The sequence below is a fragment of the Antedon bifida genome, chromosome 2 (genome assembly GCF_963402885.1).
Source record: "Antedon bifida chromosome 2, ecAntBifi1.1, whole genome shotgun sequence".
Classification (NCBI taxonomy): domain Eukaryota; kingdom Metazoa; phylum Echinodermata; class Crinoidea; order Comatulida; family Antedonidae; genus Antedon; species Antedon bifida.
The window spans coordinates 34,619,122-34,691,210 of record NC_136227.1 but is presented as its reverse complement, the minus strand read 5'-3'; the positions used below and the strand labels follow the sequence as shown (position 1 = coordinate 34,691,210).

The 72,089-nt window shown below is 34.8% G+C and overlaps 8 protein-coding genes and 1 non-coding gene across 11 annotated transcripts in view; 6 read left to right on the top strand and 3 right to left on the bottom strand.

The window, feature by feature from the left end:
* The window catches only part of LOC144834849 (RNA polymerase II subunit A C-terminal domain phosphatase SSU72-like), an 11,148-nt gene extending 1,615 nt beyond the window's left edge, over positions 1 to 9,533 (top strand). The window contains exons 2-5 of one of the 2 annotated variants that reach the window (XM_078689812.1): positions 663 to 809; positions 4,912 to 5,170; positions 7,764 to 7,914; positions 7,950 to 9,533. In XM_078689812.1, coding sequence (XP_078545938.1) covers positions 663 to 809; positions 4,912 to 5,170; positions 7,764 to 7,865 — 508 coding nt within the window. In that variant the 3' untranslated portion in view covers positions 7,866 to 7,914; positions 7,950 to 9,533. Of the gene's footprint in view, positions 1 to 662; positions 810 to 4,911; positions 5,171 to 7,763 lie in introns of both variants that reach the window. The other variant, XM_078689811.1, reaches the window with a different exon arrangement.
* Positions 9,534 to 16,169: 6,636 nt separating this feature from the next.
* Positions 16,170 to 17,186, top strand: LOC144835660 (octopamine receptor beta-2R-like). Its single transcript, XM_078690734.1, has one exon. The coding sequence runs from the start codon at positions 16,170 to 16,172 to the stop codon at positions 17,184 to 17,186; it is 1,017 nt and encodes a 338-aa protein (XP_078546860.1).
* Positions 17,187 to 23,273: 6,087 nt separating this feature from the next.
* LOC144834801 (ER membrane protein complex subunit 1-like) lies at positions 23,274 to 37,401 on the bottom strand. The gene is made up of 22 exons (XM_078689751.1): positions 37,248 to 37,401; positions 36,510 to 36,700; positions 36,152 to 36,251; positions 35,788 to 35,916; positions 35,177 to 35,300; positions 34,680 to 34,826; positions 33,971 to 34,126; positions 33,725 to 33,796; positions 32,940 to 33,038; positions 32,678 to 32,774; positions 32,387 to 32,509; positions 32,215 to 32,270; positions 31,801 to 31,965; positions 31,405 to 31,569; positions 30,501 to 30,677; positions 29,956 to 30,166; positions 28,753 to 28,863; positions 28,351 to 28,463; positions 25,520 to 25,730; positions 25,141 to 25,298; positions 24,799 to 24,874; positions 23,274 to 24,434 (listed from the first exon to the last, which is right to left on the bottom strand). The coding sequence occupies exons 1-22, from the start codon at positions 37,352 to 37,354 to the stop codon at positions 24,274 to 24,276; spliced, it is 2,949 nt and encodes a 982-aa protein (XP_078545877.1). The 5' UTR covers positions 37,355 to 37,401; the 3' UTR covers positions 23,274 to 24,273.
* Trnat-ugu (transfer RNA threonine (anticodon UGU)) lies at positions 33,260 to 33,331 on the top strand. Its single transcript has one exon. It is a non-coding gene; the product is annotated as a tRNA-Thr (tRNA).
* Positions 37,402 to 38,062: 661 nt separating the features above from the next.
* Positions 38,063 to 43,555, top strand: LOC144834839 (mitochondrial 2-oxoglutarate/malate carrier protein-like). The gene is made up of 9 exons (XM_078689800.1): positions 38,063 to 38,206; positions 38,426 to 38,487; positions 38,769 to 38,859; positions 39,557 to 39,640; positions 40,895 to 41,017; positions 41,359 to 41,449; positions 42,351 to 42,541; positions 42,834 to 42,885; positions 43,318 to 43,555. Exons 1-9 carry the CDS (start codon positions 38,133 to 38,135, stop codon positions 43,471 to 43,473), a joined length of 924 nt encoding a protein of 307 aa, XP_078545926.1. The 5' UTR covers positions 38,063 to 38,132; the 3' UTR covers positions 43,474 to 43,555.
* A 373-nt stretch (positions 43,556 to 43,928) lies between these two features.
* Positions 43,929 to 47,461, bottom strand: LOC144834800 (uncharacterized). The gene is made up of 2 exons (XM_078689750.1): positions 47,340 to 47,461; positions 43,929 to 46,858 (listed from the first exon to the last, which is right to left on the bottom strand). Exons 1-2 carry the CDS (start codon positions 47,344 to 47,346, stop codon positions 45,402 to 45,404), a joined length of 1,464 nt encoding a protein of 487 aa, XP_078545876.1. The 5' UTR covers positions 47,347 to 47,461; the 3' UTR covers positions 43,929 to 45,401.
* A 1,130-nt stretch (positions 47,462 to 48,591) lies between these two features.
* Positions 48,592 to 59,450, bottom strand: LOC144834807 (uncharacterized). 2 transcript variants are annotated; one of them, XM_078689756.1, is made up of 2 exons: positions 59,404 to 59,450; positions 48,592 to 53,048 (listed from the first exon to the last, which is right to left on the bottom strand). In XM_078689756.1, the coding sequence occupies exon 2, from the start codon at positions 53,031 to 53,033 to the stop codon at positions 49,059 to 49,061; it is 3,975 nt and encodes a 1,324-aa protein (XP_078545882.1). In that variant the 5' UTR covers positions 53,034 to 53,048; positions 59,404 to 59,450; the 3' UTR covers positions 48,592 to 49,058. The 2 variants fall into 2 exon arrangements, with proteins under 2 accessions (XP_078545882.1, XP_078545883.1); XM_078689757.1 differs by lacking the exon at positions 59,404 to 59,450 and adding an exon at positions 56,682 to 56,746.
* A 2,396-nt stretch (positions 59,451 to 61,846) lies between these two features.
* On the top strand, positions 61,847 to 65,652 carry LOC144834845 (uncharacterized). The gene is made up of 7 exons (XM_078689806.1): positions 61,847 to 61,984; positions 62,428 to 62,544; positions 62,947 to 63,077; positions 63,321 to 63,383; positions 63,728 to 63,895; positions 64,076 to 64,128; positions 64,542 to 65,652. Exons 1-7 carry the CDS (start codon positions 61,918 to 61,920, stop codon positions 64,642 to 64,644), a joined length of 702 nt encoding a protein of 233 aa, XP_078545932.1. The 5' UTR covers positions 61,847 to 61,917; the 3' UTR covers positions 64,645 to 65,652.
* Positions 65,653 to 67,888: 2,236 nt separating this feature from the next.
* Positions 67,889 to 72,089, top strand: part of LOC144834799 (protein gustavus-like) — a 17,553-nt gene continuing 13,352 nt past the window's right edge. The window contains exon 1 of the mRNA XM_078689749.1: positions 67,889 to 68,066. The gene's annotated coding sequence lies outside the window, so the exon portion shown is untranslated. The remainder of the gene's footprint in view (positions 68,067 to 72,089) is intronic.

The window sequence follows — 72,089 nt, the reverse complement described above, 5'->3', positions numbered from 1 at the left end:
TAATGATAAAACCATCCATCCTTGATTGAGAGCACCTACCTCCGCACTAAAACGAGTCATAATAAACTACAGCAATCTACGCCCGGTACGGTAGTTTGTAGCACCTGGTACCAGCCAGTAGGGTTTTTCTAGGAATTGATGATATTCGAGCGATTTCCAATGCATGTAACAACTTGTATTATTTAATGTTAGTATTAATCTCATCATTATCTTCCTATACTGTGCAGAACCTCATTTGAGTATAGTCACACATGTGTTGGTCACATTTATACAGCTGGGCTTCATAATTTTCCTTACATTTTGTGTACCACACGTTTCATATTATTACATTTTCATTTTTTTCTTTTTCTAATTTATGTCTACATAAGAGATACATTGTTTGAATCCCTCTAGTGATGGTGACTCCACGGCCTTGTGGTAGTTTGTTCCAAAGACTGGAAAAAACATACTGTACCCTTGTACCACATATATAAAAGAACCATGTTTGATTCAGTCTCAACTTTATTTCTCTACTGTTATTTCTGAAATATATGTGGTTAAAACAGTAGAGAAATAAAGTTGAGACTCAAACATGATTCTTTTCTTTCTTCAGGATTGTTGCTTTTTGGTTTTGTCTTTTTAATTTATAGTTATTAATCAATTCACACAATTTTGCCTTGCAGTAAAAAAGGATTCATTGTGAGGTCATTTGGGACTGGTGTGAACGTGAAGTTACCAGGCTCCGCCCCAGATAAACCAAACATCTATGAGTTTGATGGAACTACATACGAACAAATGTACCAAGACCTCATGCGCAAGGACAGGAGCTTGTAGCCTTTTTGAATATTTTTTTTTTCTATTTATTAATTATCATCATTTATTAATATCATTTATCATTAAGATATGGGCATGAAAATTTACGTAAATATCATGAAAATATCAACCAATTTGCTTAATATTATTACATAACATAACAAATAGCTTCAAATTAAATTTTAAAGAAAATTATAACTGACCTTACTTGTGGTCAGTAATTAATGTAGCCATGGTCTACTGTGTGGGAAGATAAAATGGAAAGGGGTAAAACGAACACCCTAAGGACTGGTCTGTGTTTGAGAGGTAAGTATTTCCTACCCTTGACTTCATGAGTCCAGGCCATAGGTGAGGGCTACAAGGTATCTTTATATTTATTTTTCACCCAATTCTTGTTACTGTACTAGATTTTCCAGTATCATGGGAATATTCCATAATACAGCATCACATGTGTTTCACATGTATCGCCTAGTATCATAGACCATTATACTAACCCTTATTCTAACCTTACAAGTACATACAGACACCACATGTGATACACATGAGATGTTGTATTACCAAATATTCCTATGATACTGGGTAATTATTGTAGTACCCTATGTGGAGACAGCAACAGCACTGGGAATCAGGTATATTTTGTATATAATTATCTTTTCAGTAGTCGACACTATTAACTCGTTACTCTTACTACAAGATGTCAATGATGTTATTTAGCTCATTTTAAAAAGCCATCTGTTGTCAAAAACTAAATTGTTTTACCATCATAATGCCATGTAACATATGTTTGCGATTAATTATATAAATGATTGTGGTTGTTTAGATCATGGAGAAATATTAGATAATGTAACATGTGACATCAGTGGCTTTTATTATTATGCGCTAATTAAATCTAGCCTGACATTCAGTACAGAGTAACATATGGCAATAGATTAGTTTCTCAAGTTGTACAATACTGTGTGCAAAATAAATTAAATCTGAAATGCTTATGTATGCTTTGTAAATTTGTTCAGCTGTTTAGTGACTATATCGGGAATTTAGCAATAGCATTGCCTTACAAAATAATACCTGTTGCAGAATACAAATAGTATTTAGATTTTCTATCATGTACTAGAGCTTAGCTTTTGTTATTGGCGACTCCCATATTTAGACGAGTAATTACTCATGTCAATATTTGTCATCCAGTTGCCATTGAAAGCTCTACAATACCCTCCTTCTGCAGCTCACTCTCGAGAAGAGGGCTACAATTCGAATATATAACATTTTATGAAACACCCCTATCGGATAATGCCCTCAAGTAGGAGCTTTCCAACACACAACAATCATCACAACTTTTGTTTTGTGTAATTTACAAATGTTGAATCTGGATTGGCTTCAATCAAAATAAACAATTGAAAAGAAAAAAACTAACAGAAAGAAATGACATGACTTTTGGGAAATAATTTTTGACGTAATATCTCAAAATTAATATCTTCTAAAATTATTAAGTGCATGGTATTGGTAAATGAAAAGCAAATTACTGAAAAATGACGATGCTGTTGGTATCAATGGCTGGATCTCTCAATTGGTAAACAAATAAAATAAGCAAAAGTCTAAATCAAAGTAAAACCGTCGGAAAGAAATTGCAGAGCTGTTGGGCATGCTATAATTAGGCGATATCGACTGTAAAAACACAAAAACAATGTTTTAACGTCCCCGCTTAAAACAGTATTTTTGTATTAACCGTAGACAATATACAGGGCAATAGAATGATCCAACGGACTAACAATGCCATTCAATTCAGACTTACCACCACCCTATTAAAATAACAAAACACTTCAAAATCAAGTAGAGTACGAGCGAGTTCCTTTGTGATTATTCAATGGTTTGTTTACTTTCTAAGCGAACAATTGAATCCTGAATTGAACACTGTAGTGTAAGCCTACTGACCTGATAATGCAACCTACTGACATCCCCTACTGTAATCTATGCTTACAAGGCTACATGCAACAATGTACATTTCATTGATCTGCTAATATCAATTTTGAAATTGTCACTAAAATCAAGGAGATCTCCCTGCTCAAATTAAAGCCAGGCCTAATCAGTCTCGAATACACAGTAAATAGTTTTCGAATCCCGTAAACAATTAGCCGCCAAGCCAAATTTAAGTAAATTCACCCTTTTTCATATTAGGTCTTTTAAATTTGATTATATTGAGGTTCATTATAAATAATCACTTCTGTCCAAAGGGTATATAACATGTTTAAAAATTGTCCGTAATCTTACAATTACTAAAGCTCTGTCTACACTATCAAACTTTATGTGACAACAAATGTCGTGTGCCCATATATGGACACAATTATGTCGTATCACTGCCATATTTGGAGCAGATCGCACTTTTTTTTTTTTCAAATTAAGTTGATAGTGTAAACAGAGCTTTAGTTAGTTGCCGCACCAGTGAAGGGGAGACAAGTGTTAGTCTCCCGAGACAAATTCAACAACTTGCCCAGCCATATTTCAGAACGATAAGCAAGTTCTTGGAATGTGATCTGAAAAGAGGCTGAAAGTATGAGATAGATGAACACCTGCCACCGCACTCAATTGTAAGTTAGTTTTCAATTGTTTAAAAGGTTTGCATGGCAGGCAAGGAGGAACATTCGAGTTAGGGTTACAGTCATGCTGGGGAGGGAGTGAATTTCGGTTGTTGTATTACGACCGTTTTATTGATTAATCGCATTTTCCCAGAAAACGATCGTAACAATAAAACGTCGAGGCATTCACAATTTTAGGAATTCCAGCTGGTATTACAACCTCACAGCTTCGATTACAACAAGTTCGATTATATTTGCCTATTTACTGTTATAAATTGTTTTTCCCTTTAAAAGAGAATTAATGGGGAGTGCCGATACGAACGTGTAAAGACACGGCGCGCCCATCACGCTCCAATCAACACTCCAAATGTTTTAATTTCTAGGTCAAAGTTTATAACAAAACGTTGACATGATGTGCCTATTCTGTTTTTTTTTTAAATATATATATTTTATTTACTTATCGACATTTATTATGATACCATTATTTGAAATTAAATTGAGCGACATGCTCTCCAACCATGGCTCCATCCAGAATTAGTTTATTTAACCCCCTAATCGGTTGTTTTGCGCACCCTGCGATGATTTTTTAGTAGTTCAGGTCCCTAAATGTAATCTTATCTTTCTTCCATCCTCAATTTTCGCCGTTTTATTCTGTTAACAGAGTGTTTTTACAAATGTTGGATGTAAATAAAATATAAAGGGATGTGAGCATATGAGTATTAGTATTTTACGCAACCTGTGTCACGTCATGTCAACCTATGTTATGCTAAGCCACCTCACGCCAGTCAAACGTCAACAAAAGCCTAGTTCCCACTAGAACGTAACGCAAGGACGTAAGCGAAAAGTAATGCTTGGTTCCCACTAGGACGTAACGCAAGGACGTAAGCGCAACGCAAGCGTGTTAACCAATGACAAGCGACAGTTCGAATAATCCATCGTTTGTGATTGGTCAATTTACTTACGTTGCGTTACGTCCTTGTGTTGCGTCTCTAGTGGGAACCAAGCATTAAGCTTGTTCCCACTAGAACGCAACACGTAAGCGCAACGCCGGTTCCTAACTGGGACGTATCGCAAAAACGTAAGCACAGCGCAAGTGATTTGACTAATCACAGTGCAATGTATCGTCATTCATCGCGTGTGATTGGTCAATTCGCTTGCGTTGCGGCTTACGTCCCTGCGTTACGTCCTAGTGTAAACCAACTTAAAGGTCACTAATATAACAAATATTTTTAGCATCAAATCTTAATATTCTGTCCATTTATAATATTGAAATTAATATGTACTGTATATTGATATGAATACAAATCTTAAGCTCTGTCTACATAATGGTATATGATATGCTCAAATATAGTAGTAGAATGATCAAATATGGTAGTGATGATATGCTCAAATATGTTAGTAGTATGATCAAATTATGGTATTGATATGATCAAATATGGTAGTGATATGACATCATCATGTCTATTTATGGGCACATCACATTTTTTTGTCACATAAAATACGCTTTTAAATAGCATTGGTCATGTTGATTTGCCTTAACCACACGAATCAGATATACACAGAATGGCATTCTAAACATGCTTGATCGAAATAGGAGGATAAAGCCACACCCGGAACGATTCCAGTCGTGTAAAGACTCTTTTGAGGTCATAATCACAGCAGAAGAAAAAGTCTACGACCAAGTGATGGAAGACTTTCAGTCACGTGAACAGACGACATACCAACCAGTACATGTGGTTAACATCGAGATCCAGGATAACCACGATGAGGCCACGCTCGGTGCCTTCCAAGTGCTTGACCTTTGTACAATGGTAATGTTTTCTTACTAAAAACTTTCTCACTGAAGCGTGGTTCCCACTTGCGACGCAACCTACCGTACGCAACGTAAGAAAATGTCCTTCCAATAATTGTGTTTACCCCCGCCTGCGTGAAATCAAACCTGCGATTTTTGCAGCACTGTTGTTGCGTCGTCGGTTCCCACTTGTGATTACGCAATACAGCACTTTGCGTCAATACGTCGCTGCATTGCGTTGCGTTCTAGTGGGAACCACGCTTTAAGCGTAGGACGCAGCGCAGGGGACGTAGACGCAACGCAACTTAAGTTGACCAATGACAAGCGACAGTTCGAATAATCCATCACTTGTGATTGGTCGACTTGCTTACGTTACGTTATAGACTTGCCCCAAGTCTGTATTCATTGTCTTTTTTTAAATTTATTTGTTTTTATTTCGATTTTAGACTGGAAATAGTCTGCTGGAGTATCCTAAATCAAGTAGTATGCGTATGAAACGCCATATGTGCCAAACTATCTTTTTACTAATATTAAGACAAAACTCCGTCTGGAACCCAGACTAGTTGCGTTACGTCGTTGTGTGCGTCTGTGGAGCTTAAGCGTGGTTCCCACTAGCGACGCAACGCAAGGACGTAACGCAACGCAAGTGAATTGACCAATCACAAGCGATGGCTTATTCGCTTTTGATTGCTAACTGTCTATAACTTCGCTTGTCATTGGTTAAAACGCTTGCGTTGCGTTTACGTCCTTGCGTTACGTTCTAGTGGGAACCAAGCTTTAGTTCCCACTAGGGCGTAAAGCGTGTTCCCACTAGCGACGCAACACAAGGACGTAACGCAACGCAAGTGAATTGACCAATTACAAGCGATGGCTTATTCGCTTGTGATTGCTAACTCGGTCTATAACTTCGCTTGTCATTGGTTAAAACGCTTGCGTTGCGTTTACGTCCTTGCGTTACGTTCTAGTGGGAACCAAGCTTAACGCGAGGACGTAGACGCAACGTAAGTGAGTTGACCAATGACAAGCGACTATTTGAATAATCCATCACTTGTGATTGTTCGACTCGCTAAAGCTTGGTTCCCACTAGAACGTAACGCAAGGGGTTCTAGGACACCTACCCCCTAGACAGTTACCCCCCGGATGTTTACCACCCGGACAACTACCCCCCGGACAACTACTCCCCGGACAACTACCCCCTTAGGATAACAACCCCCCGGACAACTACCCCCTTAGGACAACTACCCCCTTAGGACAACTACCCCCTTAGGACAACTACCCCCTTAGGATAACTACCCCCCGGTCAACTACCTATTATACACTGTTGCAGAGTCAGGTTGTTCCTAGGGGGTAATTGTCCGGGGGGTAGTTGTCCAAGGGGTAGTTGTCCGGGGGTATTTGTCCGAGGGGGTAGTTGTCCTAAAGGGGTAGTTGTCCTAAGGGGGTAGTTGTCCAGGTGGTGGTTGTCCGGGGGGTAGTTTTCCGGGGGGTAAATGTCCAGGGGTGAATATCCGGATACGAACGCAAGGAATGTTTTGCCTCTTTCGCTACAAAACATACAAAATGTAAATAGTTTCAAAAAGATTGCAAAATATTATTTATTATCAAACAATACTTAGAGGCAATGTTTTTTTGTTTTTTTGTTAATATACTTACCTTTTCAATAGTAAAAATGCATTAATATGATTTATACTGCAATTGATATGTACCGCTTTTCGTTTTATTGTTATTTTCATTTCTGTGTCTTATTTTATATGTTCTGCTTTTGAATGTTTTGTTTTGGCGTCCCTGACACAAGCTTTTGCTTTTTTGGTGACGCCACCTTTTTGGAAATAATTTTGATTGATTGATTAAGTTGCTTTACGTCGTTGTGTTAGCCAAGCTATCAAACCGTGAAAGATATTCAATTGATCTGTATGTGTTGCATCACTTCAAGTTTCTTTTTAAATTCAAATGGCACACTACAAAACAACTCATGTGTGCCCATCAGATAAGAACGTACCTTTTAACAACTTAGTTTGATATGGCCGCACACCCACTTACAGCGAATGACACTGTATTCATAACATATGCATAATAACAGACCTTGAAAACATTATGATTGAATTTAAGCATGGAGTAAAGAATTACTCCATGATTTAAGCATTACTGGCATTACAAAAAGATTCCGGTGTCACCAGACTAGAACGGATGATTATTAAATCTGATGCGGGTATTTTGTCCATGATTGTAATCTATTAGACAACAATAGTTGATAAGCATCATTTATTTTAAGTTATAAGATTTATCGCAAATAGCTTGATTTCGCGAGGAACATCTTTGCACAATGCATGATGGGAAGGGTTTGGGAGCAAACGTCACGATCACGCGTACGTACAAACAATAAATCACGTACGTACGCGTCGCGACGTTTGCCCTCAAACCCTTCCCATCATGCGTCGCGCACACTATTTGTGATAAACATTATTGACAAAGTAACAACATTTTGCTACCGTACCATTGTATTGCGGCGGGGTGGGGTGGGGGATGCGCTCTGGTCTGGTGGATGGATCCCAATAATGACTGCAGAATCACCGTATACTTTTATATGATGTTTTTACGCATTTTTCTTTCAGATGGAGTGTAGTGGAGATCTTGAAGATGACATAGACGAAATATTACAAGATTTCGAACAAAAATACGACCGTGAAGTGTATCATTCCATCGCGTTCTATTGATGATACGGAGGTGTATCATTCCATCGCGTTCTTTTGATGATACAGAGGTGTATCATTCCATTGCGTTCTTTTGATGATGCGTAGGTGCATCATTCCATCGCGTTCTATGGATGATACGGACATTTCAATCTTTAACAATGGACTTAAACCGGTGAAGTGAATGGAAATATTTTGTTATACTGTAATTGTTATTAGACTTTGAACTGCAGACATACGTACGGACGACCGTGGGGTGTTTTTTCCCAATATTCCATACATTATTTTAACGTGTTATTTATTAGAGAAGCTGTATTCTACGAACAATGGCGCAGCGTCATAAATTGTAGATATACTGGGACCACCGAGAATCGTGTGATGGCTATAGTAACCCAACGACGGCAACTTGTAACATGTGTATATGTCATGCTCTTAAGCGTGGTTCCCACTAGAACGCATCGCAACGACGTATCGACGCAAAGTGCTGTCTTGCGTAATCACAAGTGGGAACTGACGATGCAACAGTGCTGCAAACATCACAGGTTTGATTTCACGCAGTCGGGGGCAAACACAATTATTGGAAAGGGAATTTTCTTACGTTGCGTAGGTTTCGTTACGTTGCGTCGCTAGTGAGAACCAAGCTTTACGGAGCGGTAAACGTCGCTAGTGGGAACCAAGCTTTAATATGCGAATTCATAGCCAACGCTACAAGTAGGTAGGCTAATAAACGACCGGTCATATTTATTTAGGATTGGTTCAATGATGTTGTAAGCGTAAATTAGTAATTGACCAATCACAAGTGGCGGTTAATCCGAACTGCCGCTTGATTGATGGATTGATTGATCAACTCACTTTTATTATGTGTGCGTACGTTCTTGTATTGCTTCCTAGATTTACGCGCTGCACCGTTCTTTGAGCTAACCCGATGTCAACCATATCGTGTAGCGACGATCCCAATAAACTGCACTGCACAAAATTTGTAAACAAATGCATAATTTCTTAAATGTATTGTTTTATTGTGTTATCTACAAAATCGATTTTAATGCCATGTAATATAAAACTCAACCTTCAATCATGTTATACATCACAGAGCACACAAAAAGATGTGCGCAATCAGGAAAGAGATATCATAATTGTGCTTTACGTTCTTCTATTAATATTTATTGACGAAAGGATGAATAAGAATAACAGTGGAAAGTGATTACATTATACCAGCAATTAGACCTATATATAGTCGATTGTTAACTACAGTACCTGCTTGTGAGTAATCTACGAATAGACGCACTTTTTCTAATGTAGGCCCTATTTTATTTGCGCTTCTTGAAAAGAGAATAATATATACACTCCGCTATTGTGACTGTGAAGACATGTTCATTTTATTATCATGTCAAATTATTATTTACTTGATCGGTAATTTATCTGAACCAATTCATTTGATGTTTTTTTTTTTTTTTAACGGAAGTCTGTCAAAAGAATTATGTCAAAAAATGAGAAAAATAGAATCTTTACTGTTATTCAATTACATAAGAAATGTTTTTGTAAATTATTTTATAATATTAAAGTCGTTCAAATATTACGGTAATAAATATCTCTGAAGAAACCATGTTGAGAAAAATAATACAACGAAAAGAAAATGTTTTTATAATGAATTGGATGGGAATAATAAAGGTGGGCGATACCCACAACAACAAAGGATTGATCGGTAATTTCCGGATGGACTATGGTGTGTGACAGGCGGCAGATTTCCATCTTTTTCTTTTCATCTTTTTCTTTTCATCTTTTTCTTTTCATCTTTTCACTTCTTTCAGAATCTTTCTTTTTAGAATTTCTACACCTTGGTTGTTTTTCTCATCATTTTCGACATAAAATACAGGTAATCCATCTTTATTTTTGATGACCATACTATTAAATCTAAGATCAAGCGAAGCAGCTACAGATATGGCGAACTTCTCTAAGTCTCTTTTGAAGAACGATCCGCTGTGGGTACCAACGCAAAATACGGGAATGTTTCTCCTTCTAGATTTCATCAAGATTGCGTTCAACCTGTTGTTGAGACGTTTTAATTCAGTTACAGGATCTCTTACAGCTTCGGCAGTATTGAAAAACAGCAAACACACGCAATTGTTTGGTATAGAATCAATTGGTACGCCACTATCGAATTCCCATAAGCTGAGCTTACATCCGAGAAACTCTGACGCAGGCATTGTGGAATAGTTGAATTTTGTGTACATTCTAGTTTCTCCTTTTTCGAAAAAATAGTACACGTGGATAATAAAAATAGCACCCACGGAAACGTAAACGAATAGATGAGAGTTCCAAAGAATTTCAACCTTGCTGGCAAATATGAAAACATATCCATAATATATGTAGAACATAGAAATGATTGTCAAGTTTGGAGTTTTGCGTTCCGCGTATTCATGGACCATGCCGAAGAGGGGGCTGTATTTGACTCCTAATGCGTACGAATTTGTTGATATTAGATTCGTGATTATGATAACAATGATTGAGAGTCGAGCGGCACTGCACATTGAGGGCCTACTTGCTGAGATGTGTTGACATGCAGTAAGTAGCAGTAGCACTGTAACAGACAGCATTATTTTATAAGAATGTTTAAACTGCGACTTCTCTCTCTTCATAAATTCTTTTAAAAATGCAAATAAAATACAAAATAAAGTACCGCTGTATATACATATTGTATCTTGATAATTCTGAGGTGTTGCAGTAAGTGGAAACACTATCAAACAAAGTCCAATTGTGTACCCAAGAGAACCTCCACGCAGCCGTTGTTCCAGTCCCATAAAAAACAGCAATGGTGCGACCACGAGTATTAGACAAATTAGAACACCAAATAATGGTTGTTGACTATTAACCAACCTGATTGCCTGTAGAGATATGGCAAACTGGATCGTGTTTACAGTATCAATAAGACATTTGTTGCGATACTGCTCGTACAAGACCATTGATAACACCAACAATGAGTATATTCCCAATCTTGACTGCAATCCTACGGTTAAGATGATTAAAAGTAGGTATAAATACTCCCTCATGTCTTCTGTTATGGAACGAATCCACCGATAATCATCTCCATTTGATGAGTTGGTTTTCTGTTTGACACGAATATTTAAGATGTTACAATTGTCATCATATTGTAATATTCGACAAACTGGAATAAAGTCCCCTGCGGATGCATTCAAATTCGCATTTAGTACGATTACATCTTTATCAGAACTTTGATGATCAGTTAGTTCTGAAAGTTTTTTCAGCGTTTCGTACTTGCCAGATGTACTGTCACCAAATAGTAGCAGTTTTTGCCTTTTAGTTATGTTGTTTTCAGACAGGACATCATCGCAAGTATCAAACAAATTGCCATCTTCTTCCGTAGTCGTAATAACCAAATGCTGCGCTACTGTAGGTGTACTCGATGCCATATTTGTTGAACAGGTAGCATACACGTTATAAACACCAATGATACAATATTAGCGTATTGTTCATTTTTAAACGCCACGGTGGTAATGCATCGCTAAACCTATTGTTCTGATTGTGGAGGTGACATTAATAACTGGAGCTCAACAGCTTCATCTCATATGTTACACATTTTATAGACGAAAAATACTTTTGATTATTTTGTTTTCGACACTCAAAATTAAAGGATGGAATTAGGTATAGGCATGAAGACTCGGGAGTACGTTTTTGTGACATCAAAATGTACATGAATGTTAAAAATTAATGTTATGAAGCAGTAGATTCAGCCACAATAAATTAAGTGTGATGTACCCTAATATGGTAGTGATGTGTCCAAATATGGTAGTAGATATGACATCATTGTGTGCATATATGGGCACATCGCATTTTTTTTGTCACATAAAGTGTGATAGTGTTGACAGAGCTTTACTTATACGAATACCATACGAAATATTTTACAACAAAGAGGAAGACCATTATTACGCCATTTAAGTAAGTTAAGAATCTATTATGACGAGCCCAAAAATAACTTGTTATATATATAAAATGTAGCCTAATAATGATTTTATTACAGTAATAACACAACATTCTGAACACTGTCATAATAAAAAAAAATATTAGCAATTCCTACTGAAAACATAGTACATTACAATTTTACTTAAAGGGAGGTATACAAAAAATATTATTTTTATACCTCCCTGTACTGTGTTGGTTGTATTGTAATAGCCTATACTTTAGAAAGTTTTAACAATACGTTACCTGTGCATTGTTGTTCTTTCATGGGTCTGTGCGTATAGAAAATACACAACAAATTTTCTTTTCATTTATATTAACCTTGATATGATTCTGAATAGCTGCATCTACGTCACGGTGTCACCGACCAAACAGCCGGTTCTCGGCATGTACTGTATTTTTTCCCGAAGTATTATAAGAATTGGTAATACACCATCCAATGTATCTAGTAGTACCCTATGTAAGGTACCTAATCTTACCCTAACCCTTAATCTAACCTTACATGATACAGTCTATGTTATTTCCTATTTATTCCATTATTATTGTTTAAATCTTAAAAGGAAGTAAATACATGTTATTTTGAATTGAATTTTGAAGAAGGCACCACACATGTGATATAAATGAGATGCTGTATTACCAAATATAGTACTTCGGATATAGATAGTACATGGAGGTATAAAATATACCTCCATGGATAGTATAAGGAGATACAGCAATGTGAATCGGAACCAAAGCTTACGAAAATAAAATTTGTCTTCTTTGTCAAATTTGCGAATATGTTTCACTTCTGCACCATGGGAAATCAGACTGTGGGTGATTACAGGACACAGATAACCAAATGCCAGTGTTATTACGTATGGATAAAACAATATAAAACTCAGTATTTTTCGTCTGAAATAATATGTAAACTCGCATATATATCATAACACGGAAAGTTTTATTTCGATCTTGATCGTAGTTTGTTTCTTTTTTCATTTGGCTGAAAAAATGGATAGCCGTACTGGTAAACTTTAACTTTTGGCTAACAAATATTTATAGCTAGAGTATGGGCTAGGGTGCTATGAATATAAAAATATGAAACTTGTGTTATTGTGTACGGTATATTTTCTACTTTTTTGGTATAAAAAAAAATAATTTTCCTACCGACCATCCACTTTTTTGATTTATCCAAAATGTGGGCAACACAATAAATGTTAGGATGACTATAACGAGGCATTTAATAAAAAGGCAAATTGCCTTAAAATGTCATCCTAACTCGCAGGTTTGGTGGTATTATTCATGGTTTATCTAACAATAAATGTTGTTTTGCCTTATTTTAGCTGCATTTTATATATCAATTAGAATGAAGAAGGTTCCGGGTTCGATTCTCGGTTTTTTTCAAATCGGATCGTGGCCTGAGATTCACACACACACAAAGAAATGTTTTAATTTGAAAAAAAAGGGGTTAGATAATTAAGTGTATTTTATAGAAAAGATGCTCGCACTAGGTATTTTATGTACAGAACGCTTTATTCCAGAATGACTGCCTTTCGTTTAAAACCAATATTTACTCTAAATCAAATGTTTTATTTTGAAAGAACGGGGGAAACCATTCGACAAAAATGTGAATAACAGGCGCGCCTAAATCCGATTGTAAAGAATTGAATGGTATCAGTAAATCAGAAATGTTCACTGCTTGCAACTCTATTGATGTCCTGTCCTTTAATTTTCGTTGTTTTGAAAGATAGTTATGTTTTGTCATAAGCGACCCCGCAAACACGTTGCTTTGTCATCGGTTCTAAACATATTCTCTTGATACAAAAAAGCGTCACTCGCTAATTCTTTCAAAATAAAGTCTGGTATAGGGCCTATACACAAAATAATGAAAGGCAGTTGTATTCATCTCTCAAGGCCTGAAAGCACATTATATAGAGGATGTAGACTATAAGTAAAAGAATACCAGACGATGCCAGGTGGGACAACATTATGCTATAAAGCATAAATATGACAGATTTAGTCACATTCAGCTCTGTCTTATGTATGGACGCAATCTGGACCAGGATTATTGAAACTCTTGAAAAGTTAGCTACAGAACTCCATCAAATCTCTTGAGATCCTTAAACGATTACCTGAACAACGAACTAGATAAAAATCGAAACGTCGACTGGTGGACAATAAATACAGACTTGGGCCAAGTCTACTTACATAAACATCCCTCTCTGCTCATAACACCCTGCTGGGCTGTAGTACCAGAAGATAATCTTAATATCTATCCAATAAAATATTAATCTTTGGTGTAGTATAGTCATGTCTACAGACTTAGTACAAAATGAACATCTTTCTTGGCGTGCCATGTAAAACAATCGAAAAAGAAAAATATGTGTTTTATATTTTCTAAAAAAGATGACCTAGTTCATATGGTAGAAGTGGTAGGTAAATGATAATTTACTGCACAACAATTAAGACTATAAGTAATAAACCAGTTCAGTTTATGAAACCACATAAAATATAATGAGGTATTTTTGGGGTAAAAATAAATGAGACACAAGTAAAAATACAATTTTTACCACCTGTACTAATTAGGTTTTCTACAGAATAATTTGAAAATGTTCTTATTTGATAGATAATTTCAAAGTTCACATAAAAAGAAACTGTTTACGGCCAATAGTTTTTTTTATATAGATTTCACACGAAAATGCACAGGGAACTGAAAAACAGGTCAGTGCTCAAACTACAGTGGGCGCTATTAAATATAAAGGTGCAGAGCCATATTGAAAGAGTTACGACATTGCGTTCACGAATTAGAAAGTCACGTGGTACATTACCGGTCATCTTTGTGTCCAACTATTCCTATGCAGAGTATGGAGTTGAATCCTTTGTTATAAAAATAAAGGCTTCAACTGTCGAATTTCAATATTTTGGACACAAAAATGGCTTCTAATCCATTCAATGTCTGAACTCTTCCAATATTATGGCTCTGTAAAGGTGGCATAATGTCAGGTGTACCAACGGCGGAAAATGCGGTTTCTACTTGTTTTATGAAACAACACATTAATCTACGATAAACATCTTATGAACTGACATTAATATGTTTTCTATTCTCTATAGTAGTAGTAGAAAGTATATTTTTTAACACAAAAATATTAATCGGAGTATCTTTTTGTTTCCAAAACACGGAAGAAATATTGGAAGGTTAGGCCTACTTAACTTCATCAGTAAAATTGTTCTTAAGTATCCTACCAATTTCATATTTTCATAATAACGTAATTTATCTTTTCGTATTGAAGAGACACGCCCTTTTGGCGATAGCCGTCATTGAGAACTCTTGCCTCTCCTCGGCGCTCCTCCTATGTTATGTATCACTGAAAGATAAATAACTATATAGAAGCATCTTACTCCCTTATTTACATAAACAGAAATATGATAGGCCTATATTGTACTTGTAATAATAAATTTCAATTCAACATGCGGGCACAGTGCCGATCCCACTAAATACACTTTCTGCTTTGTATTATCAAGGCAATATAAATGAGGCGCCTCTGATGATCCATTTGTAGGTCTAAAGTGTGGATAGGATGGCTTCAGCAGTAGGCCTACATCGCCCACGCATTAAAATGTTTGTATTGTGAGACCGGGAGGAGACTAGTTGGAGGAGACCATGGGTACATTGTTATCCATGCTGGGACAACTGATACACAGCTATTACGTTATAATTTAAGCTTGGACCAGGTCAGGAGGCAAACGTTCTCGATGCAACCAGAAAAGAATGGAAATAATCAAAGAATACAAAAATTCCAATGCACTATAGCTGTTAATTCATTGTATCACCTTAAATCAAAGCAATCTCACCTTGGTTATTAGACGGCGATTCGGCTTAGTATTTGGCACACATGGCGTGCCATAATTATACTTTTGAGCAAGAAAACAAATTCAGAAAATTGAATCAAACGTCAGTTTGTGGCGCTAGAGACGTTAGCAAGTTACTTTTGGTAATACGAAGCATCCTGTTTTGAAACTGCCTCTGAAAAGTACTTTGGATACCGGCGCGATATAAGCCTGATTGATTATTGATTTATTGATTGATTATTGGTTGATTGATTGATTGATTGATCTTTTGCTGATGCTGAGCCTAATCTGAAAGAAACCTATGACAATGACAACATAAAACGTTTTAAGTAAATTGAAATTTGAAACTCATTACCTTGGAAACAATATTTCCTAAGCGAACAGAAGATAGATCCAATAACATTTTCCATTAATTACCGGTTTTTAAATAGTCCATTATGACTGCGGTAGGCCTATAAATAAGTGTATGGACTCGGTTGGTGGACACATCACTTTTGAAATCAATTGTACTCGGACTGGTCAATAACCATGCTCAATAATTCTACACTTACTGACTTCTCAGTTATGTTTACATTTGGAATTGTTCTAACTTGGATTCTGACATTTATCACAATTTTAGGCAACACTTTGGTGATATATTCATTTTTCCGGGATAAATCTATTCGATCAAAACCGGCAAATATTTTTATATTTGTTCTGGCAGTTGCTGATTTCATTGTTGGGATAATTTCTCTACCGTTCTACAACATCATGGTTCTGTATGATAGTTGGATGTTTGGCGAAATCGTCTGCAAATGTATGTTGTTTTGCGATTATTCCGCGTGTGCAATCTCATCATGTTGTATTGTTTTACTTAGCTTGGATCGCTACTGGATGGTGACGAAACATTTGCTCTACAAACATTTTATGACGCATTGTAAAGCCAGAGTGTTGTCTGCTGTCGTTGTCATCTTTTGCATAACATTTTACGGAACAACAATTTTCTTTTGGGAATTAATTTCAACGAAACCCCTACAAGATGATTCGTACTGTAGCTTACCAGTAGGAGAACCATTTAATACTATAATGTGCAGTACAGTGTACGCAGTGACGATGTTTGTCTTAACATATCTAAACATTACCGTGTTCGTTGCTGTTGTGAATTGGTCAAACGGTAACTCACTCAAAAGAGACATCAACAAACAGAAATCGAAAACATCTAACTCTATTCTTAGCGAGAATACTACATCACTGTCAACAATATCTGTCAAGCCAGCCGATAGCAACTTGGCGATTCGGCGTTTTCGTGCTCAGAACAACCAGGAGACGAAAAAAGCGGCCATGATGCTTGGCGTTCTTGTGGTGGCGTTTCTTATCTGTTGGACTCCATTTAACATTGTTCATATTTGTATCAATATAGGTGTTTTCCAAGTTAACAGTTTTACTTGGGATGTAGTCAACTATATGCTTTGGTTTAACTCGGGGTTGAATCCTATACTATATGCATTAACCAATCGGAAGTTTCGAAAAAACTTTGTTGATATGTTTTTATGTAGGCAATGTTAAGAGAAAGAAAACAAGCTTTTACCTTATTAGAATTAGTTACATGATCACTTTTTTAAATAGATGATAAGATAAGAGATGAGGAGAACATTCACTAAGAAATGATAAATGTTCTACTTTTAGAAAACACTTGAAACCAAAATACAAACAGCCCCAAGCGAGCACGAGCGAGAATATCGATTTAAAAACAATGCTATGTGAATCCGCCTCGTCCATTGATCATGTGACCGCAATATAAATCAAAGGGATTTGACAATATTGGGCTATACTTTTCTATAAAATGTTGGTCGAAAAGAAAGTATACGGTATACCTTCAAGTGTCATATAAACCAGATCTTTGCGGGGCCGCGGTTCCTTAAAAAAACTCTGGTAAATGCATATCAAAAAATATGCTTTGTTATTTTCTTATTTCTTGGTTATTTATTCAATAATTATTATTAAATAAATTATATATAAATATTATTATTATTAATTTAAAGATACACCGTATTTCATAGGCATATACTCGGCGAGAAATTGGCTAATTACAGGGTGAATAAACTATGTATAATATTTACTCTACTTATTAAACTCATTTGAAGTCGAGTTTAAGTCATTATTATAACTTGTTTATCTATTTTAAAGGCATGAATATTATTTATATTTATTTATCTTTGTATTTCTACTTGGATATGTAACAATTTAATTTAAATAAACATCAAAAGATATTTATGTGATTTGTAATTATTCTAAAGCTCTGTCTACACTATCAAACTTTATGTGACAAAAAATGTGATGTGCCATATATGGACACAACACAATACCACTACCATATTTAGTCACGTCACTACCATATTTGGGCACATCACACTTGTTGTATAGTTGTAGACAGAGCTTTATGTTGTTCAGTGACTTCATCACAATTATTCACTTGATGATGATATTGATGCGGCATTTGTACGCGCGCGCTGTGTTCTGCTGAGCTGAGACGTGTTTCACGACGTTTTCATAATCGTGATCAATTTCAAATCATAACTCACTGAACATGGAGCAATATGGATAGAAATTAATTATCACATAAAAAAAACATATTTTCAAGACAGCAGTACTTTGGCAGGACAAAGTAAGTACGGTAAGTAAGTAAGCACTCTTGAGTGGTATGTGCGCTATAAAAATCCTGTTATTATTATTATTATTATTATTATTATTAAGATTGATCGCAAATGAATAACAATTGAAATTGAAAGCTATTTCCTCCTGCACGAGATTTTTACATACAAACGAAATTACCGCCCAATGTAATCTATATATATGTTAGCGTTCTACTAATTTGTGCCATTTATTCCTGTCGTGGGCTGGGTTTTTGTTAGACTTGCCCCAAGTCTGTATTTATTGTCTTTTTTTTATTTATTTGTTTTTATTTCGACCGCGATTTTTGTCTGAAAATACAGACTTGTGAAACACGTATAGAAATCGATTTGCAGACCGCAAACATCCGATAAGAATGACGTAGGTTATCATACCGTATTTGGCTATATGGGGCGGGCGGTATGTAAATATGGATTTCGAATCAACCAATGATCATTTTGTTTCAAAATGAAAAAGATCGAGTACGTACGTACAGTGCTGAATGTACGATCGAGACTGAACAACTGTTGAAATATAAAATCGTGTTGCCAAGTTGTTTTGTTTATTAATTGTTTAGTCCTGGCCTAGGCCTCCTTCGTAGGGCTACTCAACTCGTACGTATGACCTGCCAAATAAAACGCCAATAAGGTACATACCACTACCGACCGGCACACAACAGGGCTACACCACCACACAGAACAGGACAGGGTCTGGGTGGGAATTAAATCAAATTTTCTCCGCATAATAAATGATCCATTCAAAGTTTGATTTGGCGGAGAAGCTAGCCTATCATATCAAGACGAGTTTTCATGTTCTTGGGAAAAATCTCATCAAATGTTACTAGGCATATAAAATCATTTCTAGCCTTCAGAAACTTTCATTAATGTACCCAACCAAGTACACATTCTCTAAACGTAACATAGCGCATGCGCATCGTCTTAGATGTTGAGTCTTTGAAAATCTGAAATATGAATATTAAAACGACGTACGAGTGAGTAGCCAATGGCATGCGGCTGAAACTAGTCAATTGGATAATTTATGCACCAAGAATTCTTGGTGTCAAACCACGTGACTTAAGGGTCTTTCACACCTGTTCCGGCACGGTTCCGGTCCGGCGAATCGAACATCAATGTTTCGTTTTCACGCGGCTATGCGCCAATCGATATGCGCGTAGCCGCGTGAAAACGAAACATTGACGTTCGATTGGATTTTCCGGCGCCGGACCGGAACCGTGCCGGAACAGGTGTGAAAGACCCTTTATGCGTGTTTCCCCAGCAGACGGAGTATCCAAACTCAAGTAATACACGTATGAAACGCCATATGTGCAAAAATATTTATATTTTTACAAAACTCCGTCTGGAGCCCAGACTAGGTTTTTGTGTGTGTTTTTTTTTGGCTAGAGACTGTTTGCTTAAAAACATTTTTTAGTGGCGTTAAAGGTCGCACGACGAGGTCTGACGAGTCGTCTCGTCGGGAGAAAATTGAAAGTCCTCCCGACGACCTAAAAACTACGCCCGACGCTATTTTAAGACTTGTTGTCGTCGGGATTCAACGCAGACAGCATCGACGTTTCGTTTGTGTTTGCCTTACACTTAAGTCATTCACATTGACATACGGCTAGTTGTAGGTAACAGCGCCACCAATGACAGCAAATTATGCAAATTACTTTAAATGTTTTTCTTTAAATAACTATAAATAAGTGAACATTATTGTCTGCTAATGCCTTGCAAGAATAATATACGCAACTTTGTTGTTACGGCAAATGAATCCATTGCAAATTAAATTTTTAAAATAAGTTCTATTGTTTACGAAATACCGGTATGGTATCGTGTATTTGACATAATGTTATGGTTAATGGTTTAAATTTGTATATAGCGCATTTACAAATAGTCTATGCGCTGTGGACTCAGATGTTACAGTTTTCAACTACATGCTTCTCCCCTAAGGGTCACGTCATGTTAATGCAGCTCTCTCATCTGTCCACGACATTTTTATATTATTATGTACTAAAATTAATTTCCATTCAGATAGTCTTTGTATGTTTCTTTTAAGCGTGGTTCCCATTCGTGGTTCCATGGAGGAAACGCAGCGACGTACGCGCAACGTAATTTGGCCAATCACGAGTGAAAGTTCAGATGATTGGTTAATTAGCGCGTACGTCCTTGCGTCCAATGGGACGAGCTTTAAAGTTGACATGACCTTCACAATGTATACACACAACTGCGCAGGGTTAATTAGACTAAATTAGTAATAATTCATTTATTACGGTGGTAGTACTATTTCAATCAAATATTGTGTTCAGTTGTACGCGACGTATTTATGTACACATGTCAATAACAATAATTAAATCGTTTCATCGAATTTATCAACCATGGGATATGAGCGTAACCAATGGAGATTAGAGAAGTATTGATACAAATACAATATGTTACACGGTGTGTATGTCGATCGAACGCTAACCAATGATGCTCATTAAAGTGATTGGGTAGATACGAGTCATTCCCGCATCTTGGGTGTGGAGGAGAGAAGGATAGAGGTTGGTACGTTCAATCACAAGTACTAGGCCTAAATCAAGAAGAATAAGTCGGCAAGTTCACAGAGGAAGATGGATGTGCCAAGAATGGAAGATGACAACGATATACAGCGTTGACATGGAAACCTAAAACGCGAAAGAAAGTTGGACGTACGATAACTACGTGGGGAGACTGTGTGTGGAGAAAGAAAAGGAAAAAATTGGGTTGGGGATATTGGAAATGTAGTCAACCAAGTTGACAGCAGAAACAGGGGGAGCTAGCTGGAAAGAATCTATTCGCCACCTCATGGACCATTGGCTTAAAAAGGATAGATAAAGCATGTTTCATTTGAGCTTCGTATCAATCAAGAATTTTACCCTTTTTCAAAGTTAATTCCCTTTCACACTGTTTAAGAATATTCGATTTTTTGAAGGAGAAACTAAATTACAACTTAACCAATCGAAATTACATCTGATAAATGCGAAACCTGTAATTCCGTGTTTAAGCGGGACTCGTCCATCATAACAAGTTTAATTGAATATCTCCGAAGGACAATAAATTAATAATTAACGATTTGAGCTTTAAAAGAAGGCCATCGCAGTAATAGTATATCATCAGTACACAGCATTCGTATGACGAAGGAACAAGAAGTTGAAGTCTTTTTTTAAAAATCAATGTTTCTACCTCTTTGGTCGCAGATCATGAAGAATTAACAATTCGTGCTTTAAGAGAAGACCTTTAGGTGGTGGTTGGAGATCAGATCCGCTGTCTTATGACCAAGGAACTACAGCAATTATATGGAAACATAGTTTGAGAAAGGCATGTCTAGTTGGTACAACAATGTGTCTACATCTTGGGTCGTAGATGACCAGGAGTTTGCAATAAGTGATGACGTCTTCGTATTTGGAATCGTCATCATTTGGATCATCACATTCGTCACCATATTTGGAAATGCTTTAGTTTTAGGCTCATTTATCAGAGATGAGAAAATACGATCAAAACCTGCGAATGTTTTTATTTTGGTAATGTCGATAGCTGACCTCACGATAGGTCTTGTCTCTCTACCATTATGTAATATCTGGATTATGCAAAGTGTATGGACTTTCGGTGAAATAATCTGCAAAGTTTATTTATTTCTTGATTACTTCGCCTGTGGGGTATCTTCAGGGTGCATTTTTTTACTGAGTTTAGATCGATACTGGATGGTGAAGAAACATTTAAAATATAAATCGTTTATGACGCATAGAAAGGCTTGGATATTCGCTCTAATCGTAATAAGTTATTTCGTTATTTACTACGGTATTACGGCTTTCTTCTGGGAATCCATAAGCGGTACCGATAACATTGATTATTCAGAAGAATGCGAATTGAACAGTAAGAATAACTTAACCTTCAACATCATTGAAATTTGTGTCGAATTTTTACTAACGTTGATTGTACTGGTATATCTAAACGTACATGTTTTTATTGCGGTTAGTAACTGGTCGACGGGTAAATCTCTTCAGAAGAGCATTGTGAGCAAAACAATGAAGTCGAACGTAAGCCTATTTACGATCAACTCGGAAGGTAACGCAGCGTCACAGAAACTCGAGTCAATTCGGCGATCTCATAATGAAAGTATGCAAATGCGAAAGGCCGCAACTATGCTGGGATCACTCGTGTTAGTGTTTCTCATTTGCTGGACTCCCTATCACATTGTACTTATTTGCGGTACTCTAGAAGTAGAGGGTATTAACGATTTTGTATGGACGACTGTAGGCTACGTTTTGTGGTTTAATTCGGCATTGAATCCCGTTATATACGCTGCGACTAACGTCCAGTTTCGGAAGAATTTCATCGAAATGTGTTGCGGAAAAAAGACTAAGTTAAATAACAATTCACGAACATTTTCTCATCCGCCGTCCAATGAAATGCGTTAAGAACCTACTTAGACGATATTAATTAGAACTAATGAGTTTTACAAGGATAATTCATTACGTTATCAATCAAGTACTTATCTATTATACTATCATCATCAACTTGACCGAACTATGTGTTATGAAATTCATAAGTCATTTTTAATTGTATTGAAAATAATCGTTTCGTCATGTCGTTATTAACCAACGTCGTTGCTTGGTTTCCACAGGACGCACAATGACGTAGGGCGCGCCGCAAGTACTTTGACGACCAATGAGACTATCCGAACTGTCGCTTGTGATTGGTCAACTCACCTGCATTGTGTCTACGTCATTGAGTGGGAACCAACCTTCAATCATGCTTACACCACCACGTACATATTGTTCATACCAGCCCTTATTCATCATTGCCGTATGCAAATTTAGATTAGTTGTAGGAATACCGAGTATTGTAAATTATAAATGATATGCTATATTTACAGTGTTTGTAATTTAAAGATTGTATTTTTTTTTCATTGTATAAAGATGGATTAACATATTTTGGCACTAATGGCGTTTCATACGTACAATACTAGTTTACAGACAAAACCCGAAACGTGGACTAACCATGGACTAACATAAACACGACAATATTAATAACTAGTCTAAATTGAATGTGAATGTATATTATGTTGTGTAATAAATTAAAAAACGAAAAAAAGACTACATTAAATGAGTTGTTTTAACCCAATTAATTCAAAGAATTTTGCAGAGTAACATCGATACTATGAAACAAGATCTTCCCAATTAGCCTCCCCCTACAAGAACTATACTAAAAGAAATTTGATATTTATACCGATCTTGGTTTTATTAGTTCACTGTTATTTGTTTTAATTTTGTTCTCATCAACATAATTTGTGTACATATACATCCAAAGTGTGTATTGGCACTGTAGCCAAGTGGCTAAAATACTTTACCAATGCCAGGGTCTTCTGTTTAAATCCCAGGGTCTTCTGTTTAAATCCCAGGGTCCTGTGTTTAAATCCCAGGGTCATGTGTTTAAATCCCAGGGTCCTGTGTTGGAATCCCAGGGTCCTGTATTGGAATCCCAGGGTCCTGTGTTGGAATCCCAGGGTCCTTTCCCAGGATTTACACTAATACAGTCAACTCTCCCAATACCGAGCACCTTTTGGCTGACCAAATATGTCTGGTTTTCCCGGAAAGTATGGTATTCGGGACATGTTTTTAATGGTAAAAATGAATTTGGGACCTTTTGAATCTTGAGAAAAGTCTGGTATTGGGAGAGTTTCTGGTTTTCAGAGAGTCTGGTATTGAGAGAGTCGACTGTATCAATCAATAGAAAATAACGTTAAATTATATTTCACTATACCTAATGGAGCTATAGATAGCCTCGTGGATCACCTCCAATAGCATATTAAAAAATCATTTTCTTAATACACAAAAATTGAATCCACTACAATTATATTCTTTCTGCATGATCAAATGTAAGACCAAGATGGGGCAAGACATACCCCTACTATCGTGCGCTTCAACTGTGGTAATCCTGAAATGTGTAACAATCAACCGCATTGACTCTCACCTCCAGGCTTGGTTGAGTGATTTGATGGCGGCCAGTTTTTTGGTGATGACGGCGGCGACAACTAGGCCTACCACGACAGTTGCAATAAGGAGGTAATCAAAGTCCTGATTGAGTACATCAAACAGTTTAGATGGGGAAATCCTGGTGTAGTAATAATCTAAAAAAAGATTTAACATTTTTGTCTTAAAGATGTTCCCCAAATGAAAAATAGAGATTAATAAAATCAGACTTTAAATAGGCCTAAGCTAAGCTATTCATTTATGTAGATAAGAAAATTTAAATTTTTTTTCAGGAAAATAATTTTTTCCGATCCAGTTTTTTGTCAAAGTAAATAACTATTCTGTGACATTAAAATGGCATATATAACAAAACAATTTTTTTTAGGGGACAATATAATTGATTATGCTAATATGTTTAAGTAGTTCAAAACACACACTAAATTGAGCTATAAAAAAGAGCTTTATTTTTAACCGCATAGAAATGTTGTCACTAAAATATTTCATTGTATACAAATATATTACCTAGGCCATATGCCAAGACTAGACAGGTGGACTCAAGCCCTGCTGGAGATGTGTGTATACCTTCTACACCGAATACCTGCAATTACAAAAATTAAACAAAATAACATTAAACATTAATGAATTATGTTGTTTTTCTTTCACTGAAGACAACTTAAGTTCTGTCTACACTATCAAACTAATTAGACAAAAAAAGTGTGATGTGCCCAAATATGGTAGTGATATGCTTAAATATGGTAGTGATATGACATTATCATGTCCATTATATGGACACATCACACAAAGTTTGATAGTGTAGACAGAGCTTTACACAAATATTGTGGAGAATTATTGAATAATACTTACTGATTGGTTATAATTAATAAATGATAAATACGGAAGAGGAAGTTCTGGTAGATATGGTATTAACCCTTCCTCTCTGTGTTCAGGGAGGGGTACGGTTGGACGTCGAGGATCAAGTAGTCGTTTGGGAATGACAACAAGACCGCCAGATTGTAGCGATACTAAAATAAAAATACAGTTTATTAATTATATACATTAATACATATTTATATTGGAAAAATCAGTAGGCGAGGATTGAACTCTGACCTCTGACACTAGGTCAGGATTGAACCTTGGGATTGGAATGTTAACTACCAAGTTACAGCTTCACTAATATTAACCTGTAAATCAGAACATATTTCTTGTTTTACCAACAATCAATTAATACTATAAAGTAACTTACATATAATATTTTTATTTGTGATTCCTTTCTCAGTGTGTGACACGGCCATCGCTTGAACCAAAGACGGTAGGATATAGGACTGGCGCTCAACCAGTGGAGAATCAATCGCATCCAAAGATGAAAACGCTGTACTATTTTTCTGTATTTTTCCCTCGTAAAGTTCCAAAGCGGTGATCTCTGCTCGTCTATGCTTACTATTCCAATATTGGTACTAACAAAAAAAACAACAAAAAAACGATAGTGATATACAGTTAAAAATGTATACAATACTCAGATAGATTTAACTTAGAAATCTTACTACAAAATTATACAGAATATCAATTTATCTGCATTTGGTTATTTACCAAGCCATGATAAGGGAGGTACTGTAATGTTCAATTCTTTATTTTGTATAAATAAATAAAAATTGAACTCAAATTTACCCTTACCAACTTTATAATATTTAATAACATAAATATTAGGACAATGAGTTTGGGTCTGTTGCTCAGTGTGTATAATACTATAATAATATTAGTATCCATAAATCAATATCTAGTTACAAATTGTAATTAAAGTCATGAGGGCACAGCAAAGAAACTTCAACAAAAGACGTGATTAGATCTCAATTAATCTTTGATCATTTCAATACCGTATATCCCCTGGTATAATCCCACCCCCATAAAATTGGGCCAACTTTGGGGGTGGGACTATACCCGGGGAAAGCCTGGTTCGGAAAAAAATGATTGGTAAGCATTTCTTGTAAAACTCATCTGAACTGGCTAGAGAGAGACCTACATCCAGATCAAAAGGCAATATAGGGAATATATATATGAATATACTCATCCAAAGGCAAATTACTGAAAAAAATGACAATGCTGTGGGTATCAGTGGCTGGATCTCAATGGAGATACAAAAAAAAAGCGAAAAGCTAAATCAAAACGATAAAGTAAACAGCCAGAAAAGTTAGCAGAGCTTTCGGGCAACACTAGCCCTTCATCAAACACTAGCCCTACTCAGTGATAAATTCGTGTTTGTGAAATCAGACATAAAGAAGGGGGTGGAATTATACCAGAAGTGGGATTATACCTAAGGATATACGGTATTTATAGTCCAGTCTTCTCCCAGCCAAATACTGTAACAAATTGCTTCAAAGAAAATGGTATAAAAATGGTGTCTAGTAGTGGTAGGCTTAGCAACTAAAACAGGAACAACAGTCAGATGTATTTTGTAAATTGGATTGATAAATGTATTAACCAGTAAGAAATCATTCAAAAGGAAATTCACATTGGAAATCATCACATTACAGATTACATTTTTTTTTTCAAGAATGTTTTTTAATCATTATTTGTAAAGTCAACCAAAACCTTGGGTTTCATTATCGTTCTTCTATTTTGATCAATATGGACAATTATAATTCATTTTTTAATCAAGTAAATTGAAATCAGATCCTATTAAACTTTTCCACATGAAATCTTAGTCAAGAGTATTATGAACTATAAGTAGAACATGACATTTAATTATTTAGAGTGTGAATTAAACAGTAACCTTCTATTTCTAAAAATAGATTTGATCTAAGACGTACCAAAAGGAATCAAATTAATTATATTTCCACAATCAAATTACTTAATGGAAATGTTCAAGATGAGCAGTCTCAGCCTTTTTTCAAACGCATTTTGATGTTTCACAGCTTTCACTGTGGTTTACATTTAAAGACAGGGATCATATCAAAATTAATCTACTAATTACTGCAGTAACTACAATGATTACTGCAGTAACATATGATTTTAGTTTATTTCAATGAAGACATTTATGAAGCAGCAATAACAAATAACAAAATAATTGCATTGCAACAGAGTAAACAAAATGTAGTTACTGCAGTAACTGCAGCAGAAAATGTTGACATGATATTTGTCAAACATGGCGTTTCATATTTGTATGAGGTTATTATGCAAAAATTGATTTACAATATGCAGCATATGTTGAATAGTTGCAACATTCTTGTTTCTTCTGTGTATTAATAATGATATGTTCTTTGACTACCACGCGGTAGTGGGTAATGCGCTGCCACAACGGCAATAAAGCCTCATCAACTTCACGTAGATATGAACATTTTTAATAAATAAACGAATGTAATATCAACCGACACTAGGCCTACTAGAACCAACTAACGCATGGTGATAACAATGTTACTCGATAGGGCGCAAGGTGGCGCACTGTAACAACAACAATACACGAGGACGTGAGTGTGATGGCGTAAGATGTATAATAGATATTTTAGATGCATAAGCTACATAAGTATTTCTATACTGATAATAAATAAAATAAGAAATGTATTGTACAGTTGGTTTTGTTTCATTTGTATGGATATGCTGTAACATTTTCAAAATTAAAGAAATTGAATTGAAGCTGAAAACTGACCATTAAGTTTCAATTTGTTGTTATTATTATTATTACTTTGTATTCTTAAATAAATATAATAAGGCTTTTGAAACCACAAACAATAAGAAGCAATTTGTGTGTATACATTGCTTGAGTGATTCTTCTATGTAACCTTGCTAATAGAAAAAGATGAAAATACTTCAAAGTCTACTAATAATATTTAAAGTAGAAATATTGATTTTTTTTCTCTATTGGTTATTAAAAAATCATGCGAACAATAAACAAACCGGAAAAAGGAATAATAAAACTTGACAAAAAAACGACAAGATTGCGCAACGTACTTAATAACCTTAATGCAAGACAGGAAGGTTAAAACCTTTCATCGTTTTTGAAGAGTAAACTTTAATTAAAAATGCTCTCACACAATTGATAAATGAAAATACACAAACACGAAATAAAAGGTGATTACTTACAGTTATCCAGTTCTCTGAATGTACCACATAAAGTGGTCCTTCAACTCTTTTGTGGTCCATACTAAACACGATCGCTCCATTTACAACATCAACAAGAAAAACGCTTAGACGAGCTATACAAAGTGCATAGAAGAACAACTATAACAATAGCTTTAGGTTCTATTAAAGAACACTTAAGATGGTTGGGTTAGATGACTACATCTCTTCATGATTAACTACTTCAATTATGTCGTAAAAATTAACAAACAATTTAAAAAAATAATAAATCAAATCCACAATCAGTGAGAATGCTTGTATGCAAAAAAAAATTAAACTTTTAGACAAAAGACAGTTTAAAATAATGAAAAGCAGACAAGTCTGGAACAAGTCGCACAAAGATGAAAACGCTTAAAAAAAACTGACCTTTTGAGGCAGCATCACTGCCCTCTGTTGTCACGACAACTAGATTAGGGTTAAGGTATTTGTAAAGCACAGTCCTGTCTCCAAGAACTCGACCTAGAGAATGCACTTCCTCTGGGGACAAAAGAAAAGGAAAATAATCTTTCTTCATCCTGAATAATTCTTAAGCTCTGTCTACACTATCAAACTGTATGCGACAAAAAAGTGTGATGTGCCTATATATGGACACGATTACATCATATCACTACCATATTTGGACATATCACTACCATATTTGGACACATCACACTTTTTGTAAAACTAATTTGATAGTGTGGACAGAGCTTTACAGGTCACTTATTTCATGTTTAGCATATATGCCTGTAATTCTTATATGTGTTTACCTGTGGCACGTTTAGCATATATGCCTGTAATTCTTATGTGTTTACCTGTGGCACGTTTAGCATATATGCCTGTAATTCTTATATGTGTTTACCTGTGGCACGTTTAGCATATATGCCTGTAATTCTTATATGTGTTTACCTGTGGCACGTTTAGCATATATGCCTGTAATTTTTATATGTGTTTACCTGTGGCACGTTTAGCATATATGCCTGTAATTACCTCCGCCAAGGAGGTTATGTTTTCACCCCTGTATGTTTGTGTGTGTGTGTGTGTGTCTGTCTGTCTGTCTGTGAACAGCCTGGAGGCCACAGTTTTTATCCGATTCTCACCAAATTTGGCAACAATGATCTATGCCCCAAAAGCTCGGACGAGTTCGAATTTGAGGGGGGAAAGGTCATAGGTCAAGGTCACAACTAACAAAAAATTATTTTACTGCCTAGAGACCACAGTTTTTATCCGATTCTCACCAAACTTAGCCACAATGATCAATGACACATCATATAATTGTGGTTAAATTTTGAAGGGTCAGGGTCAAAGATCAAGGTCCACAAAAAACAAACAAAAAAAAAATAAAAAAATAATAAAAAAAAAAAACCTCAGTGGGACTTGAACCAGCGATCTCAACTGTGAGAGGCTGGATACATAACCATTACACCACACTGTCATCCACAACTTTGTAATGTGCAGTTAACATATTTACACTTAGAACTAATAAAAAAAAATTTTTTTTTAAATATTCAGGGGGCATTTTATGTAGGGGAATTTTACAGTAGGCGGAGGTTTGTACTCTCGGAGTACCCTCTAGTTCTTATATGTGTTTACCTGTGGCACGTTTAGCATATATGCCTGTAATTCTTTTTGATGTTGGTGGTAATTTAATCCTCCATATCTCTTGCGCCTCAATCTTCTTGTTAGCTGTGATTACGAGTGTCAGGCCAGACATTGATGCGGTCTCTTTCTCCGCAGTAAACATGAATACAGAGCCAATATTCTCTTTTATGACATTGAAAGAACTCGTGGGATAAAGATGAACCTATTAATAAAAGATAACAGGAATGATATTGTAGAGGAAAATAATAAATATAAGTAATAAATATGCCAATGTCAACTTTGCCCTTCAACTTTGACCTTCAATGGTTTTAATAACATTTGTTCTTATATAGCGCTTATTGCACAATGCTTCTAAGCGCTTTACATTTTGTAATTATCATAGGATTTGTTATTATCGTAATTTTCCATATTTTATTTTGTAAAACCTTATACGGTAATTTCCAATATTATACCTTATTTGGTAATTTCCATACCTTATAAGGTCATTTCCAAACCTTATAAGGTCATTTCCATACCATATTTGGTCATTTCCATACCTTATTAGTGTCATCCAGTAGGAGTATTGGTTTTAGGAAGTCAGAGTCCATAATGCCAACGATGCTAAGTTGCTTTAACTTGAACTTAAGTTCTTTTCCGTACGGATGTTCCTCAAACAAGTGGCTTGGTTTACCAGTTATAGGGTTAAAGGAATGAATAAAGGTCATTCCAGATGTCTACAAATGAAAGATAATATTTATAACACCTAACCTAGGAAAAGGTACTATAATGTATACTACTAAAGCTCTGTCTACACTATCAAACTTTATGTGACAAAAAAATGTGACCATATATGGGCATTTACTGTCATACCACTACCATATTTGGGCATATCACTACAATATTTGTGTACACATGTACACCTTTTTAGTTTGATATTGTAGACATAGCTTTAGATGCAGCAGAGTATTTTTCATTTTTTCCAGTGGAGTTGTGTCCTCTATAAATGTCAAAGTCATTACTTTTAAATAATATACAAATAATGAATGTTTATGAGTTGGATGTTAAGAATATTTCAAGAGTTGAAAGACTGGCTGTTCTATTCTAAATTTTTAATTGAACAGTGAATTTGAATTTCGAATCATGAAATATTTTATAAATTCTATGAATAGAAAACAATGTCAAAAAAGTAATATTTTATTTATTCGTTCAAAACCCAACAGTGATTAACACACCACTAATCAAAATCTGATACAAACTATATAATCAGGATAAAATTTTAATGGCAACAATCGTTGTAATACACATTTTATTTATTTAAAGATGTATTGTCCCCCTGAAAAAAATTATTTTTTTTTTTTAATATGGCATTTTAATGTCACATAGTAGTTATTTTCTTTGACCAAAAACTGGATTGAAAAAAAATTATTTACCTGCAAAAAATAGTCATGAAACTAAACATACCTTGTATCTACCAACAATTGTACATTGTGGGGGATTTGGAAAATGTGCCGTTGTACGCTGAATGAATAAAGATATTTTAGATTGGTCTCCATCTTGGAATACATCGAGATTTGGAAAGAAAAGACTCCAAAAGATAGAGCCATCAGTTGAATCTATGCCGTACACCTAAAAAGAAAACATTAGAATTTACATGTTAATGAACAAGTCATCTATGTCACTTTATTTCGTCAGATAAAGTCAAAGTATATTCACGTCTGTATATTAATTTCATACAAAATAAAATTTAAACTTTAAATCGTTGTGTAGATTATTTACCTTTCCATATTTGGAAAAAAAATTATGATCATTTTATGCTAAAAAAAATTTAAATTTTAAATCGTTGTGTAGATTAGTTACCTTGCCAGATTTGGAAACAACGATAATCATTTTATGCAAATTAAATTCATCTCTTGTAAGATATTCTTCATCGTCATCACGGTTAACGACAACACGCGAGGGCTCTGTTTTGCGATCTTGATGGCTACCGTGCTTTAACCGTCTTTGTAAGTGAGCCACGTATGACTGCAAAATTTAATAAAAAGATGATTATCAAAATATTGATTTGAATCTATTTGGAAAATTGCTTAAAATACAACAAATACATTAAAACATTAATTAACCTAAGGACATAGAAAAACTGCATTTTCTTAAAAATAATCTAAATAATTTGGATTAAAAATGTTTTCATTTCCAAATCTGAATAATCATAATTGTATGCCAAATAAAGCTTTTATTATTATTATCATATTATCAAAATACTTTAAATGTTACCTTTATTTGATCAAATTGTGTATTCAGACGTCTCACAAACATTTCCAAAACTGAAACTGTAAAAATAGAGAAATAAACTGATTGTTATACTATATTACATTATAAATGAACGTATACCAAATTAGGTATTACAATGTTTAAGTAACTGCTTAAAATTAGACTAAAGACTTACTCTGCATTTTACCACCAAATTCATCTTCAAACTTAGCTTCAGTATCAGAGACCGGAAGATCAACCATTTGTACCGCAGCTACATGTGCCAGTCCTTCCTCTCTGCACCAAATCACCCTGCCACCTAAAAATGCAAATTATCCATAAAACATAATGTTATTATTAGCGCGAATCAAACATTCCTGAGTCCTGATTGGTTGAACTTTTTTTCCTGGTTGGCGTTTTTCGATTTTCTAAAAAACATTTTACCCACAATGCATTATTTCAAATGTCTAAATGATACATCACATACCCGATTGCTGTATCATGGTAACCGCGTCGTCTGCCGTTTCCAGCAATACACGGTAGCTAAGCTGCTGATCTTTTTTATGAAAGAGGTATACAGAAACCTGAAATAAAAAAAAAACATTTCAATGCTCAGTAAAGCAAACCTAGGTCCATTAACCCAATTCTTTTTAGGACTTTTGAATGCACTAATAATAAAGTAAAGTTTTGAAAATATATCCAAAAAAACTTATTTCTGATTTTAAAAACTAATGAACTTTTAATCAAACCTTTTCCGGACTTCCATGATTTTTTTCGATATCAACTTTATGTTTCATGTTTTCTATTTCAGCTCCGTCGACAGTATTAAAACACTGAATCTCGACTTCCTAAAATATAAATAAAACAACTGATATTAGAACAATATTAACCTTATCCTTTTTGAGAAATGTATAAATAAATAATAAATAAGTATTTTTTAATTTGTAATCGCATACAATATTGCACAAATTGATGAACTGATATATTTAAACTATGATATTTTATATACATATATATATATATGTCATACTGTCAAATTATAGAAACAGTGCTCATATTCGGAATATATGGCTCTGTGGTCTAGTGGTATGATACTCGCCCTGTAAGCGAGAGGTCGCAGGTTCGAATCCCGCCAGAGACATTTTTTCATAACTAAAAAATACAGAACTTTCGCCAATGAGCTATGCTCGACGCGATTATGAGATCATGTTTCGAATATGAGCACTGTTTCTATAATTTGACAGTATGATTTATATATAATTTACACAGTGCTACGCAACACAATTGCACTGATGAAGGGCTAGTGTTGCCCGAAAGCTCTGCTAACTTTTCTGGCTGTTTTACTTTATCGTTTTGATTTAACTTTTTCGCTTATTTTTTGTATCTCCATTGAGATCCAGCCACTGATACCCACAGCATTGTCATTTTTTTCAGTATTTTGCCTTTGGATTTATATTATATATTAGCTAAGAGCTTGAATGAAGAGTTTTTTAATGAATAATAAACAAATAAAACTATTAAAATAAGTACTTACACTTTCTTTGACTTGAGTAACAGTTGTAATTATTTTATCATCTGGCAAATCGCCAGCTCCAATTGTAGTCTCCTGCAAGCAATTAAAAGTAGTCGTCTTTGAAGTATTCCTTACACAATCACAAAGTAATGCCAATAATACATTATAAAGTAACAATATCTTTTTGTCACAGTAAAGTGTGTTGTACCAAAACAAAATGTGTAATTTAATAAACTTTTGACTTCTATAATAAATATTAAACCACACCTTTGTAAATTGCTTGATAACCTTAACATCGCCCTCTATTGACACAAGCAGCTGGTTATCGGAGGCTAACTTCAGAATAACTATCGGCAAATCATCTGCAGCAGCTCGTAAATCCAGTTGAGTGATATCAAACTTGTGATCTTCACTCGTTAATACCTGTAGAAACAATCAAACAAATGCAAGCAATTTCCTGTATTATGGAGCTTATGTTTTGGAACCATGGACAAAAGACAGGCACAATTAAGCTCTGTCTACACATGGTCTACACTATCAAACTAGTTTGAAAAAAAAGTGTGATGTGCCCAAATATGGTAGTGATATGACATCATCATGTCCATATATGGGCACATCACATTTTTTAAGAGCCCATGAGTATATCATGTATTCCACAACCATCAATCATCATGCAATTTTTAAATAGTTTTACATTTTTAACAATATTTTTAACTTTTTATCTTGTATTTTTAATCTGTTATAATACTGCACGTTTTAAATTGTTGCAATATTGTTGTTTTAATCTACCAAGCAAATTGAATTTCCATTTTTATGGACAAATAAAATTTCTTGAATCTTGAATCACAATCACCATCTCCTTCTTCTACTGTCCTTGTGTGTGTGTGGGATGGGGTATTCTATTTATGGTTACACTTTACAATTTCTCACATACAACTTCTTAAATATTCTTCAAACATAAACTATATTTTCTTACAGAAAGAGGTGTTGTCTGAAAAGCATTTCCCTCTCTTAAGTTGGCAATTTGTAGTTCACGATTGGTTGAATCAAAGCACACCATGTGACCATTTCTAAGTATGATGCAAGCAGACTGGACCGTTGCCCAGGCAGCAGGGAATGAATTCTGCTTAGAAAAAAATATATATAACATTTTAATTTTTATAACGAATTGCAGAATATATTATGTAAACAATATGACCAACGCTTACTAAGGGGACACCTTGTTGGGTTCTGAGGTTACTAAAGCTCTGTCTACACTATCAAACTAGTTTGACAAAAGAAGTGTGATGTTCCCAAATATGGTAGTGATATGCCAAAATATGGTAGTGATATGACATCATCATGTCCATATATGAGTCCATCACATTTTTTTTGTCACATAAAGCTTTATAGTGTAGACAGAGCTTTAGGATTCGATTGCTTGTCAACCTCTCAAGGACATGAAATAAAGGAAGAAGATGCCACGACACAAACCTCATTAGAAAGTGTGCCATCTTGAAGGCTGTAGAACTGCACTGTGTAGTGAGAGCTTTCAACAAGACCCACAATGACAACCTCATCATTGTGTTGTGACATCCACTTGTATTGCACATTTCCACTTAAAAATTAAAAAAATAAAATTGTTAGGCTGTAGAAAGACCAAGTTAATTACACCTAGAAGAGGGTAGGGGGAATGGGGTTGTGGGAGTTCAATTATGTTCCCTAATTAGGACAGGACCGACTGCAGGTCATTAAGCAAAAGATTTGTGCAAAGTTTTTGCGTACGTTTATTGCGCTTATATGTTAACTTTTTATGTGCAATGAATTTAATTGATATCTGAAAAGCATTATGAAAATATGATGGATAATGTGAATTCTCACAATGGCGCCTCGATGACATCATGGTTCAGTGACCACGCTGAAAAGCTTATTACGGCTAAGTTTCAAAACTTAAATGCAAATATAATCATCCTCATCGTAAAAATACATTCCATACTCTTTTCTAATACTTCTTCAATGTGCACTATGTACACAATTTACTTTATGTCCCATCTGAAGGAGGACGTGCTGCACAGAGAGGTTCATCATTCAATTTCAAAACTTACTCTGTACTCAGTTTTGCTGTCCATCTTTCTTCGCCAGTTTTTGTTGACAAAACATGCAAAGAATTGTCCACCAGTACAGCCAACAAGTTATCATCATTTTCTTGAGAGCAAATAACAGACACTGTCCAACTATATAAAGAAAAATAAAAAATAATAATAATATACAAATAATGAATGTTTATAAGTGTAATGGTACAAATAATGGCATGAGGTGAATGATGAAAGGTTATATTTCAACGATGCGAATATTGCATGGTGGGTCCGGGAACCAAACTTGTAGAGTGCGCTGTCTCTAAATTTTCTTGTGCTGCAGCCAATATTCAAGCACTGTTTTTCTTCAGCGTATTTATCAGTGTTTTCTTACCTTTGTTTAGGTTCAGCAATGGTTGATTCCCATCGCACAAATCCAGTACTTACTGCCCATGAATGAACCTTACTTCCACCACCTGATACAGTAATAAGATCTGTAAAACAAAAGAAACTTTTTTTAAATTTCTAATCTGGCAGTTCTCATCATTTTTGTAATAATACTTTTTATAATAATAAAAATAAGTTGTATTACAATTGTTTAATTTTCTTGTAATGTATGAGGTTTTATTTTAAATTGCTGTATTGTATGGAGTGAGTGCAGAATCTGTTTGGGCTTTAGCCTATTCTCACTCCTGGTTATTCATTTCATTGGTGACCAAATAAATATTATTTTATTAATATCATTAATTCACCCTCATTTTTGTAATGTAACGCATCAATGACCCCAGTTGACCCTCGGGTGAATATCTGTCTCCAGGTGAGGTCACCGGTTCTTGTATTTATCGCAGCGAGTACATTCAATTCTGTTGCTACAAACACGCTCTTCTTTCCGCTACTTGGTTCAAATTGCACATATTTTAGCTTCCCAACATGGCGCTGTCTCCTGAAAAAAAAATTATAAACATTATATTTGGAAAAACACAAGTTTTTAAAATAACGCTTCTAAATAAATTTGTTTTCACATTTTTTTTTGTTGAATATGCCATTGTAATGTCACATATTAATTAATTAATAGATATTTACTTTGACCAAAAATTGGATCGGCAAATAAAAACTGTAATTTAAAGCAAAAAATAGTCAAATTGTCTGGGTTTACAAGAAGAAATTCAAGTCCGATTTCATTTTTACATTTTTTTAAAAATAAAGTTTGGTTTTGTTACTTTTCATCACAATAATAATTAATAATATTATATGTTTTCATAGCTATATAAGCATACACTGCTAAATTGTCTTAGGATTGGATTAGGCTTGGAAAACCTAGAATAGAGGCCAGTCCTAGGCCTAGCCCTACCCGGCATTTTCATTTTATTTAGGGACTCGCCTCTTTTGATGAGTCTTTTGTTGTTGCCGAAGTGTTCATTCATGATTAGTAGGCTTAGCCTACAGTTTTATTTACTAAACACTGCCTAAATGTAAATTTAAAATATTACCAGTCATATTTTCCTACTTCGTCTTCATAGAGACAATCTACAACCCAGTATTTCGTAAAAAGAACAAGAAAAATTACAGAAAACGTTCGGAGTATGTAGGCCGCCATCTTTATGGAAATCTTATTCTTAGCTCCTTTCTCAACAACTATTAAAACAAAAGAATATTTTCACTGTTTATATTACAGGTTATGGCATTCTATAAATAAAAACTTTATAATATTAACTGTGAATTATTTTAATTATTACTAAATTGTTTCTAATAGATATTTATTTATTTTCTGAAATAAATACAAAATGTAAGATACGCTTCAGTAGGTTTACTAAAGAGGGCGGCATGTTAAAAGATATTTCAAGAGCCTGAAATTGAGAAATTAAAAAGAACAAAATTATAAAGTCGGGAACTAAACAAGAAGATTATTTCGAATGAAGTCCCATAATCAAAATTTAGGTTTTTATCAAATATTAAAGGACAATTTAAATATAATAAATATATATATAAAATCTTTGATATATATAAAACTATGAATTCTCCCTAAGTTAACTTTTACTTTGTCTTTTTGCAAAGCCGCAAAAAGAGAAAATGACAGTTATTCTTGGGATAAATAAATGATGCACAAACTTTGGGTTTAATAATTTTGTTGAGAAGCTCAAACATGGAAAGAAAAAATGTATATATTTAAAAATATATATATAAATATTAATATTGAAGAACCCCGTATATTTATTTTGCTGGTGGTCTTCATTTTTGTCTGCTGTATAATTGCTTATCGGCAGAGGGCGCTGTAAGGGTATATAACTCGAGCGATCTCCTCCTATTAAAATTGTTTCAGGTGCCGCGCCGGTTTATATTTTGCTGTTCGTGTGGTGCTCAGCTTACAGTAAACAATGTCGAATTCACAGGTTTCATCTAATGTTGTCATTCCGAAACCTGTAAAGTTTCTCTATGGAGGTCTTGCTGGGTATGTATACGTTTTACACTGCATGATGATCACGCCTAGGGCTAGGCCTAGCCTATAGCTAGCTGGCTAGTCTAGCTATAATAGTGGTACGGTAGGTACTGTCACTGCGACCCGGTACTGCCACCACTCTGCTAGTAAGTAGTAGGCCCTGGGCCTAGTTTAGCAACGATAAAATATAAATGATCTAATCCAGTAATACTTTTTCTTTTCATTTTATAGTATGGGTGCTACAGTATTTGTCCAACCATTGGACCTTGTTAAGAATAGAATGCAACTTAGTGGTAAGTTCACTCACAGTCACACAATGACAATGTCTGATTTGTAAATTGTATTGATTAAAAAAATAATATTTAATAATAGTTTAAATGATTTATAAAATAATGCTTATAGCCTAATTAACAGTTACAATGAATGTATATTTTATCTAATTTGTGTTAAGAACTTGAGTAACAGTCAGTAACACAATGGATGGGAGTTTCATCGGAAGCCAATCAATTCTCAGAGTTACCAAGAATTCGGTTCGCTCTTTTTTTATACATACATGTAAATGCATTTCTTGTAGGTATTGGTGGAGCAGCTAAAGAACATAAGACCAGTTTACACGCAGTTAGATCAATTTTGAAGAATGAAGGTTTTATTGGTATTTACACAGGGTGGGTTCACACTTGCACATTATTTTATTGTCCTTTTGATTGTTATGTATTTATGTATCATTATTCTGTTTTATCCACCCTGGAAATTGAAGAATTAATTCTTTAAAAAACACATTAAAATCATACCTCTTTTCTGAGGCATTTATGATATTAATGAAGTATAAATTAAAATGTTTTTTCTGAAATTCTGTTTGTTAATTATTTAAGGTGTTTCATTTAGTGACCACAGTGGAAATAAGTTGCTTTTTGTACTTTTCTGTGTTTTTATCCTTGATTGATCCACTTGATCAACAGAATGAAAAAAAGTAATTAATTAGTGGGGTTGTGACTTGGTGGTTATGATGCTTGGCTACCACTCCAAGGGTCCTGGGTTCAAGTCCCGTCAGGATTTTTTCTAAGGACAAAATTACAACTCCACTCCCAAAGACTTGTAATAAGACTTTGTTTATGTAGAGCATCTTGTGTATATATGTTGTCTTGTGAACCTCTGAGGGTCCCTAATGATCAGCAATTGCTGGATGTATCACCCTCAATAAATATGGTACAAAAAAAAAAAAAAAAAAAAATACTGATTCAGCTACACTCAGTATTTTTATTTATTTATTTTTATTATTAAATTATTATTTCATCAACACTGATATTTTTTGACATACATCCCAGGCTAAGTCCCTGTATTAAATCTTATTTATTGTTGTAGGCTTTCAGCTGGTTTACTGCGACAGGCTACGTATACCACAACCAGGCTTGGCATCTACACCACACTCTTTGATATGGTCTCAGGGTAAGATTACTATTTACTAACATTTATATTTTTGCCGAATCAATTTTTAAAAAAGGTCTATAATTATTAAAAATAAAATGGTAAAAAATGCTACATCTTATTTTATATTCAATTATTAAATAAACAATTAAACTAAAGCTCTGTCTACACTATCAAACTTAATGTGACAAAAAAATGTGATGTGAGTGCCCATATATATATATATTTCATATATCACTATCATATTTAGGTGTATCTAGTTTGATACTAGTTTGATAGTGCAGACAGAGCTTTAAAGATATTTCAATCTATTTTTAAGCATCAAAATCTGTTTTTGTTTATAATACTGTACTATTTTGATTATCTAAGCTTCTTGAGTATTTTGTGCTTAATCTCTTCATATGTTATTTCTATAGTGAGAACAATTTGTTTTTTTAATTCATTTCAAATTCTTTATTCATCCTGCGTGGGGCAATTTCAACCAGAACGGAAAAATACATAGTAATGATCAATTAAAAAATACAAAAATCAAATCACATTTAAGCGTAACATCTTAAATCTACAAGTTAGAGCTTACTATTATTGTTAATTTTTCTGTTTGTATTTATTCAAAATATTGAATTGAATTACATGATAATGTAGTCTTATATAAATCATCACCCAGCTATTTTGATAAATACAATATGTATTTAACTTATGAATATGTAGTAACTACACCACAATCTATTAATATACTGTGTATAACAATGTCTAAATACATTTTGATATTTTCCTGGTACCTCCATTTTATTCCTTGTCTTAATAAACATTTAAAACTTTTTTGTTCATTAAAATTCCTGTGGAAATCTGTACCAGCATTTTGTTTTAAAATAAAATTGTAATAATTATTAGAGATAAGATCTTCTATTCCAAAGCTAACAAGAAAATAGTTATTTAGTGTTTTAAATATTTTTAATTATTTTATAAATATTTTAATTCAAAGTGTGGCAAAAAAAGATGTTTGTTTAAGCTACTATATACATTTGTTCTAATCATTGGTTTTTAAGAGTTTTTCTGAGGGTCCCAAATGATCAGCAATTGCTAGATGAATCACCCTCATTAAATATGGTTAAAATAAAATAAATAAAAATAAGACTTAAATAATTACTTAAACATATCAGGCCTCTCAGAATGTTAACATTCCTGACCTGTTCGATATGTTTGTATTCTTTCTTCTTCTTTTTTTTGTCAAACAATAAAATGAAGGTACTAAATGCTTATCATTGTTTTGCTTAGACCTGAAGGGCAACCACCTAGCTTTATGTTAAAGGCATGCATCGGTTTGACTGCTGGTGCGATTGGGGCATTTGTTGGCACCCCAGCCGAAATCTCACTCATCAGAATGACATCAGATGGAAGGTGAACTTTTTTATTAATTATAGTTAAATCCAAAGAGGTTGGTTGGGGCAGGGGATATGTTTCACCCATCCCGGTCTAAAGTTAACTTAACTGGGAAAAACCCAATAAAATAAATATAACCTTATGTTAATTTCGACATTATTTTTAGCCATTGGGGCCACACTCTTTTAAAATCTTGAATTTAGTTGTAACACCAATTTATACAACACCTTAATAAATTCCTGTCATTTGATTGGACGATTGTGGGTCATATGTTGTGCAATAGTACACACTATTTAACGATCATGAAATAGTACTTTTATCCACTTTATTCATCATTTGTATACTATTTTACCGTGTAGGTTACCACCTGCTGAGAGGCGTGGCTACACAAGTGTATTCAATGCTCTATCCAGAATAGTCCAAGAGGAAGGAGTGCTTACGTTATGGAGGGTATGTATTGTGAATGGACTGGTCTCACTATGACACTCATAACACATGCTCAAAGAACTTATAACACAAGAATCTCCTGTTCTTCAATTTGCATTCAAAACACAGTATCGGAAGTACAGGGTTAAAAGGTCAAACTGGGCGACGCCATTTCACAGCATGGAGCAGCGCCCCCTCCAAACTAGGAAGTCAATTACTCTATCCCCCCTAGAGTATTAGCAGATCCCCTCTATGATTTTGACTTTCTAATATGATGCGGGCGCCCTACTCCATGGCTCACAATGGCGCCACCCATTAGCTCTATTCTATCCCACAATGCCTTTCGAAATTGTTACGCGCTTCGGAGAGGAGATTCTTGTGTTATAAGTTCTTTGCACATGCTACATTATAAGTGTAGCAATAAATAAATGAACAATAAAGCAAGTTCCTCAGATTCTACAGCTCTGTTTACACTATCAACCTTTATGCGACAAAAAATATATAATGTGTCCATATATGGGCATGATGATGTCATATTACTACCATATTTGGGCATATCACCACCATATTTGGTTTTGTCAAACTAGTTTGATAGTATAGACAGAACTTAACAGAGAACAGGGGCGGATCCATGAGGTAACGATTAGAACATGCGCTGCCCCATTGAGAGCTACAATGAAATTTAACTACTTTTTTTGATACAGTATATATTTTTGCCAGACTATTAATAATATTATGTCAGCGATGGATGCTCCCCTAAAATAGTAAGAGAAATGATGCAGCTCAAGTTGACGTTGAATTTTCAAATCATTAACGTTTAATTCAACCCCCTTTTCCTGTAAAATCTTTGAATCTGGTCAATTCAATTCAACGTCGACTGGAAAACAGGCTTCATAAAACTTAACTGATTGTAATTTTCTTACAGGGCTGTGGGCCTACAATAGTAAGAGCAATGGTGGTGAATGCAGCTCAGCTTGCGTCTTACTCACAAGCTAAACAGCTACTTCTTGGCACTGGATATTTCAAAGACAATATCATGTGTCACTTTGGAGCTAGTATGATCAGTGGATTTGTAACAACATGCGCTTCAATGCCAGTAGATATTCTCAAAACTAGGTAAATTAATGTTTTTAATGTTTTATTCCTTTTCATTTGATTGGTTAATCACATGCCCTTTGGTATTAGTTCTACACGTTTTAACGGAAAAGTGATATCTAACTCATAAACATTCATTAGTTGTATACTTTATGTGTTATTCTTAACATGTCGTAATCCGAAGCATCACTTTTGATTGGTTAAACTCTTTATACAATGTGATGGGTTAAACCAATCACAAGATTGGTCTAACCAACTAAACATTCTGCATAAAAAGCAATATTTTCTAAAAGTAAAAATGTTTTTATTTCAGAATTCAAAGTATGAAAGTAATAGATGGAAAGCCAGAATTCAAAGGAGCTACGGTAAGTAAACCTGTACTTTGTAAATCAAAGCCTTGTTGGTGCTGTTTTAACTTGTGTTGAACTTGAACCCACATCCTTGAGACTGTAAAGCATCATGTCAAAATTAATCGCAGTTACTGTATATTATATATTATACTACATATTATTTTTACTGAAATATTTTAGTTTTTTTGAATGTAGAAGTTTATGAGGCAGTCACTGCCATAAACAGTGTGTATGATTACCATAAAAAAAACCTTACCTAAAGAGTAATGTAGTTACTGCAGTAAATCACGGAGTATACATTTAGCAATACAGTTACTGCAATAGTTACTGTAGTAAATCACCATTTAGCAATACAGTTACTGCAATAGTTACTGCAGTAAATCACGGAGTATACATTTAGCAATACAGTATTGGAATTGTGGATTTGTTTTTTATTTTGTCTTACAGGACGTCCTTATTAAGACTGTACGCTCAGAGGGAGTCTTCAGTCTATGGAAGGGCTTCACTCCGTACTATGCACGTCTAGGTCCCCACACTGTTCTTACTTTCATCTTCCTTGAACAATTAAATAGATTTTATAAAGAAGTCATTGCTAAAAAATAATTAATAATGAATAGATTTCTTACTAATAATAATAATTATTATTATTTTGCATTCCTTTTGTTTGAAAGTAGAGCAAAGCTAATGAAGATTATTGCTTATTATTTGTATTGATTATTATTGTATTGATTATTATATTTGTATTGATTATTATATTGATCATTATTGTATTGATCATTATTGTATTGATCATTTTTGTATTGATTAGTATTGATCATTATTGTATTGATCAGTATTGTATTGATCATTATTGTATTGATTAGTATTGATCATTATTGTATTGATCATTATTGTATTATCATTTTGTTGTATTTATTTATTTGTTTATTATTTATTTTTTAGATTATTAATTTACAGAATATTATTTGTATTGGTCATTTTTTTTATTATCAATTTATTATTTTTTATAAATATGCCAGATATGCATACCATGGTTATTTTGTGAAAAATAAAACAAACTGTGTTTTCTTGTGACATGTTAAAACACAAATAATAATATATTTATATACTAAAACAGTTTTTAAAAAGGACACATGGAAAAGAAATGTGGTTTAGTTTAATATGCTTTTACATAATACTGTAAAATGATAGCTAAGTGTATTGTAATCATTCATACTGTGCATATATACTGTGTCTGTCCATTTTATTATTTCAAAATATTTCAAATTTTTATTTAATGCTGTAGATACATAACAGTACATATACATTCGTGTATGTCTTTTAAAAACTATTTTTGTTTTACTAAAAAAATATTGAATGTAGAGTATTATATATATCATTAGTGATTTAAAGGGGAAATGGGTAACATTTGTTTATTCATTCACATGATTGATACAAAAAATAATTACTAATACTATGGATGTAGTTGAGGAAATAGATCATACCATTTATATTTATCAAAAGTGTCTTCCACAGTGCTTCATTTCTACCTAGCCACACCCACCAAGCCACACCCACCAATGACCTTAGGCAGATCATGATGAACCTAGTAGTTAGGTCTTGCCATCCACCAAGTTTTGTGAAAACATTTTTGTTTGTTTGCATTTCCAAATCCATCCATAGATATTGGTGATTTATATATATAATAATTGAAATAAATATTTTAAGTTGTTGCTAAAAATAGATTTAAGGAATTGAGCATTCCATCCATATGCATAACATTAGGTTTAAATACAAATTAATATTTTCCTATAGGCATTGCTGTATACTGGTTTGCTTAGCAACCATATCATGTGATCACTCATATCATGTGATCACCCATGTGATTACCTGCATCGTTCCAAACATTTTAACATAATTATATATATTCAATATATGAGTACTACCACTGCCATCATTAGATTCTCATATGGAATGTTGAAATCATGCTGTGATCACAACTATGTGTGATAATATAAAAAAAAAAAAAATATATAACACAAATAAAAAAAAATGAAAAACAACTTGTTGCTTTTTTGTTTACATAGTACTGATGCAAATGATATTTTAGTCTACAAAACCCACACTTATTCTTTGTACATATCAGAGGTGGATCCAGAAAAATAATCATTATTTTTTATTTTAAAAAGACATGGCTGTTAAATTTAAGGTTGGGGGGTGGGGGGGGGGAGGCATTAAAGCCTGTTTATCCCCCGTTTAAATCCACGCCTGGTAACTGTGTATAATAAATTTATGAACTACTTGTTTATATCTATTTTGACAGACTTTTAATATAATGTTAGTACATTACTCTGTTTAAAGAATGCTGGAACGGCCCAGTAACCAAATCTTGTCATTTTTTATTTAAATTATCAGTACTGTCTAAAGGGCATATTTTCTGGCTTCCTATGTGTTATCACTTCATTTCACTATTTTTAGCCCCAAATTCATTGATCTCAGCAAATTTTATTATCTAAACTAGATCAAAGTTTCTAGTTGGTCTCCATCTTGGCTCATTTGTTTGTTTCACTAGTTGTCGGACGATTCAAGTAGTATACCATTTGTGATCCCACAATGCTCTCTGTCAACTGCAAGATTGCCGTACTTGCCGTCTCCTTGTCGGAAGCTAAACTTGCCGACACTTTATCCTCGACGTCCTTAATGGTAAGATTATTACCACATTCTTTTCTATGAGAGTGAAGATGATACCGAAACGAGAACCCTTTATTGCAAACACCGCATTTATAAACTTTCCCGCGCTCATGCGCTTTAACATGTTGTTTTAAGGTGAATCTATCGGTGAAAGCGTGTCCGCAAAGATCACATAAAAACGGCTTAGCTCCTGTATGCACGCGCTGATGTCGATTCATAGCGCTGCGTACTGTAAACGCACGGTCACATATCTTACACTTGAACGGTTTCTCACCGGTATGTCGGCGTTCGTGCCGGCGCAGATCAGTACTGTCTTTAAAAGTGGATTCACACAGTATACACTTGTATGGTCTGTCGTCGGTGTGTACTCGCTCATGTCTGCGAATTGCGGACACGGTTGCAAATGTTTTCTCGCAAAAGGCACACTTATGTAATTTCTCTCCCGTGTGAAATTTTCGTTCGTGTCGGTGCTGTCCACCAACCGTTGTAAATCGTTTATCGCAAAATTCACATTTACAAGGATGTTCTTCGGTGTGGTATTTCTCATGTATGTCTTTTTGGTGATCAGTGTGAAATTTCTTGGCACAGAATGAACACTGGACGTTAGGTATGGATGCAATGTCATGATTCTTTTTGGTTTTAGAATTTTGTTTCTTGCTTTTCATTTCTAATTTCTTGTCGGAAAAGGAGGGTAAATCCACAATAATTTGCTCCTGCTGTTCGGTATCTTTCATCTCAATAACTTGGAAAACCTGAAAAACCGTTTCTTTATTTCCATTCTTATTTTCCGTCGATTGTTTCTGTGTATTTTCTTTACAGCTACTTTCTGGTATTTCATCTTGTAAACCCTCTAAGATGCTCTGTACTTCACTTGCCAACTCTTTTTTGGAATTACTTCCACTCACAGTCCCTCGGTGGTGTTCCATAATGATTTCTTTAGAATGTTCAGATTCCATATTTGTCTTTGTTTTGCAAACTTTGTCTTCTCTTTTTAATATTGTGTCATTTTTGTCTTCAACCTTATCACTGTTACTGTGAAATAATTTCTGAACTGGCATTATCTCAATACTAGATTCCATTTCATTAGCCTGTTTCAAGTCGTTTGTGGATTCCATCACCAGACAGCTTTGCGGCCCTTCGCAGTTATCTATATCGCCCTCTAGTTTCTGTATAACTAGATCTTCATTTTTTATACAGATTTCTATCACTGATTCCTCAACAACTTGCACTAAACCAGGTTCTTGGATTAGCTGGGCGGATTGGTCTTTTGAAGTGACAGACTCGTCTTCATCTTGTAAGGTTATCATTTTATCAGTGTCTGAAAAGATAAATAAAAACAAAATAAATACTGATAAATACTCATAGTCTAGTAGTAGTAGTTAGCACTAATTATAGTGTAGAATTGCATTTAGAGAGATCACAAATAATTAATTGAAGTAAAAACAATTTATTATTGAGAATAAGAGTGCTCTTTTTAAAGTTTTAATATTCTTATTAAACTAAATTATTAATTTAAAAATACCAAAAACTTGGCCATAGGTTGGTTTACCTGGTAGAGAGTGTAATATAATATACCTAAGCCTAGCCTAGGATGCTACTATTCTAGTTAGTATACTAGTATTACTAGTACTAGTAGGCCTAGACCGTCTAGGCCTACTACTACTACTAGTAGACTACTACTACTACTACACTAGCTACACTACACTCACTAGGCCTAGCCCTTTCATTCGCTATCGTTATACTTGATTTACATGAATCCATTCTTTGTTATACTTTATTAACATTATTTCAATTCTTACCGTCCATTATTTTATAGATTATTTCATTCGAAAACAGTCAGTATAAATAAATAGATAGATAAAATTAGCAAGAAATGGTCAACCATGGAACGAAGGAGGGAACCAGCCAAGCTGAAAGTTCGCGAAATGAATAATCATAAAGCACCCCCTCTAAATCCCCCACAAACTCTACCAGTCAAACTTTTACACTGTAAGACCTATTAATATTATTTTGTAACTTCTTTATACCCATCAAATCTTCGTATACAGAAAATACAAAAAAATAATATATATATATAAATCTACAGACATAGAAGAAATTCTAAACCGTACTCATATATAATTTAGAAAGCGGTAATTCTTGTCTCACGAAGACGCTACTATAGTACTATCTCCTTATTTTTTGTTTGGTATACGTGTCGGTAAGCGAGATATGAATTCAATAAAACGTAGGAAGGTAAATTAATGTAACCCGCCCCCGAGAATGTATGACTAAAGTCGGAAGTAAGGGATATGGTTCCTGGACCTTTTCGGAAGTGGGTACGTGTGATGATCAACGTCATTTTCATAAAACCTGTCTACCACCACCGTCGAACACACATTGCTAGTTTATGGAATTTCACCGATGATTTATGTTGCTGAATTCCTCACTTATGAAGTCATCGTCCTTGACAGAAAACGTCAGAACATGTAGGCTTAGCAACGGTCTCCAGACGCTACTTGGTAGAAGTCAGTGTCAATTTATCTTCAAAGGAATTCTGATGTTCTCTTTTTAGTAGGCCACCAGGAATGTAACCCTTCTTATAGTAGGTCACTTCAGATATAAAAAGGAAATGTGAATTGTCGACTGTCATCGTTGTGTGTTTTCGGGAAAATGTCTATATCACCATCATCAGGAGTTGAACGCAACGCAAGAATGTACGCGCAAAGCAGGTGATTTTATTCATCGTCATGGATACGGTACACCTGCGTCCTACTTGCGTTGCGTAGTAGTTGGAATTGAACCATGATTGGAACCTTGGTGGTTCACAATATTATACTAGGATGAACTGTCGCTTGCCATTAGCCAACTTGCGCTACGTCTACGTCATTGCGTCACGTTCTCGTAATAGTGTCAACCAATCATTACACAGCAATCAATTATATAACGCGCGCGCTCGCGTTTTCACAGATAAAATGAAAAACTATTTTTTATATCTATTATTTTGGACAAGGAAAGAGTGTACACACTCCTCTGAACAGACGTGACAGTTAAAGTAAACAAATATAAATTCCATTAAACGCTTTGGTTTTATTTGTAAACGAAATATACCGCCTCAAGCGGCAACTTTTATATAGAAAAATTGTAAGAAAATAAAACATTTTTTTCTGAAAGATCAGACTTTAGAAAGTATATGAAAATGTACATTGCATGGCAGTTAAACAAATATATACATGAACTTTTTAAAAATATTGTAGGATGAAAACAAAATCTGTATTAATACAGATCGGTCCCACTACGAATAGCGCGTGGCCAGGGACGCAGACGCGCGCGCCCTAGTGACCTTAGAATCAAGGTATCAATATGATAGAACACCACAGAGAATCTGTAGTTTTAAAAGTGTACTTAAAATCAAGATACTAGTTTTCATTATACAAAATAAAAAATAACTTTTTAGTACTAGTACTACTACTATAGACGTTTGCTACAGTAGCATCAAGGTGATTCAATTATGAAAATCTGCTGGACTGAAAATATGATTATTTACGGGTACAGGTATCTCCGTCAGAAACGTGTTTGCGTTCATGTTTATTCCGGTCACTACTCAAAGCAAACATCAAGCCACAGAAAAAACACTCGTGGGTTTTGTCCATTTTATGGGCTAGTTCATGTCGTTTCAAATTGTCCAGGTTATTGAACTCTCTGCCACAGTGCGCGCAACTGTTGTGCGTATCGCGTGTTTCTACTTCATCGATATCCTTACCATCACTCTTGTCAGCAGGCGTACAATCTTTCTCCTTTCCAGATTTAGCATTATAGCAAGCATCGACTACGTCATGTACAAAATTAGAAAAGGATTTTTCTTTCTTGTGATCAAATAATTTCGGTGTATTATGAATGGGTATGTGAGCTCCTAATTTTGCTAAACTGACGAATTTCATGCCGCACTTTTCACACGAAAATAATCGGACACTTGTTATCTTTGTGCGTGCAAGAGTCGTTGTCGAGGTTTTGCGTTGAATATTGTTAGCAAGTGGCGTTGTGTGGCTGGAATTCTTATCAACAGTTTTATGTTCATTATTACTTTTAGCAAATGGCGTTGCGAGATCGCTAGGGTTTTTATCAACTTTTTTGTGATCATTATTGTTAGCAAGTGGCGTTGCGAGATCGCTGGAATTCTTATCAACTTCTTTATGTTCATTATTGTTAGCAAGTGGCGTTGCGAGATCGCTGGAATTCTTATCAACTTTGTTGTGTTCATTATTGTTAGCATGTGGTGTTACAAGATCGCTGGAATTCTTATCAACTTTTTTGTGTTCATTATTGTTAGCAAATGGCATTGCGAGATCGCTGGAATTCTTATCAACTTCTTTATGTTCATTATTGTTAGCAAGTGGCGTTGCGAGATCGCTGGAATTCTTATCAACTTTGTTGTGTTCATTATTGTTAGCATGTGGTGTTACAAGATCGCTGGAATTCTTATCAACTTTTTTGTGTTTGTTAACAAATGGCATTGCGAGATCGCTGGAATTCTTATCAACATTATTTTCAGGAGACTCGATGGCAGTAGCACTCGCGGTTGTATGCTGTTCTTTTGAGGTGGTTTCAGTAGCGTTAATACCTCTGCATAACAACTTTGTATTGCGTACCTTCGTCGTATTGGAAATGTGACAATCGCTAGTTTTAGATGTGGCGTTGTTTTTGGTATCTACAACCGAAATCACATTGTGATGATTGCAAGGAGGAGCGTTATGTATCAGAACATTGCATTCTTTAATAGCAGGCACTCGATGTATGTGTGGTTTAATTTGTTGCACAAACGTCAGGCTGGCGGCTGTCGTAAATGAGGCACTTTGTTTCTTTGAGATAGTGTCTACTGGAGTGTTCGGTGTGGGACTGGCTGTCGTAGATGAGGCACTTTGTTTCTTTGAGATAGTGTCTACTGGAGTGTTCGGCGTGGGACTGGCTGTCGTAGATGAGGCACTTTGTTTCTTTGAGATAGTGTCTACTGGAGTGTTCGGCGTGGGACTGGCTGTCCTAGATGAGGCACTTTGTTTCTTTGAGATAGTGTCTACTGGATTTTTCGGTGTGGGACTGGCTGTCGTAGATGAGGCACTTTGTTTCTTTGAGATAGTGTCTACTGGAGTGTTCGGCGTGGGACTGGCTGTCCTAGATGAGGCACTTTGTTTCTTTGAGATAGTGTCTACTGGAGTTTTCGGCGTGGGACTGGCTGTCCTAGATGAGGCACTTTGGTTCTTTGAGATAGTGTCTACTGGAGTGTGCGGCGCGGGACTGGCTGTCCCAGATGGGGCACTTTGTTTCTTTGAGATAGTGTCTACTGGAGTTTTCGGCGTGGGACTGGCTGTCCTAGATGAGGCACTTTGGTTCTTTGAGATAGTTTCTACTGGAGTGTTCGGCGTGGGACTGGCTGTCCCAGATGAGGCACTTGGTTTCTTTGAGGTAGTTTCTACTGGAGTGTTCGGCGTGGGACTGGCTGTCCTAGATGAGGCACTTTGTTTCTTTGAGATAGTGTCTACTGGAGTTTTCGGTGTGGGACTGGCTGTCGTAGATGAGGCACTTTGTTTCTTTGAGATAGTGTCTACTGGAGTGTTCGGCGTGGGACTGGCTGTCCTAGATGAGGCACTTTGTTTCTTTGAGATAGTGTCTACTGGAGTTTTCGGCGTGGGACTGGCTGTCCTAGATGAGGCACTTTGGTTCTTTGAGATAGTGTCTACTGGAGTGTGCGGCGCGGGACTGGCTGTCCCAGATGGGGCACTTTGTTTCTTTGAGATAGTGTCTACTGGAGTGTTCGGCGTGGGACTGGCTGTCCCAGATGAGGCACTTGGTTTCTTTGAGGTAGTTTCTACTGGAGTGTTCGGCGTGGGACTGGCTGTCCTAGATGAGGCACTTTGTTTCTTTGAGATAGTGTCTACTGGAGTGTTCGGCGTGGGACTGGCTGTCCTAGATGAGGCACTTTGTTTCTTTGAGATAGTGTCTACTGGAGTGTTCGGCGTGGGACTGGCTGTCGTAGATGAGGCACTTTGTTTCTTTGAGGTAGTTTCTACTGGAGTGTTCGGCGTGGGACTGGCTGTCCTAGATGAGGCACTTGGTTTCTTTGAGATAGTTTCTGCTGGAGTGTTCGGCGTGGGACTGGCTGTCCCAGATGAGGCACTTGGTTTCTTTGAGATAGTTTCTGCTGGAGTGTTCGGCGTGGGACTGGCTGTTGGAGATGAGATTCTTTGCTTCTTGGGGCTAGTCTCCACTGGGGTAGCTTTACGTTTTTTGTGCTGTGGATCAATAAGAACCGTAAGCCGTTTATCCTTGAATATCTGTGCAAGAGAAGACGAAACGGTCTTTGGTTTGGAGCTTACCACTTCAATCTTGTTGGTTCCAGCAATTCTATCAATTTTCAATTTCTTAACGATCCCTGACAACGTGATCTGTGCAGCTGTCAATTCCTTGGGTTGTTTTTTCTTTGAAGTTACTTCTTTATGGACAGAGTTCAATGTAATAGAAGGTGCCAGAGACGTTAGTTTTCCATTAGCGTCTATAAGAGCCATATCAATATTTTCAGAAAATGATATTCGTCTTTTATTGCGTCCTAAGCCAAGATTTCGTTTGAAGATCGGACGCGGACTTTTCAAAATGGACTTCAACGGCGACTTTGTCTGGTCAATTTTGTATTGAGATGACATCCTTTTCTTAAGAGGTAAATGGTCTGGTTTCGGCACCGAAGGTTGTAAAGTGTCATTATTAGACGGTCGTTTTCTAGGAATGCTTCTATTACGATGTCTTGCTACCGTATTCGTATTGTCTATCGTCATATGTTTGCTTATATTTGGGCTAATCTCCTCAATGCTGCTACTATTTGTATTCGATTCATCCATACTAGACGTTTGTACCTTAGTAGTCGTTGATCGATTTTCTTCAGTTCCGTTAGATGGTTCTGTGGTGTGCATTTGTGTATCTTTTTTTATACCACAACTTGTTTTAAAATTATCTAAATATCGTTCGAATTCATTAAAGAAAGACCTATCGGATATGCAATCTACATCATCACTATCAGACGATATGAAAATAGGATCGTCATTAACACAGATATCTGGTGGTTTATCGCAATTCTGAGGTGACCCCGTGATGATACACTGTTTATTTTGTAATTCTTTAGAATGTTCAGAATTATTTACAAACTTGTTATAGTACGATTTTAACGTACTTCGTGACTTCTTTTTATACTTCTTGGCAATAATCGTGCGTTCAACGTTCTTGGGCAGAACAGATTCTTGGCGTGTTGATTTCTTAATGGGACTACTTCCGAAATCAGATGCTATAGCAGATTCCTGGCGTTTTGATTTCTTCCTATGACTACTTCCGAAATCGGATGCTAAAGATTCCTGGTGGTGTGTGGATTTCTTTTTGGGACTACTTCCGAAATCGGATGCCGACTGTGTCACGTACCACTGCAGATATCTTGACTTCTTAACCATAGTCTTTATTTTTCTTCTGTCCACCATTTTTAAGACAATTTTCTAAATGCAAGAAAATAGAATGCGTTAATAGATCCAACAGAATATAAATATACTGTAGTACCTAAAAGGGGTCAAGTAGACATGCTAAGTTAATACAACACCACAGATGTCCACTGGGAATATTAAGATTAACGGCGGTCGTATGACCTGACGTCCGACAATACACCGATAGAGGCCACGGCAGTCGTACACATATTCCTGCGGATGTACAATATGATACAAATACCGTTACGAATGAATGGGATCTCAGGAAAACCAAAAGGTTTGTATGAAGAGAGACCCCAGATTACTTAAACAAAAAAAACAATAAAATGGTCATTACAATTTGGGGTTTTTTTTTGGCCTATTTAATATAAGCAGCTGATCTTGATCATCTCCGTAAGACAGAAGTGGTGGCTAATCAACCATGCAGGGCCGTACCACTTTAAGTTGTACAGAATCATATAAACAATGACATATGCTGGTACTAAAAACTAAAAAAAAATGCGGAACAGAATAACAGTACTGTAATTGTATCAACTAACAATAGGTTCAGTTGACTAACAATAGAACAATTATCAACTGAAAATTGTAAGACAAAAGGTCAAACAGTGGGGACTGTTTTCAAATTTAAGTTCAAAGTGTCATAACATTTAAAAATCAGAGAGAGAAGACCAAATCATAGACAAGCTAATTATTTACAAACAAAATAAACGAAGAAAAAAACATTAAGAAATGTAAGCTGATGTAATGTAAGATGATCTTACTTACGAAACAAACAAGAATTTGTGTTTTACATGTAATATGTATAATATACATACTATGTGTATGCCACAAACTATAAAATTGATATATTAAATATTGGATAGAGAGTATACGGCGGCCGTACACTGTATGACCGGATGTATGACAGTAGTTCCATAAAGGCCACGGCGGCCTTACTTACACTGTATGACCGGGATGATAGAGAGGGAAATGTAAATGTAGGGAATTAATGATATCCAATATTTATTTGATACAATTGTGTAACTGTACAGTTATACGATATAAATAAAAACATAAATGTAGACATTCTTTACCGTTTCATTTTATTTAATATATATGTGACCTTTACTAGTACACAAGGTGCAAAACACAAAAGACAATGTAAGCAATTGCTTTATTGGTGTTGCTCACTTAAAGGCCAGGTGCGGGCAAAAAATTTCTATTGATCATACATTCCAATAATTATTGATCTATAGTTTCCCCTATGTTTCATAATTTTTGGGATTTTATTTGTGTTACACAAGCTTGTTGAAAATAAGCACTTACTTATCAGTGGGGGGATAGTTCAAATTACACAGTAAAATCTCTATTCTTTTGTACATAAATTTTGTAAATAGAGAGGCATTTTAAAAAGCTATGAAAAATAAACGGTGTGGTAAAAAATTTTATCAGATAACTAAATATAGGTAATATAACTTGAATATTACATTTCTGGTATTTTTATTCAACTTCAGCTTTTTATTTTCATGCTATAGCAAAAATTATCCACCGTATATCCACCATCTTTTTTCACCTTCTAGGGAGTCACCAGACATGTTATTACATTAGGTTAACTACCTAACTACTGAAAAAAAGTCTTCCTGATTTTTATGGAAGAATTTTGCCAAATTTTGTATTTGACCATATTAAGGGAAATTCATGTTTTTTCGTCTTGATTTCTGTTACAAATATTTGATTTATGTACAATTAACCAAATATTATATTTAAAATTCATGCCTGTACCTGAGCTTTAAGGCTCTTACTGCGAATGGTCTTTCTGTTCGAAACAAAGAAAATACACTTAATTACTAAAACAGGAATTAAAGCTAATTTATTGATGGCCGAAACCAATGACCAAAAGATTATAAAATGGTTAATCCTATAAACAAATAGTGGACCACAGGAATTTCCAGATTACCCTATGGGGAGTAAATGTGGTGTCTATTCACATTTTAAGTAGAAAACAAAAACTTAACTTAATAGCATTCCAAAATGCTCTAAATCAATTAAAAGAATCAAAATGCTAAAAGTAATGTATGTCACATATTTTATATATTACACGTAAACAAACCCGCAGTAAACATAATAGTATGCATGACGATCTCTAGTCTTGGGATTGTAAATAGTGACCTGTAAAGTCGCGTTGCACCCGACTAAAAATACGCGTTTCCCTCGAATAAATTAGAAATTGAAAGTTATATAAAATGCTATCTATTTTTTTTCGTCTTAACCTAAGTAGTATATATTGTTATTACTATACAGTATTTTTTTAGCGTCAGGAAAAATAATCTTACTTTTGTATTCTTCGTGGAAGAAAAGAAAATCTTGTTGTAATGCAAGTTGTTTGAATTCATTTTACAAACATTTAATTTACACAGGGCAGCATGACGTCATTTGTAGGGACGACGGATCGCCCTCTACTGGCATTTACAATTACACGTTCAAAACCATTCTTATCTAAACGCAAAGTCAAAAATTGATTGTTTAATGGCGGAAATCATCGGATCAAAGAGAACCCGACTAACACAAAGGACTTGTGTATCAAAATAATTATTTCCAGTGACTTTAACATTAGGAGGGGAACACTTTTATTGTTAAATAATAGATAGCTTTGTCTGCCCATGGAGGAAATATACAGGTCTGCCCTTCTTGTCACTCCGTAATCTCTACATAGGGTTGTAAATTAACTAATCCCAGTTTGTACGTACAAACATTTCATTCTGTAAGAAAATATTTTTTAATTTTCAAAAAAGATTTTTGGGCTATCCTGAAAAATCTTTATAAATGTATTATTTGTCGGTATAAATATGATCACTTTGTATATATATTTTTATGAGGATTTTTCTTAAAAAAATCAAATCAAAGACGCCTTTGTGACAGGCCCTATATTTTCACCAGCCATGACGAATTTGTGCTCGAGAAGAATCATCATCTTCTTGTTTAGTTGCCTTCTTTTCCCCTTAGATGGCCAATTTAATTTTATTTTATTAATTTAATTTTGGACTCTAATTTTTTTATGCATTATTTTGTTTATCTTTATAAAATTCTATTTTTTTTAATTACATTTTTATTGTTGCAATTACATGTTTATAGTCTAGTCATATATTGTATTTTTGTGAGGGTCCCTAATGATCAGCTTCGGCTGGATGGACCACCCTCATAAAATATTGTTGAAATAAAATAAAAATAAAATATTTATAAAAAGTGTGAGCAAACAAATAATTTGCTACACACTGACCGTAAATATTTCCATCATCCTCAAAACCTCACCTCAAAATATAATGTAAAATATAAGTCAGAAATTCATCACATAAAAATAAATATTTATCACATTGTGATGTGACCGTAGGCCTACTGACGACGTACACTCATCATTGAATGCGATGTTTTCAATATGCCCTTCTTGGCTCTCTCTACAAAGAAAACTGACCAACGTCATACCTGGGCCGGATTGAATCAACAGAAGACGACGCATCGTCGTCCACGGAGCTATAAAAAGCTCAATGACGTACACATGGCAATCCGGACGACACATACACACTAACTAAATATTCTGTCAAATCGAAATCATTTGTTAATCATATCTATCCCAATTGATTGATCCGACAGAAGAACAACTGGTCATCTTACCTTGGAAAAAATCACTGTATTAATATGTGGATACACTACAATCTACTACTGCTAGTACTAGGCCTAGTCAATTGTCACCTTCTTTCACTGACAGGACGAGGACACAACTGATCGACCGAATGGGCAGAAAAGTTGTTGTTTTGACAATTAAACACACGTGGTTGTGTACGTTCAGTCTCTACTAGGTCGCGCTTCAGTAAATTCGTCCAATCAGCAGGCGGCGACACAGAATAATGAGACATTCACCGCCACCAAAGGAGTAGACCTCAAAAATAATTTAAACATTTTTGTTTGTTCGTCCAGTTTGGCATTTTAAATAGTTTGGTTCTGAGGTAGGCCTACCCTTAAAAACTAAGAAGCCCCTGCAAATTGATGAAACTGGTTAGTTAGCAGAGCCTCTGGAACTATTTAATTGGACTACTATTACTAATTATATATTGAATAGTAGGATGGTATGAATGAAAATCGGATAGTTTGAAATCTAGAGATTTCATTACAAAATCTAATAATTTATGCCTACCGATTTATGTTTTCTGATAACCTATTGCCTATTCTTCTTCCATACCATGGTGATGGGACGAGAGTACCGATATGACGACGAGACACTAGAGAGAGACTCACCTCTCTAGTAAACTACAACAAATCCAAAACAGAGCCCTACGCATTATTCTCAAACTTAATCCTATGTCACACCTCTCTGATGATCACTTTAGACTAGCCCATACCATTCCTCTTCAGAAAAGACTCCACTACCAACTTGGTTGTCTTACTTTCAAAACCCTAAATCTTCTTGCTCCTCAAGGCTTATGCCATCTCCTCACTAAAATTACGGCCAATGGGAGAATGACCACTCGTCAAATCTCAAAAGGAAATCTTCACATTCCTAAACCTACTCTTGAAATTTTCAAACTCTCTTTCAGTTACAAGGCCCCTCATTTCTACAATGATCTTCCTCTATCTATCCGCAATTCCTTATCCTTTTCCTCTTTCAAAACTAGACTTATGACTTTTCTCAAAACTATGTAATCCTTTTCTAGATTTTAATTGTAAAATAGTAGATCTAAATTTATATAATCATCTTTATCGTTTCAAATTAATTAATTAAATTTCAGTATATCACCGGGCGGTTTAGAATTAATGTTCTTTGCCTGATTTGTTTATATATATAAAAGTATCTCTTCGGAGATCCCGCCTCGTGAATAAAAGTACTGTAAGATGAGGGCGTATCAATTTGATCTCTGGTGCGCGTGCGTACAACTGAGGACTAGTGCCTGATTTGTTTATAAACAAATCAGGCAAAGAACATTAATTCTAAACCGCCCGGTGATATACTGAAATTTAATTAATTAATTTGAAACGATAAAGATGAGGAAATCTGTGAGAATGAGAAAAAGTCGCCCCAACCGAGACTCGAACTCGGACCGCCTGCTTGATATGCAGATGTCCTAACCATTAGACCACTGGGGCTTACATGGTATTGTTCGAACTCGATTGGATAGCGACTCTTTAACATTCTCGGCGTGGTACGGCGGAACAGCACTAGTCCTCAGTTGTACGCACGCGCACCAGAGATCAAATTGATACGCCCTCATCTTACAGTACTTTTATTCACGAGGCGGGATCTCCGAAGAGATACTTTTATATATATAAACAAATCAGGCAAAGAACATTAATTCTAAACCGCCCGGTGATATACTGAAATTTAATTAATTAATTTGAAACGATAAAGATGAGGAAATCTGTGAGAATGAGAAAAAGTCGCCCCAACCGAGACTCGAACTCGGACCGCCTGCTTGATATGCAGATGTCCTAACCATTAGACCACTGGGGCTTTCATGGTATTGTTCGAACTCGATTGGATTTGCTTAATTTAACATTTCAGTTATTTTCTATTTTTCAAATTTTCTTATTATTTTTAGTCTTATGAAATAAATTTTATTTTTTTCTTTTACTTTTCTGTTCTTGTTGTTTTTTGTATATTGTATCTGTTCTGAGGGTCCCAAATGATCAGCAAATGCTGGATGGATCACCCTCATTAAATATGGTTAAAATAAAATAAAAAATGAAAGAGACTGTGTAGCATTTTAAATGACCAGACGACATTAATTTATTAAGTTCACTTACTGTATCTACTCACTGATTTACTAAAACGTTGTAGAGAACAAGCCGACTTAAAATTGAGTTAAAATACTGTATACCTATTAATGCTTCCATTCATTCTGTGCCAGTTGCACTGGCTGCAGTAGTACAGTAGCAGTACCAGAGTACTACAGTATACAAAATATATACTGTATAGTATATCAGGCCTGGGAAGAGAGACTTTCAATACTGTATAGTATATCAGGCCTGGGAAGAGAGACTTTCAATCAACCGCTGTAGAGAGGCAGCTGTATTCACCATTCACACTTAGGCTAAGAGAAACACTTATAATCTTCTAAGTGAATACAATTTAAGGCAAATACTTAAATATTTATTGAGTTAAGTGAAACACTTAATATTTAATAAGGGAAATAATGATTGGTAAATACGATCACATGATCTAACAGTTGTCAGGATGTAGAATTTCGAGAGAAAAAAAATCATCAATGACCAGAATACGTTTAGTATACATTCACCTACTGTTCTACTTAGGCCTACATACATTTATAAAGATGTTTATTATGAGAGGAGGAGCACAAGGCGACATTGTTGTGATGCTCCCATTTCTCATTGACAAACCTACCTTAACATCTCAAAGCACGACTTCGGGCACCCATTACAAATGAGGAGTAAAACATGTTTTAAACAAAAATACTTGTCACCAGTGCTTTTATATGGCAGCTCGTACATCAGCTGTGTTATGCTAATTTCTAATTTGCATAAACATGACACTGTTCTGGATGTTATTCAACATTGAGGGCAGCAAATTAAAGTATTAAAACTGATAATAAAGATGAAGTCACGTCAATCAGACGATAATATAAATCTTACTAAAAACATCACAGAATAACTACGTTCACACGTACGGCGTGAAAGCTGGCGTTGCTTACGCAAGGTCATTACGAGTTATATTGAACCACGATCAAACATGATTAATGGGAAAACAATTTCATCTGGTTTCGATTTTAGTAATGAGATAGAGTTCATAAATTATAAAGCTGTGGAAAAACTTACGTTAATTAGGGTCATTTACACCTGTTCCGCCGACACGGTTCCGGCGCCGGAACATCAAATCGAACGTCGCGAGGTGTTTTCCCGATAGGATCGTATGCGATCAAAACGGTACTGGGCAGTACGTTAGTCAAGCCGGTTTGTCTATAAAGCAGTGGAAACCTTCTAGGCAGCTACCTAGACGAAACTGTCTTGACTAACCAGTAAGTTTTCAACGTCACTGGTATATGAACTCTTTTGAATATTTAGGCTACACACACGACGTAATAAATTTCTCCATGATCTGTCAAAGTGCCATAAATTAAGCCCAGCCTCCTTTCAAGTTGTCACATCGATACTAGGTCCATGGTCAGATGAAATCGGTCGCGGTTGAAATCAACTTTCGGTATTTACAAAAAGGAGGATCGCTGCTTGGTTTTTTATCTTCTTATCTGTATTCATTGCCATTTATTATTGTTATCTACCTAGCAAGACAAATAATGTAACAATAATAATAATATTTTAAATTTTTGTCATTTTTAGTCCGTTTATATGTATTTCGGAATTTGCTGACAACCGACATTTCTTTGTTTTTACGAAGACATATGCTATATGCTAACCAAACTAAATTGGATGATGTTAGAATCTAGACGAGAAAGTAAACCAGCTTACTTTCCTCTATAAAATTATTAAAAATAAAATCAACATTAAACCAGATGCCTGCCTACCAAAGATAGATAGACCACGAAGGTGTAATGCCGCCCAACTTATTGAAGCAGCAGCAAAAAAAATATTTATTTAAATTCGTTTCTACCGAAAACCACCAGAAAATAGAACAAACCACCCCTAGTTACAATAGTAGCCCAAACCATGACAAATTCAAAGAGATTATCTCAACTTAGGCAAGCCACTCCACCAAGGCCTCTTTTAGACTTCCAAGTGGAGTATTTAAGAGGATAACCACCAAGTACCAAGTAGTAAGTTCTTACAGTATCTTGCTTTATTTAGATCGACACTTTTTTTAACAGTGTCACACATGCGTAGATAGTACGTCCATGACCATTACAAAGTTTAAACAAATAGCTAGCGGCGCTTCATACAAATTACAATTCCAGAGTTGATTTCAATCGCGACCGACCGATATACATAATGGTCTTTTTTACTCCAGGTTTTACACGACGAATAAATGGATTTTTGTAATGATTTTAATGACTGATTATGAAGTGAACAAATCTGCTGCCAAATGAGATGATGAAAATATAGTTCAATAGGCCTAGTACTACTAGTGATAGATATATCGGTTGTCTGTCTGTCGGCGAAATGTCCTGTCGGCCAAATGCCCTGTTGGTGAAATGTCCTTTCGGCAAAATGTCTGGTCGGTGAATAGTCTGTCGGCCAGTAGTCTGTCGGCGAAGTGGAGTTCGGCAAAACGTCCCGTCATCGGTAGGGTATGCACCTGAGAGTATTAAATGAAAAATCTCTCTTACCTTTGTTGATATTCGGAGTATAGTACAAGGCTTGGGAGGACAGGATAAATTCAACCAACCTCTACTGTAGAGTAAGTAAGAAGACTTACGTGATGCATGAGTGCACCCAAGCATTGAGGAGGAGGGAATGCTTGACGTTGTGAGTTACCACAAAATGGGTTTATTGACCTCTCTAGTCTAAACTCATCGCAGCCACATACCATTGGGAATTACTCATTGACAGATGGAACTATCCATCGTTTTATCTTCTGATGTCCTTCAAAAAAGCAGGTTTTCAAGGATCATCATCATCATGCACGATGGAAACAAAAGTCGTCAAACGTGGATTAAAAAATACCATTATTGCATATCTTTGTAATTCTTCCGTACCTACTAATTTAAACAAAGTCTAGTTGATCGGGATAATTTACGCATCCGCCGCATCGTCAAATTTAAGTTCGATCTTATTTTAGATTGTATACACATTTCGACTGAGGGCAGCAAACCGATATTTCAGAAATACATTTAGCGATTGGTGGTAGTCCCTCAGTTAGGCATGACTGACAACTGAGCCTCAACTATAACAACAACAATGTACAGTTAGTAGGCCTAGGTTAGGCCCTCGGACTATTTATTATTTAATGATGGACAAAAATAATGTAGGGTACACGTCTTCATTGTTAGCGTTATTGCAAATAGTTGATTCAGGTAATTGGGGTTACAATTGGGGTGCAGGCTCTCCTCAATGATGTCTTTTCAATTTCAATTTTCAGTCTTTGTCATTCATTCTCTTGAACTAACACCAGCAGCAGCAGGGAGTTGTAAAATAAGTTATTTTACAGCTCCCTGATCAGCAGCATCAAGTTAGGTGCGAAAGTACAGTAGCGCCCTTGGGCTTCAAATGTAATTGTTAAAATGTAATTTCTTAATTTTGCTAAAATAATATACTTATATCATGGACCTATAAATTAGGTCCAGGCTTATTATATTAAATGATATTGTATATATATTTAGCCTAGCCCTACTAGTCACCCTAGTCTACCATAATAATAAAAAGTCATATGAAAAAGCCTTTTCCATCACACATCATCAATTAAAATATATAAATCATATAGGCCTAAATGTATTGTAATTTTTTATTTGTGTTTTAGGATTTCCAACTGGCGGTTTTTCTCATAGTCTTGGATACGAATCTGCAGTAAAGCATGGGCACATCAGAAGCAAAAAGCAACTCACAGAGTTTGTCATAACGGTTTTAGAAAATATTGGTATGGAAGGCTAATTCTGCATTATCAATTATTTTGTTTACCATTATGATGAATGGATACCTCATGAATAATTCATGTCCTGGTTGGGAAAAGAAATGTAATTGAATGTGTAGTACAAAGAAAATGCAACGTGGCAACTATGTAGCATGTTAATTTAGTTACCTAATTTTGCAGCGCATTTTGCCAGACCTAATTTGTCATGAAATGAAACTTGCTAGCTCGCACAATCAACAGTTTTTAAATCTGGAAAATGTGCCTCAATCATTTTCCTTGATTTAAGTTTTATCATTGAAATTCATTAAAGATTACCTTTTTATATCATACACAAAGATAAGCTTCTAATTTCTATATATGATATTTTATCAGTTTCTGACAAACCGATTGTATTTTATTTATTCTTAGGCTCTTCTAGTCTTCCTCTGCTGTGTGAGGCCTACAAGCAGTCTGGGGACATGAGCAAGATTATTGCCCTTGATGAGTACACTGAAGCATGCCTTAGCAATCACATTGCGAACAGATCAAGTGTACAACAGGTACTTTAATCAGGGAGGTACAAATAATATAAAATATGAAAGGCTAATGCTGCATTATCAATTTTTTTTAAAATAAAATATTTTTATACCCCCTGCTTTAATATTAATGAGAATGATTTCTCATTTTATGAAACACATACCTCCAAAAATTAATGGGTATGCTTTTTACTCTCTGCTAAATTTTTGGACAAAATAAGAAAATTTTTTTTTTCCAATTTAATCAATATTTTTTATTTTCTTCAGGGGAAGTCGTTGATTGCATCTTCGAGTGAAACTTTTAAAGATAAAAGAATGTTAAACATCAAGGTATTTCTTCGTGATTTTACATTTTTAAATGTTATTTTATGTCTTTAGGCACATGTGGAAAGGATTACCAATAGTAAATTAATTAATGTCCTATCATATAGGTGGTAACCCTCTGTTATTGGTTGATTTTCCCTTATTAAAAATGTTTTTTTGTAGTTTTACTTTACTTTGATTCTACGATTCATTGACATAATAATAATAATAATGATGAATATTCATTTGTAATAATAATAATGATGAATATTCATTTGTAATACTAATAATGATGACAATTTTATTTGTAATAATAATGATGATGAATATTCATTTGTAATACTACTAAAATGATGAATATTCATTTGTAGGATAATATTCAATCTGGAAAGGTGAAAGGTCATCAACCTGTAATGTATGGTTGCGTTTGCTCGTTTCTCAACATCAGCCTTGAGGACGCTCTCATTTCCTTTCTCTTCAGTTCGCTGCGTTTGATTCTAGCAAGTTCAGTTCGTCTGGGTGACATGGGACCCCTCGAGGTAGGTCTGTTGCAGGAACTGAATGATAATAAAGTTTGCGAAAGCTTCGCCTTTGTGACACATCCATGAGACCCCTAAATGTTTATTGAGGTTATATTTCATTTTTTAAAGACTCTTAATCTTAATTTTGAAATGCTATTTCACCCATAATCCTTTGAGGAGTAATTTTTTTATTTTCAGGCTCAACGAATTCAGTTTGAATTACAAGCTTGCCTGCCAAACATCGTAGAAAGGTATACTATACACTTGTATTGATTTTTACGCTGTTGTTATTCCTTTATATATTATTTTTTTTGTGATTTGTTCAAAAATTGCTATTTAATTCCATCTATTTTACAATGTTACTGTAATAGGTGCTGGAATCGATAAGTGTTTTACTTTTTTATAGCTCCTTTCTTTATGTCTATTATGCTTGTCACCAATGGGAGTTTATTATTATTTTTGTTCATCAGTAGATATAGGTATGACACACCATGTGTGCCAAAATGCTTTTCTTTTTACGAATATTACGCCGAAATACTGTCCGGGACTAGGACTAGATAGGACTGTGTAATTTAATTAAAACATATTATTCAAACAAGATGTCTGTTGTCTCATTATGCAATATTTCATTTTATTTAAATTTATTTCTTTTGCATCTTTTCAGAAATAAAGACAAGACTGTTGACGACGTTTGCCTGTCCAATCCTTTAGCTGACATCTTCCAAAATTCTCACGATCTTTTGTTTTCAAGACTTTTTTATTCCTGAACAATTTATTATTTAAAGAGAAACGTTAACATTTGAAAATATCTGTACAGAAAGTACAACTTGCATTATTTGACTGAGAAACTTTTGCCTAAAGAACTTGGCGTAATAAGATGCAAGTGTTTCCAATATTCAGTGGGCAGCCTATTTTTTATTTTTTCATTTTAAGTATTTTATATCAGCTGCTGCTTTTACAGATTTTTTCGAGAGCTTTTCCAACTTTCGTAAGTCCTTGATTGACACCAAAGTGTTTAAATACACCTTCCCTACAATTTGTGACGTTTTGTAAAAATAATACATATATATTACTTTAAAAACATTAAACCAGGTCATTCCTTGTCTTAAATGTATGTTTTATGGTAAATTATGATAAAAAGTAAGAAACAATGCACTACCTACCAGCTCGTCTTTAGGCCTAGCCTAGCTAGGCTTAGTTTTGTAGCTGGTAAACATCGGTAACGTACGAACATCGTACGCTATCTATATACCTAGTCTGACGTTGTATAGTTGCTGCATTAATTGTCTTTCTATTTTTACCAGACTCCGTTGATACAAATTGGGGAAAACCCGGTATTTTCGCTGAAAAGTTAGGAGTCTTTCATTTGTTTTGGCCTCACGATCGATCGAAAAGTGGGTGAATTACAGAAGAAAAACAAAACCAATCAAGGTGCAATGCATTTTGGGATTTATAGCGGGCCGCTATAATTATTAGAATCTCCTTATTTTTCAGATTTTTAACCGTTTAAAGACGAAATAACTATCGCAATAGGACCATATAGTATTATTTTTACATTAAATATAGTTTGTGATTTTAATATAGATCTAAAAAACGTAGGGAAGGGGTCTTTAAGGTGATGAATAATGTTGCCGAACTTCTGTTGCAAAAAGTTTGTCGTGTTTCTGAAATGTATAATATTCATATTAGATTTAATATTTGTGTACTATTGTAACAATATCTATGTTTGTGTACATTTCCAAATTCCTTGTACAAATAATTCAACATGTTTTACTAGGCCAATATTACTGTATATTATTATAATAATAACAAAAGATATGTTATTTTGAATAATAAATATTCTATATATATAATTATGTTTGTCTGAGGTTTTATGTTTTTTTCTGTCTTTTGTACAGTTTGGACAATTGTTCCCTATAAAAATATTTTTTTACAATTTTTCTTATGAATATTTCATTTTAATGTCACATAATTAGTTATTCACTTTGACCAAAAATCGGATCGGAAAATAAATTATGTAACTTAAAAAATGGTAATTTAAAGCAACAAATAGTGAAATGGGGTTTTGGTTGAAGTTAACCATTTATTTTGTCATTTTATAAGATAAAACATTTTTTCAAGGATTTTTTTCTACTGAAGTGATTAACTTTGTTAAAAGTGCAAAATAACATATTCAAAGTCTGATTTTATTAATATTATTTTATTATATATTATTTTCATGTTTTTGGGGGAAATACATTTTTAAATGTTTAGTTTAATTTTTTTCAAATCAGCCCCCACTCAGGACCGCCATTTCCCCCTCCTCCAACCACTGTCTGTCAGGGAGGTGAGAAATTGTTTTAATTCCCTCGTCTATTCCTGTTTGTCATGGTCAGATTGTATGCAGCAGTTTGACAGAATAGTTTTTCTATATAGCGCCCTCTTTTTTATTATAACGAAAACTTTTTTTTTACGTAGTGTGTGTTCAGTCAATATACACGCAGTGTTAAGATTGTTTGTGTTTTAATTGATAATCATTATTACAGCATCAATTGTATTTTTTTTATGAATGATGTTTTATTTTCTTAACCACAAATTAGCTTCTTCCCATACGTAATAACAGTGTTAGATTGTTAAGATTTATCTGTTGACGTCATTGACGATGATGTTGATGACGCGATATGATGTTGGAACCGATCAGTATTAAAGATGTATTGTCCTCCTGAAAAATAATTAAAACATTTTTTGTTGAATATGCCATTTTAATGTCAGATAATAGTTATCCACTTTGACCAAACATTGGATCGAACAGAAAATATATTTACCTAAAAAAATGTAATCTAAAGCAAACCTAGTCGGACGCAACGCAAGGACGTAAGAATCACAAATTCGGATAATCCATCGCTTGTGATTGGTTAAATTGCTTACGTCGCGCGTACGTCGTTGCGTTGCGTTGTATAGTGGGAATCAAGCTTTTGGTGCTCACTTCTTGGACGCGACGCAAAGTCGACTTCAGCGCGCACCAACGCAAGTCATTTGACCAATCACTACGCGTTCTGGATCACCCGAATTGCTCATTTTCGTTGCGTCCTACTTCGTCGTGAAAAAATAGAAAGTATCGGGGGTTGCGTAGCGGTGAGAGGGGTTTCATGAAAGCGTCGTTTGATTTAACGGACCTATAGGCCTAGATTAAATTTTATAAATTAATCATATATGTTTAATTTCGAAGAAGTCGAAACAGAAACTCCTCATTTTTCGACAGGTTTTGATAGTTTTCTTTGTACAGTAGGCCTATGTATTTCTACTGACACACCTACACGGTCGTATTTTCGTAGAACATGATTATGATCCTGAAACACCAATTTTCACTTTCACCAGTCTCTAATAACACATAAATTGTTTCTAAATATTATTGAACTTACAGTACTTGAATCAACTCACTTGCGACCGAACTGAGTTTTCGGTTGCCTAGATCCAGTACGAGTTTGAGTTGGTAAGCCTGTAAGTTCATCTCATCTTGTTATATATTTAGTATCTAGGCCTATATTATATTCATATATTTTTGTACAAAGGTATTTTTTTACAATAAAATTACAATACTGTATTCAAAATATAGCACGAAGTTTAAAATCATTTTTATTTTAAGTATAACAGCATTACAGTCAAGTAATTGTACTTATAGTTAGCTAAACTCCGGGAAAGGTTTTTCATTTAAAGGGTGTAACCAAACAAAAATTGCGACATTAAATATTGTATATAAGTGTCAATGGCCCCAAAGATTATTTACATAGCACAAGGTTTAAAATCATTTTTTTTTTTGTTCTTATGACGGTTTGTCCAAATTTAAACGTCAGATCTGTAATTTAATTCAGAACAAAATGTTGTTGTCATGGCAAACTATTATCACAATGTACCAGCTGTGCTAAACGCACATGGCTAATTAATTCATTATGCTAATATGTCAGCGTCACGTGATCGATATTAGCGAATGGTGATGCACAATCCGAATTCTTTGTTAGCTCAGTTGTTGAAAGGAAATCTGTGGTAGCCTGAGAACATCGCAGGCGAGCTGTGTTTGGTACCATCAAACGGCCTTCAAAGCAGCCTAATCAGGCTGTTCATCCAATTTTCATAATTTTATCCTTTGATACGTAACATAATAAAAAGACGAGGTAGGGGAACTTTAACCAAAAGAAGTACCAATACACTGGTAAGTATTAAGTTAAGTGTAAGTACTGTAAGTTAATTAAGTAAAGTAAAGTTTGTTGGTATCTTCATCATGTTCGTGGGGGTGGGTGGGCCCAAGGGATAGGCTGTCATCCATGGGGTGTGGCTGTGTGCATGATATTTTAAACTTATTATAATTTCAGAGTTAAATGATATTCTTCTGCTTACCGTAGACCTTTGAAATCTTTCTATATTATTGAAGTATTTCTAGGCCTATTTAACATATTTTATTATTAATCTGTGCCAGGCTATACCACTGTTAAAATAGGGGTGTTTCATGGATGCTCTGTGATAAAACACAACAGACTGCTGCATTGCAGTTGATCCTTACGATATTAATAAATATAAATTCTTCCACCTTGCATTAAATTGTACTATTTGTAATATGAGTTTCGTCACTTTGAGTGAACCTTATTATCTGCCAACGCTTACACATTTTTTAGTCGGTACCTGTAAAGTCGGTACATTTCATTTTAAAAAGTCTTTATAAAATCATTGTATATAGAAATAATTAATAGATTGTTGTTTCCTCTCCCTTTTGTATTATAAAGCCGCACAAAATCTTATAATGCTTGTTGTTAGGTGTTCATGTATGTAACAGTGTGTGTGATGACTCACGGATGAGACATTCAATGTAATGCTAATTGATGTTTCACATTTCTATGAACAACAATCGTTTAAGAAACCATGTAGTATGATACTTGTAGAATACACCTACATTGAGAATACTCAAGTTAACTGATATTATTACAACAAAATTGAGAATAAAGTGAATAATTTTAAAATTATTTTAAAACAAAAACTGCCTACAATTACAAAAGAGTCTGGATTTAGCAGGAGCGGATTTAGGCGGAGGATAAACAGTCTTTTTTAAATAAAATAATGACTATTTTTATTTTTCTTCGTTTTATTATTTATGAAATATTTAGCCCTTCTAATCGATAATGCTGGACATTTGAAGGCTTTTGAGTTGTTGACACCGCCAATCTGCAGGATACACACCATAAAGCATTTACACAATCATCCTTCGGTAATACTGTTTTAAAGAGCTTAAACATAAATCCTAAACAACAAGTAGGAATTTCTAGGAAAGAAAAAATACATCCTTCTTTATCACCCATAAAAAAAATTACCCTTTAACCCCTGATAGTCAGATACTGTATCAAGCAGTGATGTAGCCATGAGAAATAAATGGTGCAGTTTTCGGGGGTATTACTAAATGTGTTTTACTCCAACAATAAGTAGTTTTTTAACATTTTTAATTGACATAGTAGGTGTGTACACTACGCGATTCAGTAAATTTTAAGTTGGTTCGATGGGGTTTGTTAACGTTTGTGGGGTTTAGCATTACCCTAGTTTTCCCAAGAAAAGGGAACAATTTCAAGCCACTGGGTTGTGAAAAAGCGGTCAGGTTGAAACCCTATGACCCTGTCAAATCAAATGATGGGAATTGGAAACATAGGCAAACCAGTCGTATCTAGTAGTTCAAATAAAAAGGATACTTAGAATTATATACAGGAATTGTGCTTGGTTGTATTACTGAAAAAGGAGTTAATTGGTTAAAACGAAACAGGATATATGTCCTTTATAAGTAAGGATAGAGGAAACATATTTGTAGTAGGATTAGTGCAGTAGTGGCAGTTATTCATCTCTGTTAAATACTTGTTGTTCCAATGTATCGCTGCATAGATTTACTGTACTGTATGACCAAATATTATGTTTGGAAACGTAGAGGGGAGAAAAGAGGAAGACAAAGAGATGGATAGAGGGAATATGTGATGCAGCCAACTTCCAGTAAACAGTTGCTACGATAACGCGCAAGATCGGCATGTATGGAGATTTCATCCAAATGCTCATGAGTACTCGGATATTAGTAGATGAAAAAATTTAGAAGGCGCGACTATATTGAAGTTCTAAAAAATAAAGGGAACCAAAATTGGGGTGGGACTATACTTAAGACATGTGATTTTACTGTACTTTAGTCAAAGCTAAGAAAAAAAACTCTCCCAAAACCAGACTTTTCTGTTCCAAATTGTCCCAAATTCTTTTTTTTCATCAGTAAAAGTACATTCAAAATGCCATAAATTTCAGACCAGCTGAGCCAAAGGGTGTCCGGTGATTGAGACAGTAATGTACAGTATGCAGGTTAACCCCACCCTTATGTTACACCCCTTTCCCTACCTTTGTACCCTTCTTGATAGGAATTGAATTACCAAGTTTACAATATTTGCAATTAAAATAATTAGAAAGGTATTAATTAATCTACATTTTTTCAATTGACCAGTATAATTACCATTATTTAATGTATTCAATAGAATAAATTAACAAATATGCAGGCAGTAGAGGAAGGATGAAGAATTGGGCCAATGCTTAGTTATCACAATCCGTGTTCTCCCAATAAATTATTGATTTAGAGATATGTTCTTCCGAAGCAGGTTAGTCAGCAAGTTTTTCCGGTTTAAATTGGCTCCAACCCTGCTCCAACCGGTAAAACTTATACATAAAATAAAGCCTTCTAGTAGTGGTGGTTAGGCCTAGCCATCAACTATGAATAGTAGAAACAATATGGCGGCTATATTGTGTCAATTGAATAGACAAAGTACAATATTATTTTTTTTTTTTTTGCATTTGGCAAACTACTGTAATTTATAAATGTATTTTGATTAGCCATTTCCCCTTTCCCGCCCTCCCTCCCTCTTTCCTCTCCTGTTATTCGTAGAGATTGTTATAATAGTGAAAAAAAATAACATGCGGTAGATTAAATTCAATATAAACACACTCAGACAATTTAATCTGATGTGGATTACATTTTTTATATCGGAGAAGGTCATTGAACTCATTGAATGAAAATGTATCAAGCATTTATTTAACTTGATACGACATTCGCGAATTATGTTGCGGTCCGATTTCAAATAAACATTAAAACGTAGCTGTAATAATGTACAGTAAATCAATATCAAGTTTAGTTGAATGCATTATTGACTGCCAATCAATGAATGTACTACTGGTAATTATGTCCCTGGTTGGGCCCCACTCATCAAATTTTGGTGCTGCATGATGTTTTTTATTACAGTATATTTTGAGGTTTTTTTTATTAAGAAATTACTTCTGATTACACAAGGTTATTTTCTTACGGCATCTTGTGTCAATGCGCTGGTTGCATTCGCCCATACTTTACTGTAGATGACCGTGTAATCATAGTCCGAATTTATACCCTAATTTAGTGGGTGTGGATTAGTGGATACTCAATAATCATCCGTTAATTGTAATAAAACTAAACCACTTGTTTCTCCATTTAATTTATAATTCAATGATAACTGATTAACTTAGTTCTCTATTAAAGTTTATTAACTTTGACTCTGTAGTTATGCACTATTGAACTGTGTTATTCAATGGTTATGGTTATTACTACCTTGGTGTGAAATTGAGGTCAACGTTTCACTACCCTTGAGCAGTTGGTCATTTCACCCTTGGTCAAGTCACCCTTGGTCAAGTCCAAGTGTCCAGCCTTGAATTGTTATGTTCTCACAGATTTAGGCCAAGGTTGCATATTCATTCAAAATATGAGGTCAAGTCCACTGCAGACTTGAGTGTGTTTGTATAACATTGCTAAATAGAACTTGTTGAAATATTCTATACTTGCTTTGCTTTGTGAATTTCTGTACTGTATGTACAGTTGAGTTATTACTCCAAAAAACTGATGATATCATTAATAATTGTTATGTAATGTGTCACCAGTTCAAACATTTCAACTTATTCTCTCTACTTCCTACCAGTATCTAGGCAAATTCTGTGATACAGAGTAATACACAATGTTATTAATATTAATTAGTAGTACTAGTAGGAAAATGTAATATATGACCTTGTGTTTCTCTCATTAGGAATAACCCTTATCATATTGGTCTCATTGTGTATTGCATCATTTAATTATTTAGAATGGGAAAATAAGTTAAAATTTCAACAGATGATGAATAATTAATAAAATAGTTAAAATCAACAAAAAATA

Coding starts and splice junctions, on each gene's coding strand:
- LOC144835660 (XM_078690734.1), top strand. CDS start 16,170: ATGCTCAATAATTCTACACTTACTGACTTCTCAGTTATGTTTACATTT.
- LOC144834801 (XM_078689751.1), bottom strand. CDS start 37,354: ATGGCGGCCTACATACTCCGAACGTTTTCTGTAATTTTTCTTGTTCTT. Junction 34,127..34,679: donor TTCAGACAACACCTCTTTCT/GTAAGAAAATAT, acceptor TTGTTTCTACAG/GTATTAACGAGTGAAGATCA. Junction 31,570..31,800: donor TTGTTTCCAAATCTGGCAAG/GTAACTAATCTA, acceptor TTTTCTTTTTAG/GTGTACGGCATAGATTCAAC.
- LOC144834839 (XM_078689800.1), top strand. CDS start 38,133: ATGTCGAATTCACAGGTTTCATCTAATGTTGTCATTCCGAAACCTGTA. Junction 38,860..39,556: donor TTTATTGGTATTTACACAGG/GTGGGTTCACAC, acceptor TTATTGTTGTAG/GCTTTCAGCTGGTTTACTGC. Junction 42,542..42,833: donor GTAGATATTCTCAAAACTAG/GTAAATTAATGT, acceptor TTTTTATTTCAG/AATTCAAAGTATGAAAGTAA.
- LOC144834807 (XM_078689756.1), bottom strand. CDS start 53,033: ATGGTGGACAGAAGAAAAATAAAGACTATGGTTAAGAAGTCAAGATAT.
- LOC144834845 (XM_078689806.1), top strand. CDS start 61,918: ATGATGGACAAAAATAATGTAGGGTACACGTCTTCATTGTTAGCGTTA. Junction 62,545..62,946: donor AACGGTTTTAGAAAATATTG/GTATGGAAGGCT, acceptor ATTTATTCTTAG/GCTCTTCTAGTCTTCCTCTG. Junction 63,078..63,320: donor ACAGATCAAGTGTACAACAG/GTACTTTAATCA, acceptor TATTTTCTTCAG/GGGAAGTCGTTGATTGCATC.